Here is a 72089-nt window from a genome sequence, read left to right as displayed (position 1 = left end):
TTAAATGTCCAGATTTCAACAGAAAAATTACAAGATGTATAAAGAAACAGAAAAGTCTGGCCATAACACAGGGGAAAAAGTAGTCAATAGAAACTCCCTGAGGAATCCCAGACACTGGACTTACTAGACAAAGACATAAATAAAGAATTACACATATGTTCAAAGAGCTAACAGAAACCATGCCTAAAGAATTAAATTACGTGAAGATCTCATTGTACAGAGAATATCAATAGATAAAATTTATACTAAAAACCAACTAGAAATTCTAGAGATACAAATATAATAACTGAAATGAAAAATTCAGTAAGAGGTTTCTCTGTAGATATGAACTTGTTGAAGAAAAAGTCAGTTAACTTAAAACTACTGAGATTATCCAGTCTGTGGAACAGAAAGAAAAAGGAATGAAAAAAAAAATGAACACTGTGTCAGAGATAGGTGGGACACCATCAACAATACCAATACACACATAATGGGAGCGCCAGAAGGAAGGAGACAAAAAAAAAAAAGGGGTAGAAAGAATATATAAAGAAATAATGGCTGAAAACTTCCAAAATTTGATGAAAACATTAATTTGTACATCCCAGCAGCTCAACAAACTACACATGGTATAAACGTAGAGACATCTAAAATAGGCACATCAGACTCAGTGTGTCAAAAGACAAGAACAAAGAATTTTGACAGCAGAAGGAGAAAAGTGGCTCAACATATACAAAAGCTCCTCAGTAAGACAGTTGATTTCTCATCAAAAACCATGGAGACCAGAAGGCAGTGGGATGGTATCGTCAAAGTGATAAAAGGAAAAGACTGTCACCAAGTATTTTATAGCCAGCAAAATGATTCTTCAAAAAAATTAAAGGAGAAATTAAGACACAACTACAAAAACAAAATCTGAAAGAATCCATTGCTAGCAGGCCTGCCCTACAAGAAATATTAAGGATAGTCCAGCAGGTGTAAATGAAAGGACACTCACCTGAAAAATAAAGAACACTATTAGAGGTAACTACATGAGTAAAAAAGTAGTATAAATAGAGTATTACATGTAAGTGCTTTCTTCTATTTGATGTAAAAGACAACTGCATAAAACAATACTTATGAAACTGTGTAGATGCGCTTATAAATGCATAAAGGTGTAATTTGTATGACAGTGACAGCATGAGGAGGGGGAGGGAAAAGATTGATACCAAGGCAAAGTTTTTGTGTACTATTGAAATTAATTTGGCATTCATGTGAACTAGATTGCTTTAAAACAAGATGTTAATTATAATCTCCAGGGCAATGGAGGAGAAGCAGGAGGAGGAAGAGGAGGAGGAGGAGGAGAAGAAAAAGATAAAATAAACAACAAATTAAAATGGCATACTTGAAAATGCCTACTTTGTACAAAAAAGTGTAGTAATAGACGAATGGGGAAAAAAAAAGACATATAGAAATCAGATAGCAGATGTAACTTCAACCTGATAAGAAATTACATTAATGTAAATGAATTAAACATTGTAATCAAAATACTAAAGGCAGAAATAAATGGAATAGACAATAGATGAACAACAGAGAATAATCAACAAAAAGAAAAGTTGGTTCTTTGAAAAGATCAACAAAATTGACAAAGTTTTAGCTAGTACTGAAGAAAAAAAGAGAGAAGATTCAAATTACTAAAATGAGAAATGAAAGGAAGGATGTCACTACTGCCCTTACAAAAATAACAAGGAATATAAGGGAATACCATGAATAATTATATAGCTAATAAATGAGATAATGTAGATGAAATGGATAAATTTCTAGAAGGACATAAATGACTGAAGCTAATTCAAGGAGAAATAGAAAACTCAAATAATCCTACAGTAAGTAGTGACTGAAATAGTAATCCAAAACATTCCCACAAGGAAATGCTAGGCCCGTATGGCTTTGCTGGTGAATTCCATCAACTACTTAAAGAGGAAACAAAAACAAAAACAAACAAACAAAAAAACAATGCTTCACAAACTCATCTAAAAATAAAAATGTGGGCACACTTCCCAATTCATTCAATGAGACTAGTATCACTCTGATACCAAAACCAGACAAAGGCATCAGAAGAAAACTAAACACTAACTCTTATGAATATAAATGCAAAAGTCCCCAACAGAATACAACAAATCCAATCCAGTAACATATAAAATAGACCACAATTAAGTGGGATGTATCCAGGTATGCAAAGGCAGTTCAACATACAAAAGTCAATTCATGTAATACACCATATTAATAGAATAATGGATTAAAAACTAGGAATAGAAGAGAACTTCCTCAACTTGACAGACAACATCTATGAAAAACCTGGAGCAAAGATCATACAGAATGGTGAAAGACTGAATGATTTCCTCCCAAAATCAACGTTGTACTAGAGGTTCTAGTCAAAGCAACCAGACAAAGAAAATAAAGCCTCTAGATTAGAAAGAAAGAAATAAAACTATTTCGATTCCAGATGACATGATATTATATATTGAAATAACAAGGAATCCACAAAGAAAAAAAAAAGAGAGAGAAAAGAAAAAAAACTTATTAGAATTAATAACCAAGTCTGACCAAAGTTGTAAGACACAAATCAATATATAAAAAAGTAATTATATTTCTATACAACAGCAGTGATTAATCTAAAAATAAAATGAAGGAAACATTTTCATTTACAATAACATCAAAAAGAATAAAATACTTAGGAATATTAAGAAAAATATGTGGAATACTGAGAAAAATGTCTGAAACTTGTATATTGAAAAATGAAAAGCTACTGATAGAAGTTAAAAATGACCTAAAATAAATGGAAAGCTCTTCTGTGTTCATGGATCAGAAGCCTTATTATTGTTAGGATGGTAATTGTCCTCAAAATGACCTACAGATTCAATGCAACTCTGGCTTTTTGGCAGAAATGAACAAGCTGATCCTAAAACTAATATGGAAATGCAAGATACCCAGAATAGTCAAAACAATCTTGAAAAAGAACAAAGTTTTGAAGTTTCCAAATTCAAAACTCACTAACAAAACTGTAATCCATGCAGTGTGGTACTTGCATAAAGGACAGACAAATAGATTGAAAGAAAAGAACTGAGAGTCCATTAACAAACTCTTACACGTAGCCAGTTAATTTTTGACAAAGGTTCCATAACAATCCAATGGGGAAAAAATAATCTTTACCAAAATGATGCTGGGACACCTGAACATACACCTGGAAAGAAAGAAAACTGAATTTTTATCTTAACACCATTTATGAAAATTAACTCAAAATAATTCACAGACCTGAAACTATAAAACTTTTAGAAAATGAACAATGAGAACATCTTCAGGACTTTGGATTACAAATACTTCTAAGATATGACACCAAAAGTACAAACAACAAAAGAAAAAAAATGAAGTAAACTGGACTTCAGTAAAATTAAACACTTCTGTGCTTCAAAGGACTTCATCAAGAAAGTAAGAAGACAATCCACAGGATGGGTGAAAATATTTCCAATATTTTCCCTGATAAGGGACTTTTATCGAGAATAGACAAAAAAAGACTTAAAACGTGACAATACAAAGACAAATACAATTAAAATGGACAAAGAATTTGAATAGATGTTTCTCCAAAGAAGACATATGAATGGGAAATAAGCACATAAAAAGATGTTCAACATCAGTAGGCATTAGGGAAACAGAAATCAAAAGCACAATGACATGCCACTTCATACCAACTGGGATGACAAATATATATGATATAAGATATATAAATATGTATCTATAAACCCAGTAATAAAAAGTGTTGATGAGGATGTGGAGAAACTGGACTCCTCATACATTACTACTGGAAATATAAAATGGTGCAGTCACTTTAAAAGGTACTTTAGCAATTCCTGAAAGTATTAAAAGTAGAATACATCCCAGCAATTCCATTTTTTGATATATCCTCAAAAGAACTGAAAATATGTGTTCGCACAAAAACTTGTCCATGAGCATTTACAGCAGAATTATTCATCATCAAATGATAAGCAATGTGGAATATTTATAACAATGGCATATTATTTGAACACAAAAAGGAATTTGGGTACTGATATATGCTACACCATGGATGAGCCTTGACAACGCTGCACTAAATGAAAGATGACAATCAAAAAAGGCAGAATACTGTATGGTTCTACTTATATGATATGCCCAGAACAGGCAAATCCGAGGAGGCAGAAAGTAGAGTGGTGATTGCTGGGGGCTAAGGGAAAGGAAGGTTAGGGAGTGACTTACTAAAGGGTACTGGTTCCTTTTGGAAGTGATGGCTACAGAACCCTGAAATGTACTTAAAACCCTAATGCACACTTTCAAAGTCTGCATTTTTATGGTATGTGAATTATATCTCCACAAAGATGTTATTCTTGAAGCTGAGCCCACCTATGGAGCAACTGGCACAGCACTGACTGCGGCATCCAGAGGGGGAGTGACCCACCCACCCACTGTGAAGGAGAGCAGCACCTGACCCAGTGTTGGAGGGGCGCGATCTTCTTGCCGACGGACACTGTGAGCAGCACAGACGAGGGGGCCAACAGAGCAAGCTGAGTCCGTGAAACAGGGCAAAGACACAAAGACCTCTCAGTAAAACCATTAAGAGCGCACAGTCTCTAGGAGAACACATCTCTTTTTTTTAATCTTTTTATATCTGTTTTGTTTTCTATTACATTTTATATCTTTACTTTTTAAACAGTTCTATACGTTTACAGTTCTCATTTCATTTTTAATTCTCTTGGTTTTGATCTGTTATTGATTATTCACAGGTTTCAAATATTGTGTTTTGATTTTTTTCTTCTTTTTATTAAGGTTTTTAAAAGACATCTCAGCTCGATTCCTAATCTGCTTCAACTTGCTCTTCTATTATAGATTATACACTGTTTTCAAACCTTCTTTTCCTCCATTCTTTTAAAATTCTTTCTCTCTCTCTTGTTTTTAAACTTTATTCCCACATAGGCTTTAGATAGATAAATAAATAAACTCCTTTAAGGACCACAATAGATAACTGATACTCCTTAAGCCACAGTGCCAGAGAGATATGAGCAGTATGAAGAAGCAGAGGAAGTACTCCCAATTAAAAGAGCAAGAGAAATCCCCTGAAAGAATGACCAATGAAATAGACATTGATGGCCTACTAGATCAAGATTTCAAAAAAGAAGTGATCAAATTACTGAAGGAACTAAAAGAGATAGTGTTTAGAGACATAAAATATGTCAAAAACAAAATAGAAGCTATAAAGAAGAGCCAAGTAGAATTGGTAAATTCATTGGCTGAATTGAGATCTGACCTAAAGGCTGTACAAAGCAGGCTAGATAATGCAGAGGAACGAATAAGTGACCTAGAAGGCAGGACAACAGAAAGCACCCAATCAGAACAGCTGAGAAAAACAAATAAAAAAACAATGAAAACAATATAAGGAACCTATGGGATAATATAAACATGCCAATCAATGCATAATAGGGGTTCCAGAAGGAGAAGAAAGAACAAAGGGGATTAAAAAGGTATTTAAAGAAATCATGACTGAAAACGTCCCAAACCTAAAGAAGGAATCAGACACCCAAGTACAGGAGGCTCAGAGGTTCCCAAACAGGAAGAGCCCAAAGAGACCCACACCAATACATATCATAATCAAGATGGCCAGACTGAAGGATAAAGAAATGATCCTAAAGGCAGCAAGAGAAAAACAAAGAGTGAGTTACAAGAGAAGGCTCTCAGCTGATTTCTCTACAGAAACACTACAGGCCAGAAGGGAGTGGCAAGATATATTCAAAGTCCTCAATGGAAAAAAAGATGCAGCCTAGGATACTTTCTGCAGCAAGGCTATCCTTTAGGATAGAAGGAGAGATAAAAAATTTCACAGAGAAGCAAAATCTAAAAGACTTTAGCAACATTAAACCCATCTTAAAAGAAATATTGAAAGGTCAACTGTAAATAGAAAAGAAGCAGGTTGCTAGAGAAATGAGAACTCATAACTGGAAAGGTGATAACTACCATGAATTACAAATAGAATAAACATGAAATTGTAAAAGAAGACATCTAAATCATTGAGTGGGAGAGGGAAGCAAGAAAATATAGAGTATTTTTTTCTTTCTTCTTCTTTTTTTTAAATGTTTTGTTCTCAGTAGGATGGGTTTAAGATTACATTACTATCTGTTTAGTACACACAGTTACAGTAATTGGTTAACAGACTTACAAAAAAGTGTAACCACAAGTCAAAAACTTACAAGTGAGTCACAAACACTAAATACAATCCAAGATAATATGAAGGAAAATTACCATAACACAAAAGGAAGAAGAAAGGAACAAAGAAGAAATACCAAATCAACTGCAAAAATAAGTTCAAAATAGCAATAAACACTCATCTATCATTAATTACTGTAAATGTTAATGGACTACATGCTCCAGTCAAAAGACAGAGTGGCAGACTGGATAACAAAGCAAGAACCTTCAATACACTGCATACAAAAGACACACTTTAGGGAGAAGGACACATATAGATTGAGAGTGAATGGACGGAAAAGGATATTCCATGCAAATGGAAACACCAAAAAAGCAGGTGTAGCAGTACTGATTTCAGACAAAATAAACTTTAAAACAAGGGCCATAAAGAAAGATAAATAAAGACATTTTATAATGATTAAAGGAGCAATACAAGATGTGGATATTACAATCATTAATATATATGCACCCAACATGAGCACCTAAGTACATAAAACTACTACTAACAGAGATAAAGGAGGAAATTGATGGGAATACAATCATTGTCAGAAATTTTAACACCACATTAACATCACTAGACAGATCTTCCACACAGAAGATAAATAAGGCAACAGAGAAATTAAATGATATAATAGAAAAATTAGATTTAGTGGATATTTTCAGAGCATTACAACCCCCCAAAATAGGATATACATTCTTTTCAAGTGCACATGGAACATTTTCTAGGATTGATCATGTACTTGGTCACAAAAGAAGCCTCAACAATTTTAAGAGGATAGAAATTATCTCAAGCATCTTTACTGACCACAATGCCATTGAAACTAGAAATCAACTACAGAGAAACAAAGGAGAAAAAAAAAGGAAAGCATAGAGATTAAACAACAAGCTATTAAAAAACCAATGGGTCAATGATGAAGTCAAAGTTGAAATTAAAGTATACTTTGAGACAAATGAAAATGAAAACACAACCACACAAAACTTATGGAACGCAGCAAAAGCAGTGCTAAGAGGAAAGTTTAGGGTGATACAGGCCTTCCTCAAAAAAGAAGAAAAATATCAAATAAACAATCTAACCCACCAGCTAAAAGAACTAAAAACAGAAGAGCAAAAATACCCAAAAGTCAGCAGAAAGAAGGAAATAATAAAGATCAGGGAGGAAATAAATAAAATAGAGATTAAAAAAATAAGGAAAATAATCAATGAAACCAAAAGCTAGATTTTTGAAAGACTAAATAAAATCGACAAACCTCTGGCAAAACTCACAAAGAAGAAAAAGAGAGAGCACAAATAAGCAAAATAAGAAAGGAAAATGGAGAAATTACAACAAATAACATAGAAATACAGAATATCATATGAGAATATCATGAAAAACTACATGGAAAAAAATGGATAACCTAGAGGAGATGGACAAGTTTCTGGAAACATACAGTCCACCAAGACCGAATCAAGAAGACACTGACCACTTGAACAAACAGATCACTAGGAATGAAATAGAATTAACAATAAAAAAAAAAAACCTCCCTACAGATAAAAGTCCAGGACCGGACAGCTTCACCAGGGAATTCTACCTCACATAGAAAGAAGAACTCATACCAGTCCTTCTCAAATTCTTCAAGAAGGTTGAAAAGGAGGAATATTCCCAAACTCATTCTATGAAGCCACCATCAACCTGATACCCAAACCAGGCAAAGACACCACCAGAAAAGAGAATTATAGACCAATATCACTGATGAACACAGATGGAAAAAGTCCTTACCAAAATACTAGCAAATAGAATCGTACAGCACATAAAAAAGATTATACATCATGCTCAAATGGGGTTCATCTCAGGGACACAAGGGTGGTTCAACATACGCAAATCAATCAATGTCATACTTCACATCAACAAGAGAAAGGGCAAAAACCACATGATCATCTCAATAGATGCAGAAAAGCTTTTGATAAAATTCAACAACCATTTATGATAAAAATTCTCACCCAAGTGGGTATTGAGGGAACATATCTCAGCATCATAAAAGCTATATATGACAAACCTACAGCCAGCATAGCACTCAACAGTGAAAAACTCAAAAGCTTCCCACTAAAATCTGGGACAAGACAAGGATGCCCACTATCACCACTCCTATTCAACAAAGTCTTGGAAGTCCTGGCCACAGCAATCAGGCAAGTAAGAGAAGTAAAAGGGGTCTAAATTGGAAAAGAAGAGGTAAAAGTGTCACTATATGCAGATGACACGATATTATATATAGAAAACCCTAAAAGGTCCACACAAAAACTACTAAAGCTGATTGAAGAATTTAGCAAGGTAGCAGGTTACAAGATTAATGTTCAAAAATCAGTTGCATTTCTTTACACTAATGATGAATCAACAGAAAAAGAAAGTAAAGAAACAATCCCCTTTAAAATAGCACCCAAATTAATAAAATATCTAGGGATAAATCTAACCACAGAGGTGAGAGAATTATACACAGAAAACTATAAGCCATTGGTGAAGGAAATTAAACAAGAATGTAAAAAATGGAAAGGTATCCCATGCTCTTGGATTGCAAGAATCAATATTGTTAAAATGGTCACACTGCCCAAGGCCATCTACAGATTTAATGCAATCCCTATCAAATTACCCAGGACATATTTCACAGAACTAGAACAAATCACAATAAAATTTATATGGAACCATCAAAGACATAGAATTTCCAGGGCATTACTGAAGAAAAAAAGAAAGAGGCTGGAGGAATAACTCTCCCAGACTTGAGACAATACTATAGACTTACAGTCATCAAGACAGCATGGTATTTGTACAAAAACAGACATATAGACCAATGGAACAGAGTAGAGAGCCCAGAAATGAACCCACAAACTTTTGGTCAACTAATCTTCGACAAAGGAGACAAGAATATACAATGGAATAAAGACAGTCTCTTCAGCAAGATAAACATAAGGCAAGATACAATAAATCTCCTAGAAGAAAATACTGGCAAAATATCTGACATATATCTCAGAACTGTTCCCCTAGGGCAGTCTACACAAGCAATAGAAATAAAAGCAAGAATAAACAAATGGGACCTAATGAAACTTACAAGCTTCTGCACAGCAAAGGACACCATAAGTAAAACAAAAAGACAACCTACAGAATGGGAGAACATTTTTGCAAATGAAACTGACAAAGGCTTGATCTGCAGAATATATAAGCAGCTCATATGACTTAATAAGAAACAACCAAATAACCCAATCCAAAAATGGGCAGAAGACTTAAACAAGCAATTCTCCAAGGAAGACATACAAATGATCAATGGGCACATGAAAAAATGCTCAATATCACTAATTGTCAGAGAAATGCAAATCAAAACTACAATGAGGTATCACCTCAAACCAGTCAGAATGGCCATCATTCAAAAATCCACAAATGACAAATGCTAGATAGGCTGTGGAGAAAGGGGCATCTCCTACACTTCTGGTGGGAATGCAGTTTGGTGCAGCCACTGTGGAAAACAGTATTGAGTTTCCCCAAAAGACTAGGAATAGAATTGCCATATGACCCAGGAATCCCGCTCCTGGGCATATATCCTGAAGGAACCCTACTTCAGGATGACACCTGCACCCCAATGTTCATAGCAGCACTATTTACAATAGCCAAGACATGGAGACAGCCTAAATGTCCATCAACGGATCACTAGTTAAAGAAGTGGTATATTTATACAATGGAAAACTACTCAGCCATAAATACTGACAATATAGGGCCATTTGCAGCAACATGGATGCTCCTGGAGAATGTCATTCTAAGTTAAGTAAGCACGGTAACAAGGAATAAAGAGAAGTTACCTCCAGGTACAGTTATTTTGATTAAAATATCCATACAGAAAGCAAGTCACCCCCACGACTGCTGCCAGGAGGAGCATCTGATTGTAATAGCCCAGCCAAGGAAAGTAGATTCCGACTTTCTCTCCGTAGAATTTCCTGCAGAAAGACAGAAGGTAGTTTCAGAAGACAAACATAATCAATCTGTAGCTTCATCCTCATGTTAATTTCTTTTTTCTTTGTTTTTTTGGGGGGCATAATAAGGTTTATTTATTTGTTTTTTAAATGGAGGCATTGGGGATTGAACCCAGGACTTCATGCATGCTAGGCATGCACTCTACCACTGAGCCATACCCTCTTTCCATCATATTAATTTCTGATTCTAAATCAAGGGGGCTTTAAGTTTAAACCTCTGACTCAATTCACACCTAAAACATATGCGTTTTCATAGCAGCCCCCAAATTCTACCGTGAAATAAGAAGTATTTTATGTATCATAGAAGTACAGATCACTGGTTCACCTGCTGAAGAGAGATAAATGAGAACAGAGCAAAGGAGGGGACGAGGCCGACTCCGGAGCAGATGCAGGGGATCATCACCACTCACTGGACAGTCTGGCACATTCAGCAAATCCCCCCAAAGATCATTTTTAACAGGCTTGACACAAGTGGACACCAACAACTGGCTCAGTCATCTTCTCCTGCCTTATCTCGGGAACGTCCCTGGAGCAAATGCATCGTAAACCACAGATAATAAGGAAATGGCTGATAATGATAACAACTGGGAGTGCAATGTCTCTCTGACAAAGTATTTATAAAACTCATTGTGGGAATGGGAGAGGGCAGGAGGGATGTGACTGAGGAAGGTACTGCCCTGTATTCTTTCTATCTAGCACGTCTCTTGTTCTTAGGTTTTAAAAACTCTTCAATGTTTCTCAGTTAACCTGGAGTAGATGGAACAGGCCAGGGAGGCAAGATGAGAAGAAAGGAGGCAGGGCATGAAGCGGTGCCAGGCTGGTCCTGAAAGGGAGACAGACACAGACAGGCAGACGCAGAGGGCTTAGGGATGAGGCGGAACAATGAGACGGCGGCTCAGGTGTGTTTGCTGTCGCTGATACTTCCCTCAGCTGGCTCACTGCTGACTCGGCAGTGCTGGGTAAAACCTGTGGATTTCCTCAGCTCTGAGTTCTCTCTGAGGCTTCTGGCTCAGTCTGGAGCTGGGCTGAGCTCTGTGGGCTTAGCCTAGAGGGGACTCAGCTCTGAGAACAGCCTGGAGTCCTGGGAAACTTCACGCAGGAACCCCCTTGGGCTGGACCAGCGCTCACAGGGCTGCTGTGAGACCAGCTCCATCGTCAGAGACCTGGGCGTGGGCCATTCCATGGGGAAAAGGGCTGAGCCCGATGCCAAATCAGATAGGAGGGGCAAAGTGTGTTCATTCTCATGTGACTGGGCTTTGCGGCCTGGCTCACGGATGGCAGGCTCAGGATGGTGTCTGGCAGAGAAAACCCTGGCAATGGGTTTGAGATGTCTTGGACTCTTTCTTGTTAAGTTTTTTGTAATATATTCTAATCAACTATCCGTCCTGAAAATGCCACATTCAAAACTGAAAGAATGTTAGAAGTTGCCTGCTTCAACTGCCCAATGGTAAACACACCCTGCTACAGTTAGAGAGCTGGTCAGGCAGCCTCTGCCTGGATATTTACAGTGACGGGGAGTTCATTACTTCCAAAGGTTACATGTCGGCAAGAAGGTCAGAAAGAATTTTTGAACCTTAAACAGATGTCTACCCCCTAGTCCTTGCTGAAATGCTAGGAATAATGAGGATCCCTTCAAATGTAGTTTTGTCTGATTGTTATCTCTCTCTGTGAAAAACACCCCAATTCTTAACATCAATTTTTTCAAAATTCAGCTTTGATTTCTTTTTATCAAAGTTATACCATACATTCATTAAAGAGTCAAACAGTTCTCGAACACCGATTGTAAAAAGAAGCAGTTTCCAACAACAGCCCCATTTCCTGGCCAGAAGCAACCACGTTCAGCTCCTACTTCTGACTCTTGGAATAATTACTCCCTTTCTCTGACTAATGTCCTTGTAACACAGCCTACTGACTTTTTCAGCTTTATGTATCACCTATTTAACCTTCTATTTTGGAAAATGAGGATTAAGCTCTCTTTCAAACCCCATCTCATCTACACACGCAAACCTTCATTCTTCCAAGCTTTTGATACAATTACATTATAATTTTGATCAGCTCAGTATCCTTGCTTTACATTATTATGACTCTGTACAGACTGTTCACAGCTGTAGCAAGTTGTCTGCTAGGCTTACTTTTTTCTTCCCTACTTTGTTTTTCCTAGAGTTAATAATTGTCTTGGTGGCTCATAGCTTAGATTTCTGTGCACTTAGCAATTCAACCCCAGAACTTCTCCTAATGAATAAATTTCTCAATACTTTCCAATACATTGTCTACAAATTTCATCTCCTTGAATAAATCTCTTCAGATCTCCTTCAACCTGGATTAACGACATGCTAGTCTTGTCACAGAGCTCAAGGGGCCACTAGTGGGAAGCAACAAAGGGAACACATGGACCAGGAGCAGGGAGCAGATCAACATATTTTCCTTAGCAAAACATACTTAAAATAATGGGAAAATTGTTTTCTTTAGAAACACAAACACACACACAAACCCCAAAACCCATAAAGAATGATTAAAGAGCCTTCAAACCCATAGCCCTGCCATCAAATACTGTATAATATAAAATAAAAATAACAAAAGGAAAATATCATATAAATATGAATCTCAAGGGTGATGGGGTACACTCAGTGGCACAGTGTGTGCTCAGCATGCATAAGGACCTAGATTCAATCTTCAGTACCCTCATTAGAAAAAAAATTAAAAAGAAAAGAAAAATGTATCAACTTTAAATATTTACATATATACAAACATCCTCTTTTAAAACTGTGTTCTACAGGATAACCCAGGTTAATGAGAAAGTGCCTCTTCATGACTGTGATCCTGCTGATAATTGAGGGAGAAAATTAGAGTATGACCACATCAAATAAAATCCCTTATGAAATAATGATCCCGGGTGACAATCATTATTGGCTGCTGTCGTCACAAAAAAGAGAGTCAACTGGACAAAATGTACCTTGTGACAGGAGTACAAAACTTCACCTAACAAGTATTCTTGCACAGAGTTGAACCTCAGTCAGATCAAGCTTTTAGGGGAGGATCAAATCACTTAGCTAAAGCCAATACATAGGATGGAGAAACAAGCCTAACACCACAGGGGAGAATGAAATCAGCCACACAGTAAATAGAGAAACCCCTCAGCAATTTCAAGGAAAATGAGAAACAGGAAAATTATAGATTAGAACCCACTTGAGAGATATGCTAGCTGCAATGTCTGAACCTAGTCTGGATCCTGATTTCAACCCCAAAACTACTTAAAAGTGTATTTTTGTGACAATCAGGAAATTATTTTGTAACCCTAAAAAAAAGAAAAGAAATATTCCAATTGTATTTGAAAGAGACCTTGTCATTTCACTATTGAAAGGTTAAGCTATGTAGGATTGCCTTCAAAATGATCCCGTAGTGGGGGAGGGGAGGAGGTGGCGATGAAAGATGCAACAACAGTGACTCTGAGTTGATAATTCTGGAGCTGGGTGACTGATACAGACAGGCTGGCTGTGCTGTTCTCTCTACTTCTGTACATGTTGAATCTTTCCATAAAATATGAAACAAACAAAAAGACTTCAGTGTTTTAAAACCCTCACTTTCAAGGTTAAGAGGTTTGCCCAAGTAGGTGTGCACCTGCATGGGGCACTGAGATTAGAAGCAACAGGCACCTGGCTCCAGGCCGACCTGGGGCTACCTTGACACTCCTCTTCTCCTCACCATCCACAGCCAGCCCATAACTGCATCCTGTCAGCCCCACTCCCCAAATGCATTCCTCCCTGGCTCCCACCATCTCTTATCTGGCCCAGTCCAAGGGCCTCGGACCCGGCCTCCCTGCTTCCTGGGTCCCTGCAATTCATTCTCCACAGTATCTTTGCAAAATGTGAGTGAGAGAAAATTACTTTAGTGCTTAAACTATCATGACAGCTTCTCACTGCACTTAGAGTCTACAATCCTTTCCGTGCTCCTGACGCCCTTCTAAACCTCGCGTCTCGTCACTCTCACCAGCGCTGGCTCCAGTATCTCCTCAAACCTGCTGAGCACATTTGTGCCTCGGGGCCAATGGACAAGATGCCTCTATTCCTGGGGTGACTTATCCCAGATCCTCAAAGTCCAGCCTCCTTATCGCCATCTCAGCTCACATGTAACCTACTCAAAGATAGCTTTCTTGACTCATTTCCCCCCAAGTCTCCCATCTCAAAACTGTGTTATTTCCTTTATTTCAATCTGACATTGTTTCCTTATTCACCGATTATTTTTATTTGCTCGGTTGTCCTTGGCCTCCCTCCCACCAGCAGCCTTGCCCAAACACCATAAGCTCCCGGGAAGCAGCCGGCACTGGTGCTCTCAGAAGACACATGCTGAGCGCGACATTACACTCACCTGGTGTAGTGAAACGGTGTCAAACAGCAGATACAGCAAAGCAGTGAGAATTTCTCTCTTATTTTATTTATTTACTTATTTTTTAGTTGTACAGCATCAAAGTTTTCTTTTTTTTAACATTTTTAATGATTTATAATCATTTTACAATGTTGTGTCAAATTCCAGTGTTCAGCACAATTTTTCAGTCATTCATGGACATATACACACTCATTGTCACATTTTTTTCCTCTGTGACTTATCATAACATTTTGTGTATATTTCCCTGTGCTATACAGTGTAATCTTGTTTATCTATTCTACAATTTTGAAATCCCAGTCTATCCCTTCCCACTCTCCACCCCCCTGGTAACCACAAGTCTGTATTCTCTGTCTGTGAGTCTATTTCTGTCCTGTATTTATGCTTTGTTTTTGTTTGCTTCTTTTTGTTTTTGTTTTTTAGACTCCACATATGAACAATATCATATGGTACTTTTCTTTCTCTTTCTGGCTTACTTCACTTAGAATGACATTCTCCAGGAGCATCCATGTTGCTGCAAAAGGCATTATGTTGTTGGTTTTTATGACTGAGTAGTACTCCATTGTATAAGTATACCACATCTTCTTTATCCAGTCACCTGTTGATGGACATTTAGGCTGTTTCCATGTCTGGCTATTGTAAATAGTGCTGCTATGAACATTGGGGTGCAGGTGTCATCCTGAAATAGATTTCCTTCTGGATACAAGCCCAGGAGTGGGATTCCTGGGTCATATGGTAAGTCTATTCCTAGTCTTTTGAGGAATCTCCACACTGTTTTCCATAGTGGCTGCACCAAACTGCATTCCCACCAGCAGGGTAGGAGGGTTCTCCTTTCCCCACAGCCTCTCCAGCATTTGTCACTTCTGGATTTTTGAATGACGGCCATTCTGACTAGTGTGAGGTGATACCTCATTGTAGTTTTGATTTGCATTTCTCTGATAATTAGTGATATTGAGCATTTTTTCATGTGCCTTTTGATCATTTGGATGTCTTCCTTGCAGAATTGCTTGTTTAGGTCTTCTGCCCATTTTTGGATTGGGTTGTTTGTTTTTTTCTTATTGAGTCGTATGAGCTGCTTATATATTCTGGAAATCAAGCCTTTGTCGGTTTCACTTGCAAAAATTTTCTCCCATTCCGTTTTACTTCTGGTTTCCTTTGCTGTGCAGAAGCTTTTAAGTTTCATTAGGTCCCATTTGTTTATTCTTGCTTTTATTTCTTCTAGGAGAAAATTTTTGAAATGTATGTCAGATAATGTTTTGCCTATGTTTTCCTCTAGGAGGTTTATTGTATCTTGTCTTATGTTTAAGTCTTTAATCCATTTTGAGTTGATTTTTGTATATGGTGTAAGGGAGTGTTCTAGCTTCATTGTTTTACATGCTGCTGTCCAGTTTTCCCAACACCATTTGCTGAAGAGACTGTCTTTATTCCATTGTATATTCTTGCCTCCTTTGTCGAAGATGAGTTGACCAAAAATTTGTGGGTTCATTTCTGGGCTCTCTATTCTGTTCCATTGGTCTATAGTCTGTTTTCGTACCAATACCATGCTGTCTTGATGACTGTAGCTCTTTAGTATTGTCTGAAGTCTGGGAGAGATATTCCTCCAGCCTCTTTCTTTCTCTTCAGTAAAGTTTTGGCAATTCTAGGTCTTTGATGGTTCCATATAAATTTTATTATGATTTGTTCTAGTTCTGTGAAATATGTCCTGTGTAATTGGATAGGGATTGCATTAAATCTGTAGATGGCCTTGGGCAGTGTGACCATTATAACAATATTGATTCTTCCAATCCAAGAGCATGGAATATCTTTCCATGTTTTAAAGTCTTTTTTAATTTCCTTCATCAGTGGTTTATAGTTTTCTGTGTATAATCCTTTCACCTCCTTGGTTAGATTTATTCCCAGATATTTTATTACCTTGGGTGCTATTTTAAAGGGGATTGTTTCTTTACTTTCTTTTTCTGTTGATTTATCATTAGTGTAAAGAAATGCAACTGATTTTTGAACGTTAATTTTGTAACCTACTACCTTGCTGAATTCTTCAATCAGCTCTAGTAGCTTTTGTGTGGACCTTTTAGGGTTTTCTATATATAGAAACATGTCATCAGCATATAATGATACTTTAACCTCTTCTTTTCCAATTTGGATCCCTTTTATTTCTTTCTCTTGCCTGACTGCTGTGGCTAGGACTTCCAGGACTATGTTGAATAGGAGTGGTGATAGTGGGCATCCTTGTCTTGTCCCAGATTTTAGTGGGAAGCTTTTGAGTTTTTCACCATTGAGTACTATGCTGGCTGTAGGTTTGTCGTATATAGCTTTTATGATGCTGAGATATGTTCCCTCTATACCCACTTTGGTGAGAGTTTTTATCATAAATGGGTGTTGAATTTTATCAAATGCTTTTTCTGCATCGATTGAGATCATGTGGTTTTTGTCCTTTCTCTTGTTGATGTGATGTATTAAATTGATTGATTTGTATATGTTTAACCAGCCTTGTGTCCCTGGGATGAACCCCACTTGGTCATGATGTATAATCTTTTTTATGTGTTGTTGGATTCTATTTGCTAAAATTTTGGTGAGGATTTTGGCATCTATGTTCATCAGTGATATTGGCCTATAATTCTCTTTTTTTGTAGTGTCTTTGCCTGGTTTTGGTATCAGGGTGATGGTGGCTTCATAGAATGAATTTTGGAGTATTCCCTCCTTTTCAATCGTCTGGAAGAGTTTGAGAAGGACTGGTATGAGTTCTTTGTATGTTTGGTAGAATTCCCCGGTGAAGCCGTCCGGTCCTGGACTTTTATTTGTAGGGAAGTTTTAAATTGCTATTTCTATTTCTTTTCTAGTGATCGGATTGTTCAAGTGTTCAGTTTCTTCTTGATTCAGTTTTGGTGGACAGTATGTTTCCAGAAACTTGTCCATCTCCTCTAGGTTATCCAGTTTGGTTCCAAATAGTTTTTCATAATAATCTCGTATGATATTCTGCATTTCTATTTTGTTTGTTGTAATTTCTCCATTTTCCTTTCTTATTTTGCTAATTTGTGCTCTCTCTTTTTTCTTCTTTGTGAGTTTGGCCAGAGGTTTGTCGATTTTATTTATTTTTTCAGAAAACCAGCTTTTGGTTTGGTTGATTTTTTCTATGGTCTTGTTAATCTCTATTGTATTTAATTCCTCTCTGATCTTTATCATTTCCTTCCTTCTGCTGCTTTTTGGGGATTTTTATTCTTCTTTTTCTAATTCATTCAGGTGGTGGGTTAACTTGTTTATTTGAGATTGTTCTTCTTTTTTGAGGAAGGCCTGTATCACTATAAACTTCCCTCTTAGCACTGCCTTTGCTGTGTCCCATAGGTTTTGAGTGGTTGTTCTTTCATTACCATTTGTCTCTAGGTATTTTTTAATTACAGCTTTGATTTCCTCATTGATCCATTGTTTTTTTAATAACATATTGTTTAATCTCCATGTTTTCCTTTTTTTCTCCTTTGTTTCTCTGTTGTTGATTTCCAGTTTCATGGCATTGTGGTCAGTAAAGGTGCTTGAAATAATTTGTATCTTCTTAAAATTGTTGAGGTTTCTTTTGTGCCCAAGTACATGATGAATCCTGGAAAATGTTCCATGTGCACTTGAAAAGAATGTATATCCTATTTTTGGGGGGTGTAATGCTCTGAAAATATCCACCAAATCTAGTTTTTCTATTGTAGTATTTAATTTCTCTATTGCCTTGTTTATTTTCTGTCTGGAAGATCTGTCTAGTGATGTTAATGCAGTGTTAAAATCTCCAACTATGATTGTATTCTCATCATTAGCCCCCTTTATCTCTGTTAGTAATTCTTGTATGTACTTAGGTGCTCCTATATTGGGTGCATATACATTAACAAGTGTAATATCCTCATCTTGTATCATTCCTTTAATCGTTATAAAATGTCCTTTTTTATCTTTCTTTATGGCCTTTGTTTTAAAGTCTATTTTGTCTGAAATCAGTACTGCAACACCTGCTTTTTTTGGCTTTTCCATTTGCATGGAATAACTTTTCCATCCTTTCACTCTCAATCTATATGTGTCCTTCTCCCTAAAGTGGGTCTCTTGTATGCAGCATATTGAAGGTTCTTGCTTTATTATCCAGTCTGCCACTCTATGTCTTTTGACTGGAACATTTAGTCCATTAACATTTACAGTAATTAATGATAGATGTGTGTTTATTGCCATTTTGAACTTATCTTTGCAGTTGAATTGGTATATCCTCTTTGTTCCTTTCTTCTTCCTTTTGTGGTTTGGTAATTTTCCTTTGTATTATCATGGATTTTATTTAATTTTTGTGACTCCCTTGTAAATTTTTGGCTTGTGGTTACCCTTTTTTGTAAATCTATTAACGCATTACTATAACTGTTTTTATTAAACTGATAGTAACATGATCTCAAAACCATCCTACTGTTAAAAATTTTTTTAAAAGAAAGAAAAAAATATTCTATATTTCCCTGCCTCCCTCTCCCACTCTCAGTGATTTGTATGTCTTCTTTTATAATTTCGTGTTTACTTTATTTGTAATTCATGAGTTATCACCTTTCTAGTTGTGAGTTTCTCATTTCTGTAGCATCCTGATGCTTTTCTATTTAGAAAAGCCCTTTCAATACTTCTTTTAGCATGGGTTTAGTGTTGCTAAATTCCTGCAGCTTTTTTTTTTGTCTGTGAAACTATTTCTCCTTCTATCCTCAAGGATAGCCTTGCTGGATAAAGGATCCTAGGCTGCATCTTTTTTTCATTCAGGGCTTTGAATATATCTTGCCACTCCCTTCTGGCCTGTAGTGTTTGTGTAGAGAAATCAGCTGAGAGCCTTATGGGGGTTCCCTTGTAAATTACTCTTTGCTTTTCTGTTGCTGCTTTTAGAATCATTTCTTTATCCTTGACTCTGGCCATATTGATTATGATATGTCTTGATGTGGGTCTATTTGGGTTCCTCCTGTTTGGGACCCTCTGAGCTACCTGTACTTGGATATCTGATTCCTTCTTTAAGTTTGGGAAGTTTTCAGTCATGATTTCTTCAAAAACCTTTTCAATCCCCTTTGATCTTTCTTCCCCTTCTGGGACCCCTATTATGCGAAGATTGGGATGCTTTATATTATCCCATAGGTCCCTTATGCTATTTTCATTATTTTTTATTTGCTTATCTTGTAGTTTTTCTGAATGGGTGCTTTCTATTACCCTGTCTTCTAGATCACTAATTCGTTCCTCTGCGTTATCTAGTCGGCTTTGCACAGCTATTAGATCATTCCTCATCTCTGTCAATGAGTTTACCCATTCTACTTGGCTCTTCTTTATAGCTTCAATTTCATTTTTGACATATTTTATATCTCTAAACACGATCTCTTTTAATTCTTTCAGCAATTTGATCACTCCTTTTTTGAAATCTTGATCTAGTAGGCTATCGATATCTATTTCATTGATCTTTCTTTCAGGGGATTTCTCTTGTTCTTTTAATTGGGAAAGGTTTCTCTGCTTCTTCATCTTTCTCATACCTCTCTGGCACTGTGGTTATGGAGTATCAGTTGTCTATTTTGGTCCTTAAGGATTTTATCTATCTAATGCCTACTTAGGAATAGAACTTAGGAAAAAGAGAAAAAAATAAGAGAGAGAGAAAGAATTTTAAAAGAAGGGAGAAAGAGGGTTTGAAAACAGTGTATAATGAATAATAGAAGAGCGATTTGAAGCAGAGTATTAATCGGGTTGAGACGTCCTTTTAAAACCCTTAAAAAAAGGGGGGGGAGATGAATAGATGTATTTGAAACCTGTGTCTAATCAATAACAGGATATCAAAACCCAAGAGAAATAGAAATGAATTAAGAAGTAAAAATTAAGAGAGTAATAGAAAATAGAACAGGTAAAAACAGATTTAAAAAAAAAGGGGGGGGCTGTCGGTGTTCTCCTGGAGTCTGTGTGCTTTTAATGTGAAGTCTTTTTGTCTTCGTCCTGTTTTGGAAGCTCAGCTTGCTGTTTTCAGAGGCCCTCCGTTGGCGCCCTCTTCTGTACTGCTCCCAGCACCTGTCGGCAAGCAGATCGCGCCTCCTCCTAACACTGGGTCAGGTGCAACTCTCTGCTGTGGGCAGGCGGGTCGCTGCCCCTCCGGATGCCGCAGTCAGATGTTGCAGACTGGCCGGGTAGGAGGGCGGGTCGTGCCCCCTCTCCCAGCACCTCGGTCAGGGGCTGTGTTCCTGCCCGAAAGGCGGGAGGGACACTCTCCCTCTACCTGCACCGCCGCCGGTAGCTCCGCTGCTCTGTGCGGCTGCGCGCTCCGCCCTGGTCGGCGCTCCGCCCTGGTCGGCGCTCCGCCCTGGTCGGCGCTCCGCAGGTGGGCTCGGGGAAGACTGAGGGACAGCCTTGTCCCTGCTCTGAGCCAAAACCCAGCTCCTTGTTTGTCTTTGCGGAGCAAGTTCTCTGAGGGACCAGGATGGAAGGATCCTATCTGCCCCGGGCTGCAGGCCAGTCTCAGTCTGGCCTTTGAGGCTGCTAAGCCCTTCCGTGCGGATGCAGGCTTCGCCCCTGCCCCCGCCTGGGTGCTCAGCACGGAGGATATAGCGATATGGCAGCTGTGCCTGAGCCCCTCCTCTCTTCCCCCGAAAACTTTCCGCGGGTTTTCAGAGATGGGAGTGTGCACCCTTCCCCCGAGAGCACATCAACCTTTCTGTTTTATGGCGGGCCCAGGTTGTTCTGCCCTGTGCACCCACAGCCACAGCGCGCAGCCCCTTGTAGTCCCCCAGGGCTGCCTCCGTGCAGCCGCCCCCGTCCTCCGCCCGGCTTGGGCAGCCTGGCCCTGCCCGCCGCTGCCGGCCCGCGTCTCAGGCTGGGTGTCGGGGGGACGCTCTGTGCCCGTTTAACATAGTTCTGTCAGACAAGGGCTGCTCTGTACAGATCCGAGCCTCGGAGGCTCCCCCTCCGTCCCGCTGGCCTCTCAGTTGGAGAGGGGAGACCCAGCGAGCGAGCGCCAGTCCTCCTTTGCCGCTCCCTCCCCGCGGGACCCGTCCCACGCTGCTTTGCCTTTTGTTCTTTTTTTTCCTTTTCTCCTAACAGATTTTTGGCGTCTTTATCTTTTGAAGAGGGCGATGTTCTGTTGGAGTTCCGCAGGTGCTCTGGTTGGCTGAGTGGGTCTGTAGATGTGGGTCTTGGTGTATTTGTGGGAGAGGGTGAGCTACAAGCGTCCTTCTACTCCGCCATCTTCTCCGTCGGGAGCATCTTTTCATGTGCAGTTTAAAAAATAGTGACAATAACAAATACTGGTGATGTAATAGAAAAGAACAAATCTGACTCCACATTAGATCTTTTCCTTTTCCTTTAACCCTGTGCCCTGTTCTCTAGGCTTAGTCTTGCCGGCTCTGCACCTTTTGGGAAACAATGTTGCCTGTAGCCTGAAATAGACAGGAGAGCCTGTTCTCGGGGCTCTGACCTTTAAGGCTGTCAGCACTTCTGCACTCCTATAACAACAAGCTACAGACTAGAAAGTAACATTTGTTTTGTTGGAGGTTTTGGAGGAGCACCATGACCTGGCGCACGTGGACACCTGCGGGAACAAATAATTCCTACAGCGAGAAGTTTACAACAACTAACATGCACCCCACCTTTTTTTTTTTTTTTTTTTATAAAATGGGCCTGTATTCTGACTGGGGGATGATGGTTCTCCAAGTCATTAATCTGCCATCCTCTCAGTTGGCTGGCTTTCCTAATAAAGTTGCCATTCTTTGCCCCAACACCTCATCTTTTGATTTATTGGCCTGTCCTGCAGTGAGCAGAGTTTGGACTTGGTAACAGTTTCACACATACAGCAAAGTGATTCAGTTATACATATAAATATGTATATATTTCTTCTCTTCAGGTTTTTCTCCATTATATGTCATTATAAGAAATTGAATATCATTCTTTGTGCTCTACAGTAGGACCTTATTGTTTATATATTTTATATAAAGTCATGTGTGTCTGTTAATCCCAAACTCCTAATTTACCCCTCCCCCACCCTGTGCCTTTGGTAACCATGTTTTGTTTTCTGTGTGCAGGAAGCATTTTTAGAAGCAGATTTCAGTGAGTTATAGGTGATATACATTTAAAATTCTGGTAGATATTGCCAAATGGCTCTTCAGAAAAGACCATACAACTTTATACACCCACTAACAGCATTTGGTGAGAGTGCCTTGACAACACTGTACATTATCAACCAATTTTCATTTTTGACAATCTGAGAGGTCAGATTCTCACTGTTGCTTTAATTTGCCTTCCTTTTGTTAGGATTGAGGCTAGGTATCTCTCTGCCTCCCCCTCCCAGAACACATACACATCCTTGTTCACTGGAAAATACACATACAGAAAAAACAAATTTCTACTGTAGAGCACAGGGAACTATATTCAATATCTGGTAGTAACTTATAATGAAAAAATATGAAAAGGAATATACGTATGTACATGTATGACTGAAACATTAGGCTGTGCACCAGAAATTGACACATTATAACTGATTATACTTCAATTAAAATTTTTTTAATTAAAAAAACAAAATACGCATACAGAAATGTGCACAAAGCTTTATTTTACGTGTGTGTATGTGCGTGCATACACACACATTAATGAATAGATACCAAGAAAACACTTGTGCAACCATCACTCAGGTCAAGAAACAGAACACGGAATGTGACCAGCTCCCCAAATCACACCCTGCCACCAAGCTCCTCTCTGATCATAAGCCCCTCCCTCTCACAGAGGTAACCACTATCTTGTGGTCACACCCAAATAATACAGTCTATTTTGGCCTATATTTGAATTCTCTATGGATGGAATCATATTACACACGTCCTTTTGCCCCATGTTGTGTTTGTGAGATTCATGCCCTGTTGCATGGTGATAGGGTGTCATTTCACACGATTAAAAATCATTTCAAATTCTCTCTGTACTGGGGGCTGGGGATCTTCTCTCTCCCTTCAGTGTCTCATTGGTGTTGTAAAATCTCCCCACATTTCTAGGGAGAAAGATTAAGAAGGTGGGAAGTGGGCTGGGAATTGGGAAGAAGCTGAGGCTCAGAGAAGCCACACAGACAGCAGGTGCCAGCCCAGATTCACATCCACGACTGTCTGACACCGGAGTCCAGGCTCACTGCCCCATCCCAAGGAGATGAAGCAGCTTCACACAGACCAAGGGCGTCCAGGGTGATCCGGGCTCCATACAGGGCACACCCCAGACAGTGAGGACTGTAGGGATGCAGAAGAGAGTGAGTTCAGGGAAGACTTCCTGGAGGGGGCAGCAGTTGACCTTTGCTCTGACCCTTCTTCCTCCCCAAGGCCCCTGTGCCCCTAGCCCAGTATGGGGGGGGCTCCAGATGCTCTCACCTCTGGGCAGTGTCTTCTTGGAAATGACTTGTCTGGCCACAGATGGGTCCTGAGACAGGTTAGTAGGTGGAGGCCATGGGCCTGTGCTAGGCTTCTGGGAACCCTGTGGTGACTTACCCTCTGCCCTTCCCTTGCAGACACAGCCCTGGACTGCGACCTGAGCTGTGAAGTCAGGCAGGATAGGGGATTTGTGGACAAGGTAGGGGGTTTTCTGGCTGGGCCCAGAATGGGGGATGGAGTTTGGAGCTGCTCTAGGCTGGGTTAAGAGGGATGAGGCCCCTCTGGTGTCCCCCTGCCTCCCGGCTGATGCCAAGGTCGGGGGGGCCAAAGAGGAACCAGGCATGGCTGGGGGCCATTCACTGGGAGAAAAATCATCACCAAGAATTTTCAGGCACACAGGTGCCCAAACCTTCCTTTGAAGGGAAAACTCCTTCTGGATTTTCAGTCTAGACAGGGTCAGCAAACATTTTCTGCAAGAACAAGCTAGTAAATATTTGAGGCTTTGAGAGCCATGGTGACTCTGCTGAATTACTTGGTTCTGCCACTGTGGGATGACAGAGCCGCAGGCAACACGGAAACAAAGGGATGTGACAGTGTTCCAATAAAACTCCACTTAGAAAAAGAGGCAGTGGCTGAGCCAAATGTGGCCCTTGGGCAGTAGTATGTCAAGCCCCTGATGTAGGTGAAAAGGGAAACTTACCAAGGATGAAACTACGAGCTTTGGGCTGGACTGTGCTGGCACTTAATGCCCTGGGAGCTCAGAGAAGGTTCAGGATGGGTTTTGTGAGCAAGGACTCACTTGAAGTCCACTTAAGCTGGGCTCCAGAGCGATGACAGAAGGACGACATTCCAGGTGCGGGGACAGCAAGGAACAAGACCTGGACGGAGGAATGGATCTTACAGTCAGGAAGTTGCCTAGGGAAAGAGGATGTTGGCTGGAGACGTAACACGGACATCCATGAAAGACAGCTGTGTAGTTAGACTTGACTGTGTGGGCACTAGGGAGCCATTTCCATTTCTTGAGCAGGAGTGGACCTATCCTCAGAGGGTGGGGTGAAGATGAACAGATGGGGTTCAGAGGCTGGCCAGGGGGACACTGAGGAGGGGTGCTGGTTGGTCTGGGACCTCACCACCAGCTCTGCTCTGCCGTTGGCAGCAGAAGTGGGTCTGGGGGCTTGGTGGGTTTGGAGCCATCCTGCTGATGATCTGTGACAGGGACAATCTGCACTGTGATGACCAGGATAACTGAGAAGCACGTGCACTGCCTGCAAGGAGAGGGGGCAAAGGGGAAGCTTGTGGTCCTGGACTTTCAGCATCACTGCTCAGCTACACTGCAGGGATTCTGACCCACATGAGTGGCTCTGAAGGCAGAGCTCAGGGCCAGAGTTTCAGCTCCTGATACACTGTGATGTTCCTTCAAACCTACCTCAGACTGGCAGCTGGTCCTCCCCAACATCCCCAGTGCCACCGGGCACACACACCAGGGCAGAGCTCTGGACATGAGCTGACTCCCCTTCCTCCCCCTCTAGGGGAGTGGAGAATGCTGACATGACTTAAGTGCCTACTGTGAGCTGGGCCCTTTCCCAGAACTCTCTGACTATTCAAGCCGGAGGGCAGCATCTCCTCACTTCAGAGGTGAGGCTGCTGAGGCCACTGGAGGCACTCCGCCAGTCTGCAGCAGATCCAAGCTTTCCTATTCCAGCACCAAATCCGGCCTCCACCCCGAGTGCTCTAAGTTCCTTGGCCCTAAGGATCTCAGGGGCTGAGGAGGGTGGTCCGGGGGGGTCCTCAGTTCCTCTCCCCCACTTTTGGCCAAGATCCAAGCAATTGCCTGCGGCGAACATCAGTGCTGGGGCTTGGCACATGGGGTCTAATAACCACAGGATTTAGGGGCTCCCAGGACTGAGGGGGGTGTGGCCCCTACAAGCTCCTGAACCTTCTGGCTGAGATGAGCACATCAGAGCCAGAGAGCTGAGGGACCCACAGCAGGAGGGAATGTCCGTGTGGAGAGCTGGGGGACACAGGGGCTTTGCTGTCTCTGCCCGGAATTTCTTTCTCATCACCCGCATCTTCAGCCTCACCTCTGGCAGGTACTGGGTGCCTGCTGTGGGCCAGGCACCATGACAGGCATGTCACGTGGTCCTTTCATCCTCATAGCCTGAAATTAACCCTTTGGAAACGTTATCATCCCCACTCTATAGCTAAGGAAACTGAGGCCCGGTGAGAACAGCAACTGAATTCCAGGGATGTCCTCGCCTGGTGGGTTCTGAATCCCAGCGCAGGCTGACTCCTGAGCTCTGCACTGACTCCCTCTACTAACAGGAACTGGGAGTCCTTGGGCAGCTCCTGTGGGATCAGTCTTCTATGTGGATTGTTTCAGAGTTGCACACCCATCCTCTGAGGTAGGGACCTGTGTGATCCCCATTTTGCAGGTGAGGAAACTGAGGCAGCTCAGAAAGTTGAAGGGCCTTGGCCAAGGTCACAGAATCCACATTTCCTGGGCTCAAGTTGAGACTTATCTGAATCCCAGCTCGAAGAGAGAATCCCTAAAGCCTGCCCCATCCAAACCCCTCATCTTATGGCTGGTGAAATGGAGACCCAAAGGGGAGCGGAGGCTCACCCAGACCCCACAGTGGTCGTCGGCAGCAACAGGACGCAGGTCTCCATGGAGTCCCTCACATATAGTTTCCATTTTACAGATGGGGCAATTGAGGCGTGGAAAAATAAATGGCACAGAGAAGGCTAAAGGAAGTCAGGGTGGTAAACCCAACTTTAGCGCAATGAGATTCCTGAGGTCTCTTCCCCTACCTGCCAGATCCCCCAAGACCTGTTCGGGGGCAGGGCTCCTGGCTTCAGCCAGCTTGACGCTGGGCCCGCCTCTACAAGTTCAGATTTTCTGCCACTCCAGCCCTGAGCCCCTGCCCCTGGCCTGTGCGGTGCTCTGCCTCACCTGTGCTGGTAAGCTGGGGGTCTCGGCCAAGGGCGGTGTGAATTTGGTGCTGTATGCTTTAAACTTATAATACAGTGCTGCAGGTCAATTAACTCTCAATAAAACTGGAAGAAATAAATTGCGACTTGGGAGACACAGATTTGGGTAAAACTGAGTGTTTCAAGGACAGGAGTCAGGGGCTTATAAAGACAAAAAGCCAAGAGGCTGTCAAAAGTCGCCTGATGAGGATTGCGACTGACACTGACATGAGCCAGTCAGGAGACACGTGTCCTTAAGGAATCACAGGTTATTTCAGGATAGTGGCTCAGTAAGTAGCTGAAGTTTCTGGCAGGTGTTCCTGATGACTTCATTAGGGCAATGAATGCTCACAGGGCCGGATTCTCTGTGGGCTGAGATGTGCATAAGTCACACCTCCTTAGTGAGCCCTCTCGAGCAATGCAGACTCCATTTTTATTTTTCTTTCACAAAGGCAGTCTTCTGCTGCCAGGAGCAGTGACCCCAGCTCAGCCTGGAGGACATTCAGGTGAGCTTCAGCTCACTGGCTAGTGCTGTAGGAATAGCGGAGTTTGCCTTCGATCTCTTCCCTGCAGGCGCGGCAGCGCCCATGCCAGCTGTGAATGAGCACAGCTACCTGTGCTCAGGCTTGTGCTGGGGTGGGGGCGGGGAGCGTCCCTCCACCCTTCTAGGCTCACCTGGCTGGTCTAAGAATTAACCTGGCATGAGGCAGACTAACAGGAGAAAAATAAAAATTGAATAACACGTATACTTCCTGTGTATACCCATGGGAGACAGCCAGGGTAAATGGAGTGAACTCACCAAGAAGGCTGCAGCCCTCACCTTCAACATCATCTTCAGCTAAAGACTAAAGAGGAAGCTGTAGGCAGCGGTCAGTTAAAGGTCAGTTACATGGAATGCCCGGAGGAATGAGAAGCTCAGTTAGACAAGGGCTGGAAAGGTGTCACGTTGATTTAGACGTGGGAGTCATCAGTGACTCGCTGCGTGGGAATGGAGGAAGGGAAGACACACCAGAGTGGGTGGGGACGGACTGCTGGTGGGGAAGCAGGCAGATCTCTCAGGAAGTTTGTCGTAAGTAAGACTGGTTCACGTGAGAGGCAAGAAACGGAGGTGTTTACAGAGAGGGGAATTTAAAATCATCACTGAGGAGGAAGAAGGTGCAAATTAACTAAATAAAAGTAGCAGGATCACTGGGCAGTTCGTGACTTTCTTCAGCAGCACTTAGATGCCTGGGGGGATGTAAGGGGGAAGAATGAGAATCAGTCTGTTGTGTAGTTGGGAGTTTTGCCAAGTAAGCACACTGAAAAGACAGAAAAGGGAATAAAGGATCTAAGTAGGAGTTATTAAAAATTTAGCTCCTGGAAATTGTTGAGGAGAGTATTTCAAGAGTATTTCCTTTACTGTCTTACATTCAGTGATTGGGAACCTGCAAATTAAATTGACTAAAGCAGATTACTGTGAGAAAAAAATTATGTATGAATACATGCAAGAGTTCACAAAGCAATGGGATTTGAAGGGGTGGCTAAAAGTGGGGGCTTATATACAATTTAGTAAGTGACAGGAAAAGGAGAAAGGCATTTTCTGAAAAACAAATGACTTCTTGGTGAGAGGGGAGAGAAAGGGCACTAATGGTAGAACAAGTGACATTTAGGAAAGATAGATAATGCCTTAGGAGAATGTATGGGAGAGATGGCAGGTTTGTGACAATGTCCATTTGAGTCTGGTGCTCGGAACTTGTTTCTAATTTTAAGACTGTCTCCAAAAAGTAAGTAAATAAATAGAGAAAATGAAAAGCCTGAGGCAGATTTCGTTTCTCCATGAGAAAACATCTGTGAATCAGTGTTTAAGGTAAAATATAGAAAGCTTGATGGCACTGTAACGATTGTTGTGATCCATCAGAACACTGAAACAGCCACAGCAGATCCAAACGCTGTCAGTCTAAATCTTTAGGCCTATAAACAGTGATTAACGCTGGAAAATTCAAAAAAAGCTATCAATCAACACGGCTCAATATCAACAAGTTTGGTGGGTGGTTGGGTGCTGCTTAAACAGCTGGCATCCGGGCTCAGTTTGAGTATATAATACTCCAAAGTGCTGGGTTTTAGTCCCAAATCTGCTTAAAAGTCAATGAGATGCAGAGAAACATGGTGTAAAATACTACATCAATTTTAATCACGCATATATAATACAAGAATATTTCCTTTTAACAAACGTTGTCAGTATCTTATTTAGTGGGAAATAACTAAAATGTGAGGCAAACAGCCCAGCAGGTAAATGTTTACTATTTATCTTGCAGATCATATAGTTTTTCTTCAAAATCTTCACAAATTCTTCACGTGCTTTCAAAACCAAATCTGGACTTAGACTTGACTCGTCCATCGAGCCTACAAGAGAGTCTGTAGGACTTAGATTCAAGTTCAGTAATAGCTGGAAAGAAAATGAAAGAATTAGATTCTTTACTTAAAATACTTCATAGGTAACTAAATGTCAGTTTATTTTTTAAGAAAAGCTGAGACTCTTCTAAGTTTTAAGAAGAATGAAAAATACCTACATACGATTACAACACAAAACACAAGATTACTACTCTAGACTTTGCCCAGGGCTGCACACTGAATTAACTGCTCTTGTGGCTAACGATCAGAGCACCTGGTTTTCTCACTCTTCATTCATTTACTCAGCAACCATGTGCTAAGGCACTGTGACAAGCACTGGAACCACAAGATGAAGATGACAGAGTCCACCCTGAAAGATCTTGTACTGTAAACTGGAGAAACAGATGTACAGGCAGTTTCGGTACAGAGACATAAATGCCATGACAGGTATAAAAGAGGGCACAGTTGGAACACTCAGAAGGGACGTCCAGCTTTGTGTCAATTCTGTCCTCTCTTTGGTGGCCGTGATGTGTAAGTAGATACCCGAAGGAGGAGGAGAAAGTGTGGGAGGGAGAGGCAAGAAGCAAGCACAAAGAGCGGAGGCAGGGAGGGCGCCCGTGGAGCTGGACGCAGTCTGCCCAGCTGCTGGAGCACAGGGGCAGGGCAGGGGAGTAAAGAGATACGGCTGAAGACTTTGGCAAGAGCCAGATCGATGTGGGTGTTTTTCTTCCAAGCTAAGGAATTTGGGATTTTTCCTGAGGGCAAAAGGTTAACCAGTGACAAAGTGAATGACAGGAAATTAATTGTCATCCACCAGGGGACAGGTACATGAACTGTGATTGCTTGAGTCTGGGTTTTTGGCCTCAGTCACTACCAAACTCGAGAAGCTGATGACCTCCATGCTTTCTGACAACAGGTCCGTGTGCAGGTGACAGGCCCACGGGGACAGAAGAGGAAGGGCACAGCCAGAAATAGAGAACACAGACTTCTTGAGATTTTTTTTAAAGCTATGGATCATGATGAATAAATGAGGAATAAGTACACTTATCATTATGAATGAAATTATGCTTTCACATTTTTCATTAGACATGTGTAAGAAAAACATTTAACATAGTATCTGTTACTCAAACAATAGAAAGAGGTTCCATTTACTGTTCACAGTGTATTTCGGAAATCAATGTCTAAATTTAATTCAGAAATGTTGGCAACATACCTTCTTTTAATTCTCTATCTATATTATTCTCCAACTTCTTCCGCATCTGAAATAAGTCAAATATTATTTTTAATGTTTAAGTTAAACAAAAAACACTATCATAGGAATGACAGCTAGCTTATGAAATGTGGCCTTTAAATAATACTTTTAGAGACTTGACCTAACTTGGGGATTGCTTACATAGAAAAAATAATCACAGGAATAAAATAAATTCCTACTTACTTTGATTTTAGATAATACAGAACATACATATGTAAGGCTATTTAGATTCCCCTGATGGAAAGCACAGTAAACACTGCCCTGTCAGATACACATAATCTCAGAGGGCAATGCCTGATCTTATTAGCACAGAGTTTAAACAATTGTCATGTTCTACACTGAATGCATTACTTTGCCATTCTCAGAAAAACTGCCCTTTATAAAACTTTATTTTTTAACGTTAATGGATTTTTCCTTAAAATGAGCTTTCAATTCCTGCACTTTTAGAAAACTAAAATTTTAAGGTCTGTTCTTGCTAATGTTTTTAGCACAGAATCGTAGATGCATAAAATGAAGAAAAGTGTTCTGTTATAATGTCAAGTGAAAGTTCTACTGGCAAACAAGTTAAGCAAATGTATTTTGCTCTCTGTATATGACAAATATTTACATCAGAAAATCTGCTTGAAGAAAAAAAAAGGAGAGGCTAGCACCTGTTTCAAAAGTTGGTTTCTGATTCACAACTTCCTTGAGTTAGAAATAAGGAAAACAATATGTAATTCTTTAACTGTAACTTTGTTTCCGTTCTAGAAATTAGGGCCAACTTTTTGAAACTTGACTTAATTAGTTACGTATTTAGTTATGAAATGTGTGGGGACATTTCAAACTACAAGTGTTCCCACCTAGAGTGTTCTTTTAAAAATCTTTCTTATAAAAGCCACCCGCTCACTAAACAGGGTCTAAACTAGTACACCAGACATAATAAACACTGTGGTGACAACAGTGACACGAGAGCTGAGGCCTTTGTAAACGTTAGGTGCAAAGACAAAATTTGGGGCTACCATTTGCCAGTATTTTCAGAGACTGTTTTCCATAACACTGTCTGACAAGAGCATTCTAGAGAGGCCTTCTGCCATCAACAACGTGACAACAGTGCCAGGTGGGTCCTGTGAAGTGAAAAACGCCTAACAGATGAAGGGAGAAGACTTAACTGAAATAAATTCATATAACCGTTAATAAACACTATGCAAAATGTACATCACACTTTTACATGAGTTGAATGTAAGATTACTATCTTTTCCTCTGCAAAGCTATTTTCCTAAATAGGTACTTCTGAGACCCTTATGTTTATTTCTAGGTGAGGACCCCCATGTCCAGATGGTGGAAGTGGTCTGAAGTCCAACATTAATAAGAAGTTGCCTGCAGTTTTACTTAAACTTTTCCATTTAACAAAAACACAGAAAGGTGAGAAAGTTATACACCTGAAGACAAAGATGAGAAAATTATACACCAGAAGACAATGTATCAGCAAGTTTTAATTCTGATAATTTTTAATTAGGAGGATTCTCTCATAACTGGCAGTTTGCAGACTATGTCCCATAGAAATGGAAGGGGACACTGCAGGATTGAGGTCAAAACTGAGGTCACAGGCTGGAAGATAATGCTGGCCTCTCTTTCCGAGATCAATTTGATAACGCACTTGCCACACACATACACACACACATTCATTTCCAAAGTGAATATGTTTTCAGATTATTGATACTTTTCACTTAAAATTTGGTACCATTCTTATTTTAAATGTTATAAAAATAAATACAATTCCAGGATTGTAATAGAATCAAGTCATTTAACCACTTTGATTCATTATCCTGTTGTAAACAGGTTAATGTATGAAGGAAATGACACTTGTCAGTTTGTAACTATTAAATACATGTGTTTTGCTGCAGACAAAAGAAATGAGAAAGAATTCGTTGATCAAGGAGCTAAAAAATTAAGTACAGAGAAAAAAGTGAATGAAAGAAAAAGAACTGGAAGAAGTTGAGTGATTGTCTTTCAAAAGATAACACACTTCCTCACTTGTCCATTCAGACAAAATGAAATGAGGGCAGGAGGGAGTCCACAGGGCAGAGAGCTGATACCAGAAACAAGGTTACTGAACTCTGCCTCTGCCTTATGAGAAGTGAGCTTAACTACTGCGATAGTTTGATTAGAATTAAAATTCAGAGTGGATGTGACCTGCCTTGGAAGGCTACTTTTTAAAAGAAACATGAGCAGATTCTGCTGAGATGCAGTACTGTGTCATGTAAAAAGTTAAATTCTTAGAATGTTAATCATTTTAGCTCTGGTGCACTGGTATATTCCCATTTAGAAAAAGGGCTGCTAAACTGAATGGACATTTGAGAAATTTAATAAATCATTAGAAAATGTTTGAAAGTGTCATTAATACACCAGAAGTCCAAAATCAGTGAGTGTAAAATTTAGTCTTCCTATTTAAAATAGATTTGAAGGACATTTATTAACTATTGTGGCCATGCTTCATGTTAGGCACACCAATACTTAAAAACTCTTGAACATAAAAAAACTCTAAAACAGAGAAATTTTGTCTGTTATAATATTGTCTGGAATCCATTTTTAAGTTTTCAGTTCTCAGAAAAAAATTCTATGTGCAAGAAAATCTAACAGTGATGTATCTGCTCAGGCTAATTTTAACTTTTTTGTATTTTATAGTAATATAATTAAATTACACAATTGAGTAAAACTGTAAAATTGCTTCTGACATGTAGGACAAAAATCCCAGAAATAAACTAGAATGTGAAATCTGAGGGTAAAAAGTAGCAAAACAGATACGGGGTCCATCTGTTACCACTACAACGATGTCACATGACAAGTATACTTCATGCAGCAGTAAGAGAGGCAATAAAGCCAAATGTTATGAACTGGAAAAAACTTGCTTCGACTACCAGCACAACTGAAATCACAGACTTAGAGCAATACTTCTGTCAAGTTAGAAAAAACTGCGGAGTAAGCTGGAACTTCACAGTAAGAACAGTCCAAAATGTTAAAACCTTGACATAAAGGAGAATGTTAAATTCAATCCCAATGCCATTTTTAACATTTTGCTTTCTAGAGCCATAGCTGAAAAGCTGTGGAAGTCTGTTGTTTTAAGCCCCATGCAAAAAACCATCCCTTCCTGTCATTTTAAACAGTATGTTCACACCTCTCATGGCATTACTTTATGTTTTCCCAGCAGAAATAATTACATCCCTAGTAATTCCACAAGGCATCTTCTTTCTCTAAGTCTAAGAAATCTGTAAGCAGTAACTGTACAGTAACTCCTGTGAGGCGCTTGGCAGTGCTGAGGGAGATGTGTCTCTGCACCCGGACAGAGCGGGGCTTGTTAACCTCCCTGCTAAACCTCCCTGCTAAACCTAGTATGATTCGGCCCCACGTAGTTCTTCTGTGGAAGAACTACGTGTACCTTGGAATTACAACACTGAGTTTAAAATAAATCACTTTCCAGTGTATCTAGAAATACTAAAAAATAGACACCTCTTTCCCCCAAAAATATTAAAGGAAAAAACTGTCCTCAGGAGCTTCTCTTGCATTGCTTTTGCACTCACACTCTTCCACCATCATCCTGCAAAGTGACACACTGTCGATTTTTTGGTGACAACTAATGAAAATATTTCGAGTTTGCATCATGCTTAGCCACTGACAGAAGTGTTAGCCATGCATTTTTTTTTAACACCACACAGTCCGGTTTCATGACTCTGAAGCACTTAGACTCAATTCACCCACAACACTGTCTACGAAACCTGAGATTTTTTCTTCTCTGATTTATTACGACATGAAGCCAAGTGAGAAGAAACAGGTTGAGACCTCACTTAACAAGGGCCTGTGCTACCCTTCTCTGCATCAAGAAGATCATGAAAACACCATCAAACCATAAACCAACGCGCACTGCTTTAAATGGCTATTTTAACAACTATACACAATGAAAACTGGTTGTAATTTAAAGACTCCCTATCACTGCCACCTCGGTATTCCTAGTGAGGGCAAGACAGAGACATAAGTGAAATTCATTTTAAAAATTTAAGTATTTGCTTTACTTGACTACATACTTAGAAATGTTCTACAATTGCTCAGTAAGACATTTTATAACAATTAAAATAATGCTGTAAGTAAAATAGTAATTAAGGATGTACTCTTACAGAAGAAAATGATAAAAATTTTAAACTTAAAAACAGAACTTAATGTTTTTAGTGTTACAAGTTTATTGAATTCATAAAAAGAATATATCTTGGATTCCTTTAAATAAAAAACATCTGCATGTGGTTAAGTAGCTCAATGCCAATCATTTACTTATGCTTAGGGGTAGAAAAACTGGGGTGCAGCAAAACTTGAAAATGACTATGAACCAATGCCAAACCGAAATCAATCAGAAGCTAAGCCAAACATTGGAAAGTGGATCTCTAGTTATTTGGTAATAATACTTAGTTTCTAAACTAGAATTTAAAATGGAGCTTTTTAAGAAATTTAAAATTTGTCAGTTTAGTTGCATTTATTGAATAAAGTTAATAACAGGTATCTCTTAAAAATTACAAGTCCAGGAACTTTAAAAAATTATAAAATTTCTGTCTCCTTTATTAGCACAATTAATTATGGCTTTTACTTAGTGTGTGTAAGTCAAATAAACAACTCAGAATTTCATCAAATTAAAAACAAGAATTGTATCAGAAACCTGAAACCCAAGGGAAAAAAGATAATATAACTAACGCTGAACAGATCGCTTATGCTAGTTGAAGGGTCTGAAAAAATCCTGAAGTTCCTTCTTCGAGTAAGACTCCTTTCGGTCTCTACGCTAGTACTAGAACTTACATCAGAAGGCGGTCCATCAACAGGCCATGCGGGAACAGAGCCGAGGAGAGAACTCTTGTGCTGCTTCTCCAGCTGAAGTTCAGTGCTCACTGCTGCCAGCCTCTCATTAGTCCTGCGAGGATCGCAAAGCAGATTTCATTCCTTTCATTTTCTTCCTAAGTGATGTGTATTTTTAATGTGTATTTTTAAAGTTGCTATAATAGTAAACAGATTGTCCCATTAAACTGTATTTTGACACCAAAAAATACGTCAGCGCAGACCTACTGTAAACAATTACAGTTTAAAACTGTCCTAAAGAAGGAAGTATATGCCTGGGGGGCCCTTAACTAACAAGTACTTCAAAGTGGGGAGAGTCAGAGTTGGAGACGCCCCCCACAGAGGATCCCCGCTGCCTTCTGCACTGGCTGCATCTAGACATACTCACCCTCAGGAAACCAGTTTAGAAATAAAAACTAAACCATCCCTCAAAGCCATTTTCAAGCATTTGCTTTCACCCCTCTTATATACATATTTCACGCATTACCTGGGAGACATTAAGCATTCGACACTGAGGAACAGTTTAGAGCCACCACCTCTGGGGGGCACCAGGCGGCAGAGTCGATGGTGGGAAAGTACTACGACAGCGCCAGGGGCAATTTCAAGTGTCCCCCAGTGTCCCAAAGCTCACTTTGTTACTTTGCTTTTACCAGAGTCCTACATCAGCACGTTTTCCATAACCAAAAAAAACCTCAAGCGGATTTTCACTTTTATAAAAAGCAAAGCAAAAAGCCAGAATAGCACTGGGTGCTTGTTTTAGCCCGAGCCATCAGAGGGGCAATGAGCACCCCGAGCAGCGAGAGGGGCCCCACCGAGCTCCTTCCCCAGAACCACACTCAGTATCCCGGCATCACGCCGCCACGGCTTTGGACTGTGTCTGTGAGCGCCTGTGCTTTATGCATATTTATTTTATGCACCCACCAGCAAGACGTGTCCTAAGGTAACTGCCTCTTTGCTTTACACCAACTTTCATAGGAACGCTCTACTTTTGGATAGCGGGGACACCTGTAGCTTGTAACACTGTTAGGCACCGGAGGTGGGACCTGCCTTTTCTGTCTTCCACACACCCCCTCGGGCAGGCCACCGTCTTCTTTTTAGCCACTTTGTGAACCACTATACTGCCCTTCACCCCTATGTGAATTTCCCCCTATTCCCCAAGCATGCCTTTACGTAGCGGAGACAAACTTAGAAGGATACAGCACTTCATCTCGGTGCCCATGAGCAGTGACACCAAATATCACAATCAAGAAAGTAAATTCACCAAACACCAGAATGGGGCCCCTTGGGTTTAAGTTGTACTCTTCCAAAACACAGTTAATTTTAAACTCATTAACATTTCTATTTATGGGAATTCCAGCTAGAAATTTTGTGATAATACGGCTGTCTAAATTACAAAGTTTGCAAAACCCCTAGCTTAAAGACTAGATCAGGTTAAATATATGCAAATATAAAAAATAAAGTCATGTAAAAGCAACAAAAGGCAGCAAGATGCAAACTGTCCTGGACTGACATTTTAAAGGGGAGTTCATTTACTAACACCATTTCCCAAAATTACACTATCTAGTTAGCTCTCACTTGCTACTCACCTCAGAAACCTGGCTCAATAAGAATTATGCCTTAGAGGCAAATTAGTGACCTAAATTATTTTCTATAATTCTATGTTTTGACTTATGAGTTTAGTTGATTCGCCAATGACACTCTATTTTTTAGCTCTTCCAGGTACAGCTGCCTGTATTTTTCCAATTCTTTTTCGTTAGAATCAAACTGAAAAGTTTTATTTTTCAGTTCAGTTTCCAGATCTTTAACTCTGTGTTCCATTTGACTTACTGAAGCACGTTTATACTCTCTTAACAATTCTTCTTGAGATGCTGCTTGTGCCTACAGGAAATTAAAAGAATATAATTTTAAAAATACTTATAACCTGAGTAATTACAGTATATTTGTTCCCTTTAGTTTTGAGTCAGTGATTCAGAGAGCAATTTTAAGTATGAAAAAAAAGCTGAACTTTAAAATACTTATCATCAATATCAAGTGAATTAAATCTGAATTACAAAATTAAAGTTGAATCATTCTTAGTACTCAGGTAATGTGATAGTTCAAAGAATAATAGGATCAATTTAAAATTTTAACAATTGAACAATACAACCTAACAGTAATCCCAAGAGTGTGGTACAATATTTAAATCACAATATATTCTTTTCCTCCTAGTGGTCTTGATTTACACCAATTGGTCTTAAAAATGATTCTCTAATGAGAATTGTTCTGAAAGATCAATTTAGTGATAGTAATGATGAAAACTGAATTATTTAAAGGGAGTAATAAATGCAGCCTTCCTTCCAGAAATCTACAAAACAAACTGCTACATGGGAAGTAGAGAAAACACATAAAATGTACACATCCGAACTGTAATTCTTAGCGAAGTGAGAGCACGTTACAGATCAATGCTTCACCTGTAAAAACTGGCTGATTTCTTTCAACTTTTCTGCTATATCTTGTCTTGCTCGATCTTCAGTCTCCCGTTTGTACTGCTCTACTGGACTGTGTTCCACTGTATTCATTTCTAGGTGACGTCTGAGGTTTACTACTTCTTCCAACTTCTTTTTCTCCTCCTCCAGTGTGTCAGATTTCTTTTGCAATTCTTTCATAGATAATAACTCCTTTAGAAAAAGTTGAGTTTCTGCACTCAGATGGAGAAGTACTGAAGATGTAGATTCCACTTTTGCTGGAAGATCAGCATTCTGCATGAAGAAGATAAAATTGTTTGGTAATGAGGTTAGCAGACTGAGAACAGCCTAACCCAGCATCAAAGGTTGAAATAAATTCAGTCACAATAAAATGGTATCTGCCTTGTGGAATGGAGAAACTCAAATTACTCAGGAAATCAAGAAAAAATCTCAAACCACCAAGGGTCACAAAAATAGACTGTTTACTGTCATCATCTTTGTTACACATTTGTACTTGATTTTACACTCTTATTTTTCTGTAATTGTTTCATGTCTTTCCTACATAAAATGACTATAAAGCACCTCTTAGTAGAAAGTCTCTTACCCCTTCCTCCCCTAAGTCTTAACTCTCCATGATTTTTAAAGTTTTAGGGAGATCATATTGAGTTACTTAGGGCTGGATTAATAAATGCCTCCCAAAACAAGACTTTGAAAAAAAGACTGCAATTAATACATCTTACAAATATGGGTTCTAATGCCATAAGCCTTTCTCTGAACTACAAATATTTTATGCTAGTTTGAATTGCATTCCAAGGAACAATGAATGATTCACAGAGTTAAGGAGAAATCCATCTCCTAGTGTAGTGGTTTAGTAAGGTGATCGATACATTTTTCTAAACAAACAAAAAAACCTTAATTCTTGTAATCCTTTGTGGCTCTCCACAAAACAAGAGAACATACTCAACAAAAACAAACAAAAAAACTTGCTGGAATTTCAGTGACACTGACTTGGGAAGAACTACTTTCCTTCAGATAGAAGGGTTATTTGGTAAGACAAGGCAGGCAGAGGTGGTGGTTGTAAAACATCTCTACAAGTTCTCTGACTCTCCACCTGTGAAATTCCCTCCCCTGAAGTATGTACTGGCCTCAGCCAACTGGTTTCTAGTGGACAGAATGTGGGGACACTGCTGTGTGATTTCTAAGGCTAAATGGCTTCTGACTTTCACTCCATAGGGATGCTCACCCTTAGAACCCAGCCACCACGTTGTGAAGCCCAGGCCACCTACTGAGTCTTTGTATACGCAGCTGTCCCAGCTGATGACCCCAGGGAATGTCCTTAACCAAAGCCAGCTCCAACTTCCAGATACGTGCATGAACAAGCCTTTAGATTATTCTACTGCCCGCTTGATGCCAAGTGGAGAAGAAATGAGCTGGCTCCACTGAGCCTTGTCTAAACACAGATTTGTGAACCCAGCAGATGCTGTTTTGAGTCACCAGGTTTTGAGGCAGCTTATTATATAAATTATTAGCAATAAACAGATATTGATATTAAAAATGGGGCACAGCCATTAAAAAAGAACCCAAAATGTGGGGATGCCTTTGAACCTGGAGTTAGGTGAAACCTGAACAGATGTAGAGAAGAGTAAGAGTGAAAACCCAAAGTGTCCACGAGACTGTGAGTGGAAGCCTGAGGGCCCTTGAAGGGCTGAGAGTGAAGGCTTCTAGGCCAGGGAAGAAAATGACACTGAAACCAGAGGAAATGGGACTCTTGCTACCAAACAGCTGAAAGTAAAGTTGATGAGAAAGATAAGCTAAAACAAACAAAAAGATTATTAAATATAAAGGAACCAGGACTCACTGGGTTCAAATATCTGTATCCCATTTAAAGCATCCCCACATGCCCAATTATCACATAATGGGTAAGTACAGAAATGGCTTCCGGGCTAAGATCAAATCTAGGGTGCTGCCAGGAAATCAGTCTAAAGATGAATCCAAGACTTTGTTAAGACCTTGGAAAGATTTAAGGTGCTGCCTCAAATTCCTTTAAAGACCTTAAAAGCATAAGAATTTTAAAGGCGTGGTCCCACAACAGCTTCACAGGAAGCCCAAAGTGAAGAGTTTATTTCAAAAAGACGTGAGAGTAGCTTTTCCAATGGCATGAACCCAATAAAATACACAGGAAACTCAAAGTTTTAAAGAGAACTGTGGTAGCAAAAACACTGCTTGCTAGCTTGGACTGAAAGAGACAAAGTGCAAAACAGGAAGAGGCCTTTGGGTTTTTCTTAGAAGGTCTACGAGGAGGAAGCTGGCTTGAGAGAACTACCCAGCTGCAAACACAGGTCACTGCTCATGAAAGGGACAGAACCAAGAGCTCAGAGAGGGCAGTGAAGGAGAATCCCCCCCAGGGTTAGGACTAAGTCCTAATCAAAGAGCCAGCATCATCAGTCTGCATTTCAGAACTGCTACGGGCCAGTGTGCCTCCCATCTTCCATCTGTGAGTGAGGGAGTCCTTAGCAGTTCAGCAGAATGTTGGGTGTGTGGCGGCAAATAACCCGTGTCTCCTTATCCTCAAGCCTCAGCACTGAGAGGAGTGTACCCAAGGGGCTGTACTCCAGAAACCATGCCCAGGAACTTCAGCCCCACCTGGACCTGGTGAAGATGGGAAAGTAAGGCCCTGGACTGGAGCCTGAGCCTAACACCACAGCGACCAAGACCTGCTTGGGGACTGAGTGGGGATAAGTGGATTTCTCGTATGGAAGCAGTAACAAAACATTGTGGCTAGTGAGCAGATTATGCTGGTTTTTGAGTGTCTCCATAAATTTTCAAAATTAATTCCATAAAAAAGGTAGAATATGGGCCAACCTTAAGTGCCCTGCTCCTAAAGAACAGAAAACAGTGAAAGGGGCACCGAGTGAACTGCAGGGCTAGGTTTGAAAAGACAGTTCAGCTTCTGCCTCGCTCTTAACCCTGGAACCCAGGCTCATGAGGGCAAGCTCAGGCCACAGAGACAGCTTAGGTGTTCCAGGGGAGGTGGTCCACCTGCCCGCCCCACCAAAGCCACAGCCCACCGCCAACATCAACCATCAGACATCAATGGATGAACCTTCAAGTGATTCCAGACCCCCGCCTTCGAGCTGCCCCACCTGAAGCTGAGAGGAATAGAGGCCAGCTGTCTTCGCCACACTTTTCCTAAGTGTAGGTTGTGAACAAAATAAATGCTTATTTAAGCCACTGAACTTTGGGGAGTTTGTTAGGCAAAAACAGATAAACAGAAAAGTGGATGAAAAAAGATAGTAACAAATGTAACTTGAATATAGTAGAAATTGGTCTCCTATAAAGTGGAATGTAACAAACGTTGAGATTCACTTATTAATGACAAAGTGCTGATGAGAAGCAGATAGCTGAAAGACCTCAACTAGTGAGAAGGAAGGTACTTCAGAGTTCCCTCCAATCACAGCTTCTTACACATAGGCATGTATTTCACAATTTCCCCTCAGCTTTGAGGGTAAGGAAGACTGGTAAGCAAGGAGACATAGGATTTGAAGTCTAATAATTGAAAAACAACTAGAAATAGTCAGTTTACCAAAATCAGCCTTTTTACCTCATTTCAACTAACATCTTCTAAGAGACAGGCAGCTTTGAGAATTTATTAATCTAGCACTCACTCTTCATTTTCCTTTCCTCAGAGAGAAAATAAAATATTATGAAACCATAAATGCAGTGTCCTTTGGCAATATTTAAATTAAATACAATTTTTCCTTTACCTTACTTAAAAGCTGGTTGGTAAGGGAAGGTAAGACTGTCTCAGCTTTATGTTGTAGCACAATGCTTCTCCATATCACACAGATTGGCTTTGAACTTTTGAGATTCAAATTACTAATCTGTTATCTGTTTCTGATAAGCTGATTAAATATTATCTAATTTTTAACAGCTGTACTCTTGAAAAATTTTCCTTGGATGGGATGAAATATTTATTTCATTAATTATGCATTAAGCTATAGGATACAGCTAGGCATCTCTCTTTTTAAGTAAAAGGAAGCAGACACAGGGAGCTGAGAATGCAGGATCTACACCAAGAACAAGATCAGCAGCAGTGTTACACACAAGAACCAAGCCAAAAGAGGACTTCATTGTGAACCGCAAGATGATGGATTAGAGAGGCTTCCAAAGAGGAAGGTTGAATTAATCTTTTCCAGGCTTAATCTTTTGCCTCTAGATAGTGAAATCTATGGATGAGTCTATGAATATAATGAGCACAACATAATGAAGTATATTGCAGACTGAGTCAGCAGATCCCGTGACCATGATTTGATGGAAACTGGAGTGAAGTGGGAGGCACTGGGTGAGAAACTAAAGGTCTGAATGGGGGGGGGAAGGAATGGACTATATCTTTGCAAGCCTACTTTCTGTCATGTCACAGTCAGCAAGGCATAAGCTGGCCACAGGCCCCTTCAGGAAGCAGCAGGTCTCCACAGAAGTGGAGTTACAGACATTCCACAACACTGACTTTTTATTACTATGTAAAACAACTGGTAATATGCAAGATGACTCAGAAAGCGTTCTCATAACATCTGACTTGGTACTGGCATAGGACAGACATAGATCAATGCATCACCACTGAGAATATAAAAGAAACCCTCACATTTACGGTCAGTTGATTTTCAATAAGAGTGTCAAATAACTGAATGGAACAATAATAGTCTTTTTAACAAATGGTACTGGGACAACTGGATATCCACAGGCAAAAGAACAAAATTCGACTCTACCTCATACAATACATATAAAACTAACTCAAAATGAAAGAGCTGAAACTACAAAATTCTCAGAAGAAAACACAGGCGTGTGTGTCTTCATGACTGGATCTGGCACTTGTTTCTTAGGTAGGACAGTAAAAGACAGAAATAGATTAACTGAACTTCATCAATGTTAAAAACTTCTGCTCTTCAAAAGACACCATCAAGAAGGTAAGAAGGCAAGCTTCTGAACAGGAGGAAATACTTGAAAATCCTATATCTGATCAAAGACTTACACCCAGGATACAAGAAGAACTCTTACAATTCAATCATACAAAGACAATCCAATTTTAAAATGGGCAAAAACCTGAACAGACAGGTCTTCAAAGAAGATACACAAATGGATAAGCACATGAAAAGATCCCCAACATTCTCAGTCATCAGAAAAATACAAATCAAAACCACAATGAGATGCCAGTTCACACCCACCAGGAGAGCTAATGACCAGTGTTGACAGGGATGCATAGAAATTGGGAGAATTACACACTTTGGATAAAAATGTTAAATGGTGCAGCCACTCTGGAAAACAGTATGGCAGTTCCTCAAAAGGTTACACAGTTACCATACGACCCACATGACAGCATTTCCACCCTTAAGTCTATTCCCCAAAGAAATGAAACATGTTTACACCAAAACTTGGACGGAAATGTTCCCAGCAGCATTATTAACAAGAGCCAAAAAGCAGAGGCAACCCAAAGGTCCATCAACTGATGGATGGATAAACAGTTTAGCCCCACAACCGAGTAATGTTCGACAATAAACAGAAATGGAAATACTGACAAGCACTATAACATGGATGAACCTTGAAGATGTTTTGTCAAATGAAAAAAGTTAATCATGAAGGACCACATAGCATGTGATTCCACTCATGTGAAACACCCAGAACAGGCACATCTGTAGAGACAGAAATCAGACTGTGGTTTCCAGGGGCTGAGGGTGATGGCCAAGGGATGCAGGCTTTCTTTTCAGGGTGATGGTAATGTTCTAAAATTGACTGTGGTGACAGCTGCACATCTCTGAATACACTAGGAGATACTAACTATGCATCCTAAATGGGTGACTTATATATGTGAATTTTTTTTTTTTTTTTTTTTGGTGGAGGGAAGTAATTAGGTTTTACTTATTTATTTTTAGAGATACAGGGGATTGAACCCAGGACCTTGTGTACGCTAAGCATGCACTCTACCACTTGAGTTATGCAATCCCCCCTATAATATGTGAATTATATCTCAACAAAGTTAAAAAAAAAAATCCAAAGGCAGGATCTAGACAATCTTCTTAATTCTCTATTTTGGGTGTGCAGACATGGTCTGAACTTCTCCATGCTTTGACAACATACGTAAAATGAAGAGAAAATGAAGGCAATGCCTAACTTCAACTGGTTTTTATAATGACCTTTCTGCACAAGTTACTCTGAAATCCATGAAATAAATACACAGATTCTATACCCATTCACAAAAGTGAAGAAGAGACATGATAATTTTCTGGACCATGCCATGAAACATTATCCTCTGATTTTATCTAGCTTGCCTCACTGTGGTGAGAGATCACTAAAAAATACTGTTTAATAGGAAAAAAAGTTAACTTCTGTGGTGAAAGATGTGTAATTTTCAACTTCTCTAAGAGTAAATATTATAAGAAAAAAATATATAAAGAAATGGCAGGATGAAAGTCAAAGTTTAAGAAACAAGTGCATTATAAAGATAATAAAAGTGTAATTATAATGAAGATACAAAAGGAAGCTGTCCCTGAAAAGCTAGTGTCCTGCAACACTCTGCGCTGCACAGTCACAGCTGACGTGCTAAATGTCATACATACTGGATTCGCAGTTTGATGTGATTTCCTCTCTGAATCCTTTGTCTCAGTTTCTACATTAGACTGATGATGTGCTGTCACCTCCAGGGAAGCTTCCAACATGGACACTTTCGGGTGTCAGCTCTTGCTGAAGCTGTCTCATACAGGCCTAAAAAGATAACTCTGTTACTGATTTTTAAATCACCTTATCATAAAATTACATTAATAATATATAACTCCAACATATGGACTTTGAGAACTATCCCCACAGACATCAATTCACCTTCTTTTCCTCACAGGCACACATTCCTGTTTACTGAATTTCATTAAAGACACAGAAGGCGTGACCCTCCTGCCTTACCGACAGTAAGTTAACTTAGACAATGGATGCAGCCCCACCAGCCATTCCCTGCCCCTCCCAGGAAATGGCCAAGCTTTACCCCCACTGAAGTCTCAAACAGAAACGAGTGTGTGGGTGGGATGAGTGGTGGTAAGTTCCACACTGTGGAACATTCTCCCTCTTTCTCATTAGAGGCTTAAGTTCAGAGTTCTTCACATATTCAATCTGGTGTTTAAATCCTTCCAATAGACTCCTATCTCACAATAAAAACAAGGTTATTCCAATGGCCTTTGGGGACCTGAGACAACCTGGCCTCCCCTGTCTCCTGGACTGCAGCTCCTACAGCTCCCCCAACCCCTCCCACTCACTCCCTTCCTGACACTCAGGACTCTGGCTGCTCCTCCTCAGTCTGAAAATGGGACCCCAATACCAAACTCATACATCACAGAGTGCTCCAGTTCCTCTGTACTGGACAAACTTAGATCCAAATGACAGTAACTGAGCCTTGAAATGAGAATTGTGAGCAAATTATTTGAAAAAATATTCAAAGTAAATTATAAATAGAACAGGGGAGACTAAGTCAAACACAGTTTTGCTAAAATTTACATTTGTCCCAAATTATGACTGAATGAAAAGCAGATGTCTTTAAGGAGTGGAGAGGTCATAACAATACATGATTTGAGATGGAAATATTTCTAAATTTAATTCCAATTGACATGAATAAAAATAAAATTGAATCAATTAAAAATATATGAAAAGCTACTGAATGAAAAGTACTGCAAGATACAGCATTTACACATCAGTTCATCTGGGAAATCTGGATTTGACTGTCAAGGTAATCCACACAATTGAATCTTTTCTTTTTTTTTTTTTTTTTACTTTCTTTGTTCACACAACTGAATCTTAATTTCAAAATACTCATTTTAGGTCTGAGCATTTCACTTATCTGCTTCATCATGATACTAAAATGTGGTGACAGAAAGATTAAAATCATTTGGGCACTATTTAGAGTAAATTACTAAGACCTGCCTGTATCTGTCAACAACTTACAGCTTAATCTCTTAAAATTTCAGGTGACACAGCATCTTTACTCAAAGTAAAGCACTTCTCAGGTCTAATTTTTGTTTGCTGGATACAAGATATGCTTTTAGGCTGCTTTACAGTGTATATATTTATAACCCACATATTTTTTTATATTCAGCTAGTTTCAACATTTAGCTTTCATCAGATACTACTTTGAATTTTCTTTGAGGAAGTCTGAAAATTGGTTCCCTTTCTGGGTACTTACTTCCATTTCTGCTCTGTCAGTTTCATACTGATACAGTCTTTTAAACATCTGCATTCATTGATTAATTCCTTGTTTCCTCCCTCCAGCATCAGAACTCGTCTGCTCATGGCTTCAAGTTTTCCCATGTGATCCAGAAACAGCTCTGGGATATTAAGTATTGTCTTTTCACTTCTGGCTTCATTTTGAGCAACTTCCAGTTGCTGTCGGAGCAACATGTTTTCACTTCGTAGTTCACATACTCTCTCCTCCAAGAATGCATGCTTTTCAATGTATTTGTTGACTTTCCCTTGTTTGCTTTGAGACAAGGGTTCAGTTTCCTTGTTTGAACACTGGGCTAGGTCTCTATGCACACATTCTAATACCAATGTCATTGGTCTAAGAGCATCTCTCCTGGGATGGAGCTCAATTTCTTGGCCACAGAATTGACTTTCAGCTTCAGGAAGTTGCTGAGGAAGCACCTCGCTGTTATCTTTTGGGTCAGACAGCTCAAAATCCATTGTGTCCTGTAAGTGAAACCCCTCATCTCTTACTCTTTGAACTGTACTCAATAAACTGATATATCATAATTTCCTTTGAAGTGAAAGACTAGTCTCTAAGTTTATACAACAAAAAGTTTGCAATAACTGGGTATCCAACTGGAAAAACTTAAGGTGGATACAAATCTCAAACTTTAAACAAGCAGAAATCTCAAAAATTTAATTAAAGACAGTGAATCCATGAAAGTAAAAAAGAAACCACAAAAGGATGTTTAAGAAGCTCAGAACTGGGAAGGCCTTTCTTTCTCTGAAATACAACAAGTCCAAAAGGCTTAAAATAAAAAATGAATAAATCTGACTACACTTAAAAATTATATCTGACATCTAACCTTTTCAGCTACCCCCAAAGTAAGAGCCTTAGCTCTGTATATATTGGGACAGGTTAATTCCTAAAAATTTTTTTCCTGAGAATATTCCATAAATATTCTCCCTTTCTAACATTTTTAGAGCGAGTTATAAGAATTACATCTACGGATAAGTGATAAATCTAAGCACTGTACTAAGCACATCTACAAACATCAGCTAACTCAGTTAGCTGTGACAATTATGGAATAAAGGGTTAAAAACACAAGCAAGCTGAAGGGTTTTCCCCAGGGCTTCTGAGTCTATGACTCTTAAACCAAACCAAAGCTAATTCTCTAGGATAAATAAACACAACAGAAGCCTTCTACTTCCCTGATGGTGAATACACTAAAGGTAAAGAAGGTCAAATTTACAGAGCTCTTCTTAGAAAATCAGGAGACTATTTGCTTCTGCAATAATTTTTATTTCTTCTTCATGGTGCCTATAACAGTAATGGATGTGAAATACCAGGGAAATACAGTGAACTGTTTTATTAAAAATAAAATACTGATCAACAAATTATCACTAAGTATAGATTATGGCACATCTATCACTATATTCAAAAGCTCCTTGTACTGAAATTGGATAACACATGGAGCAGAGCGTTACTTATCACACCTAGAATGACACCCAAACTACGGTTTCTAAACTGGCTATACTTTTTCCTCCTTACCACCATTAGTGGAAATGATAAGGTAACCTCTCCATTCGTCTATCAAGGAGTGAGATCACTGCCAGAAACTAGAATGCCTGCCGTTAGTAGCAGTTTTGAGATAATGGAAAGTTCATCAATTACTATGGAAAATATGAACAGCCTCTCCTTGGATGAGGCCACTGTGAATGTCACTATGTCACTGTTGCCGGCAAATGGATTTGAATTCAAAACATTGCTTTATCCAATGGACCAGAAATGAAACCCCCAGAAAATATATTTACATATATAGGCTTTTAAAACCCTCTATACTTTCTGTACCTATAGTATTGGTTTTTACACTATGTAAGTATACGAATTCATACACACACGTTTGAAAATGACTAAAGAAAATACCTCAGCATTCATGTTCTCATTAGCCTTTTCTGCCTCCTTTTGTTGGGAAAGATGATGGGCCAGGATTTCATTTTGTATTACTCTGGCATTCTGCTCTCGAGAAAGTTGTCTCTGAGCGTCATTTCGCTTTTTTAAAACCTGGAGACATATTTCATTATGTTTTGGGTTTTATACCATGAAAAAAGGTCAAAAAAAGCTTAGGAGGGGAATCTTTAAAAAAAAAAAATTTAAAAACTGTTAAAAAGAAGTAGCCTTTTTAAGCACAGGTATCTTTAATGCACATAAATAACTCAAATTTGAATATATATGACAGCTAAATTTATCACAGAGCAAATGTAGTTTCATGAAAGAAAATGTTTTTTAACACTATATAAATTGAGTTATAGTCATTTTACAATGCTGTGTCAAATTCCAGTGTAGGACACAATTTTTCAGTTGTACATGAACATATATATATTCATTGTGAATTTTTGTTGTTGTGAGCTACCACAAGATCTTGCAAATATTTCCCTGTGCTATACAGTATAGTCTTGTTTACCTATTCTGCATATGCCTGTCAATATCTACAAATTTTGAAATCCCAGTGAAAGAAAATTTCTTTATAAGGCATTTAACCAGTTCCATCACAGTCTCAAGGCATTTAGCCGGGACTTTAACTTCAAAAAGCCACAATTAACACATGGATTTGAATTAAGACTTGTTACTTTGTTGAATGGGCCAAAACTGTCAATCCTTATGTTAATGATTAAGCTCAACTTAACTTCCATTCCTTCATTCAGAAAAGACACAGCATCTATTAGATGCCAAAAACACCAAGAAATTAGTAAGTTAAGCTCTAAATGTCATAGTTCATATTTAGGATGAGATAACTTTTACTTGTTTTAAATGAAAATATAGATTAATTCAAAAAAGTATTAAAAATAATATTGATGAAACAGTGTTACAGATATGAAATTTTCACCTAAGACTTACTTACCTGATTTGGTTTATTCCTTATGCTCTTCAGTTTGCATTCTAGTGCTCGGGCAGTGCTTTCAATTTGTTGGTTCAGGTAAACTTGCTCATTGTATTCTTTCTCTTTTCTTTTTAAATCATCCTTAGTTTTTTCATATAATATATAAGCATTTTTCTTCTCCTTTGTTTCTTGTTTTAATTTGAATCTGCAGTGAAATATGCTTACCTTAAAATTTATTTTGTTAGAAAATGAAGTTCATTTTATGATCTGGTTCTTCACATGCTGATTTATTACCCTAATGGAATTTTTATGTTCTCAATTCTTTTTTCATTTCTAAGTCTCACATTTTAAATTCCTCACTTCAATCTCTTCATAAAGATAGATCTACATACATATATACATAATATATATATATGTATACATATATATATATATTCGAAAATTAGCAATGAAAAGACATAATGCTACTGAGTTTCAGTCAAGAGTAACTGGTGAACAGTGTAGGAAAGAAATTTTGCAATTATTCAGTAAGGTTTGAATTGAAAATTACCCTTTTTTCCCCACATAGTCATAAATTACTCCTTCATTAGGACAGAGAATTTAGTTACTAGTTAAAAGAGAAGTTTCTATTTAGAAACAAGTTTATAAGTTCATGAGAGATAAAATTTCAACTTCATGAGATATTACAGGGACTCCTAAGTGATCTCCAGTAGAAGGTAACATCTGTAGACATCTTTTCCAGAACACAGATCCGCTAATTAGCATAATCCAAGGCGAGGCTGGGGAGTCTACTAGCTGATGCCCTACACTTTATGTTTCTTCTTTTGCAACACTTTGAACTTACCTTGTTGAATATTACTTATTTAGTAAATCATTTTTAAGTCCCTTTTGGTACAAGGCAGGATCCATATTAACTAATTAAGAAATAAAGAGTAATCCTTGCTTTCAGCATAGACCTTTGAACTAATCTTATCTCTGCATGAGAGAGATGCTGAATAAACTAACCAGTAATCACTTTCCACTTATTTTTTAGTCCATCCATTCATATGTTAAGAATCAAACTGCATAAATTTTTTTTAAAGTTTCTGCCTTGAGAAAAATGCTCATTTCATAATTCTGCAAGTGGGAATGTAAAGTAATATAAACTTTCTGGAGGACAATTGAGAGATAAGGATCAAGGATTTTTTTTTAAAGAAATATAGAATGAGGAGATATATATATATATCGCTATGTTATTTCCAAGAGTCTCATATTCCACAATATTAATGAAATTTTCTCCCCTGTAAAATCCCAAAAAGTAAGTTAGCAATTGTAAGACTTCTCCTATATACCTACAGTATTAAAGTAAATATAAGGAGTTCAGATATTTCTTTTAAACCAAGAAATTCAGTACCTCATGCTGCAGAGCTTTCATTCCCATTCCACATTTTGAAGTTTTAACTGTGATTTTGTTTCTCTTGTTTTCAACAGCTCTGTTTGTAGCCAGTTCACCTTATTTTCCATTTTTTTAATTTTTCCTCTAAGTTCACCATCAGATTCTTTAAGTTCTATTGATCTGAGTGAATGAACTGGATCCTGAATTTTCAATAACCTATCACAATCTGCATTAGGAAGAAAACAAAAAAAGAAACAAAATATATGAATAACTTTTGTGTATAAAGGACTGTGCATTTTCACATGCATTCATTCATAGATTGAACAAATGGATATTGAGCATCTATAACGTGGAAGACATTTTTCTAAGCTCTGCAGATATTAAAAGACTGACAAAGTAGTATTATGAACATTATGCAAATAAATTTGACAATTCAGATGAAGTGGGTAAAATTCCTTGAAAGAGAGAAATTACAAAAGCTCAATTAGGAAAGAACAAATAAGCTAAAAAGCCCTGTATCTTAAAAACCAAAACAAAAGTCCTATTTAAAGACCTTACTACAAAGAAAATTCCAGTCCCAATGGTTACACTGGTGAATTGTACCAATTTTAGGAAAATTTAATACCAATTCTACACAAATTCTCCTCAAAAAATGAAGAGGAAGAAATATGTCCTCATTCTATAAAACTAACATTACCCTGAATCCAAAACCAGACAAATATATTACAAGAAAGAAAACTAATGTCATGAAGATGGAGGTAAAAATTCTAAACAAAACATTAGCAAATTAAATCCAACAATAAAGGATAATTCATCATGGCCAAGTGGGGTGTATCCGAAGAATGCAGGGCTGTTTTAACACGTAAAAATCAATGTTATTCATCATATTAACAAACTAAAAAAGAAACCATATGATCATGTCAGTGGATAATAAGAGGCACTTGCCAAACCTCAACATCTATTCCTGATAAAAACTTCCAGCAAACTAGGAACCAAGAGAACGTCTTCACTATGACAAAGATCCGTGCTAACCCTACAGCTGACACAATACACAGTGGTGAAAAATGGAATGCTTTTCCCAGAAGGTGAGGAGCCGAACAGGAATGGCTTCTCTTACTCCTATTCAGCACTGTACTGGAGCCAGTGCAATCAGGCAAAATAAAGAACCAAAAGGCATCTGGATGGGAAATGAAGAGGTAAAAGTGTCTGCTAACCAGCGGGGAATATGATTACATGGTGCGAGTCAGCTAACTCCAACCTGTGGGCTGGGTTGCTTGCTTTGGTAAATAAAGTTTTACTGAAATACAGCCATGTCCATTAACTTGTGTATTATCTATGCTTACTCTTGTTGCAACAGTGACAGAGCTGATTAGCTGTGACAGGGAATGTATTTATTGGCTGCAAGTCTTAAATGTGAACTATCTTTAGTAAGATAGTAGTTTAAAGAAGAAAAAGCTTGACCACCTTTGGTTACGTAGAAAATCTGAGAGAATCCATAAGAACGCTACTTGAACTAATAAATGAGTTCAGTCAGGTTGGAGGGCACAGAGTCAGCATACAGAAATCAGCTGTATTTCTATCATCAGAAACTAAAATTTAAAATACATTATTTTAAAACAAACAAATAAATAAAAATACACTACTTAACAACCACACTGAAAAATGAGAAATACAGGTAAACATAAAAGATGGAAAGACCCAGACACTAAAAACTCTTAAAATATTACTGGGAAAATCAAGGAAAACATATAAATGGAGAAATAAACTTTGTTCGGGGTTAAAAATTCCATATTGTTAAGAAGTCAATTCTCCCCAAGTTAATCTACAGATTCAACATAATCTACATCTAATTTCCAGGACACTAGCTGACTTTTTTTCTTTTACATTGACAAGATGATTTTAAAATTCATGTGGAAAGAAGGGTAATAAAAGGAAACAAGATGAAGCCAGAGGACTGTGGCCTTTAACCATGGAGCTACGAGAAGCAGGAGCTGGATTCTATTAGGCAAGGAGGTAACAAAGACCTGAATTTTAAAAACTATCTAGTAACCACGGTTGCGGCGTAGACCAAGGTTCCAGGAGGCGGACAGCATAGAAGAAAGTCCTGAGGTGATTTCAGTGTTCTAGGAGGGAAGTAGTGATAACCTGACCTTGGGTGAAGGCGTAGGAGCAGCAGAGTCAACAGAAAGCACAGGGAGAGGGAACGGTCACAGCCCCTGGCTGGCAGTGCACAACACATCTGATTCTGCTTAACACAAAGCAGGTTTCTGAGACGCAGCGGACTGTAATGTATCCGTGCTCCCTGGGGCAGTACTAGGTGTGCACAGGTTACCACGAGATACTTAAAAAGGCTTTGTAGTCATACGGGGGTCCTACCTTTACTCTCCGGGCCAAGTCGTTCAATTAGCCTCAGGGTGTTCTTACAGTTAGGGTAAAGCGAATCGCAATCCTCTGAAGCGTTTCTGGTGCCAGAGTTAAGTCATCGAGGCCATCCACAGAATTCATCTGCTCTTTGACCTACAAATAAATAATGCTATTTCACAGTGTCTCCAACATAGTTATAAAATATGCTCAGTGTACATAGGTGATAAACATCCATCATTTTATGAGAGCAAAAACAGACACTTCTCGAAAGAACTGATTTTTGTCAAAAGGCTAACTTTATGAATAGTGTTTCTAAATTATTTTTAAGTAAATGTCTCTACAACAAAGGAGGATTTTCTGTTTTTCCACTCTATTTTTTATAAATTTTTTTTACTACAGGAAAATATTTTTATAATTAATATTTTACTATACCTTATTCTTTTTAGTAGACATTTTCTTTGAAGACCTGAAAAGAGAAAAAAAGCAATTCATTTAAGCCAAATACTAAATATTGAAAATACAAGAAATAACTAAATCTATTATTTTTTATATAAAATCTTTGCATTGATAATTAATTTTCAATAAAAGGGATTAAACAAAAAATGGAAACAGTAACATTAAAGGACAAAGAAAGCATATCAATTATATTATTAACAAAATATTAAATTTAAATCAAGCAGACAAGCAAAGGAAAAGGAAAAACAACATTACTTGTATTATTTGATAGGAAAAAGTATACCAGGATTTTCTTGTTGTCTTTTTTCAATAAAAACTGGCTTTTATGGAAATAAAACCTATTTGGAAAGTATTACTTAAGTCCTTATATGAAAGAAACCCTTTTCTAATAACCATGATATTAGCTTTTTTGAGGACTTAGTATGCAACCGCTATGCATTATTATCAGCACTTTACATGTCTTAAAGACATTTTAATCCTCACAACAATCCTGGGAGGTAGGTAATACATTAGGTACTTTACCCAGGAGGAAAATGAGGCACAGAAAGGCTAAGTCATTTGTCGAAGCCCCTTTGTCTACCCAGAATTCCAACCCAGGCAATCTGGCTTCAATACTTGCATTTCACAATATGCTAAGAAAGTAATATTTATTTTTAAGTATTTTTAACTAATGTAGTAAGTGAATCTCTATTGTTATTCTATGTCTAGGTATAATTATAAATAATAATTTCTGGGGCATATGTCCAGAAGGAACCCTACTTCAAAATGACACCTGCACCCCAATGTTCATAGCAGCACTATTTACAATAGCCAAGACATGGAAACAGCCTAAATGCCCATCAACAGATGACTGGATAAAGAAGAGGTGGTATATTTATACAATGGAATACTATTCAGCCATAAAAATGACAACATGACACCATTTGCAGCAACATGGATGCTCCTGGAGAATGTCATTCTAAGTGAAGTAAGCCAGAAAGAGAAAGAAAAAGACCATATGAGATCACTCATATGTGGAATCTAAAAACAAAAACAAAACATAAATACAAAACAGAAACAGACTTATAGACATAGAATACAAACTTGTGGTTGCCAAGGGGGTGGAGGGTGGGAAGGGACAGACTGGGATTTCAAAATGTGGAATAGATAAACAAGATTATACTGTATAGCACAGGGAAATACATATAAGATCTTATGGTAGCTCACAGCAAAAAAAATGTGACAATGAATGTATGTATGTTCATGTATAACTGAAAAATTGTGCTCTACACGGGAATTTGACACAACATTGCAAAACGACTATGACTCAATAAAGAAATGTTAATAATAATAATTTCTGAATCTTGACACCAATTTTTTAAAAATAAAAAGACTTTAGACCTAGGCAATACTGGAAATCTACTTTTAATAAAGATTTGCTTTTGCTAAAGACATTAATCAGCAGGCATTCATTATCCATTCAGCTGTTTGTTCATGCATTTGACAGGTCCTTATGGAGCATGATGGCTTTTTTAATTTAGAACTTAGTAATCCAAGAGTAATCATCTGTGATAGATTATTAATAGTTTATTATTATATTATATATAAACAAAATCTTACCCTTCTTCCTAGAATCTAAACAAATATTAAGTTAATATAATCTGATATTTTACAATAGCATACAAAACCATAGCCACTCATGATGATTCTGTCAAGGACACTATAGAATCTAGAATCATCAAGGAATGATTAAGCCCTATTCAGTATGGCCTAAGTGTTTGTATAGTTTTTATGAATATACAATTTTTAAAAATCTATGGACAATTTTGTAACTTTGAAGTCATTATCTGCATATTCAATTGTGTAAGAATATTACGCTTCAGAACTAATGAAAAAGCCCTTACAACAAAACCATACACGAATAGAAGTTTACTACAATATTTTAAAGATAACACAGTATAATCAATACACTTTCTAATATCAGAAATGCAAACAAGATTAAATTGAAAAACATGTCTTCTATGCAATCACATCCAACAGCATACAGACATGCTCTACAAATTACCATCTCATCACTAAAAAAAGAAAGGGAACCCCCATGAGCTCCACGTTCCCCTTCAGTTATCACCCAGTCCTCTCCTGCCTTCCCAGGGAAATGTCCTCTAAGGGGCTGTTCACACTGACTCACTACAGCCCGGCTTCCATGGGGACGTATTACTGAAACTACTTCCAGTCAAAGGCACTTGTCCTCATCTTAGCCTTTCGGCAGTGTTCCTCCGACACAGTTGAGAATTCTCTTGCCTTGGCCTTTGCACCATATGCTGCTGTTCTATTTCCAGAGAAGGTAATCACTGCTAATACATCTTCACCTAGAAATAAAGAATTTGTAGATTTTACCTGCCACCACCTTGATCTCCTTCACTTAAAATGCTGTTCTCATTCATGTGTAGGAGACCACCAGCCAGTGAGGCAGTCTTTGCAAATACATGTGAACTCACAGATGCTTTTAATGTCCGTTTTCCACTTTCATTCTTCTTTACTTCTGTAATATACGAGCCAGGACAGCTACTGTAAAACAATCCATAAAAAAGCCAATTTTTAAAAAATAATTCTACTGATATATTAAAAAAAATTTTTTTTTTAAAACTCCAACTCTTACCCATCTTCAATCATTTATTAATTCACAAAATGGTTATTAAGTGCCAACCATATGCAAGGAAACACAAATTCTTGCTTCAAAGACAGATATACAATTATGATACAATGTGATACGCAAGAGCTGACATGTGGAAAGTAAAGTGAGCATGAGGAAGGCTTTACAGAAGAGGGGAAATGAACAGGAGGTCATGAGCAAAAGAGACAGGAGGAAATTATTCTACTTAAGAGATTAGAATGTAAGCACAAAGATTAGGCATATGGCATTTAGGTGTGTCCTAGGAACCTGGAAGGAAGAGTACAAAATATATGGAAGCAAGTAGAGAGATGAGCCTGGGAAGAAATTCTGAACAATATCTAGGAAAATAATAACCTACTGCTGAATACTGATCTAGGCTTACCTATCAGAATCTCCTTTTTGCAGAGCAGGAAACTGCTGGTCATCAGTTTTTCCCCTCTTCCTCTGCTGAGTTAATCCTTTATGATAACTGCCATCATGCATGGTTTCTGATCCTTTCAGTTCACCACTTTTGTTCCTGTTCTCTTCTTCAACCTTTAGTGAAAGTTTGATACAAAGGGTAATTATTACTTTATTCATTATAAACACTTTGTTTTCATTCATTTTATCATTTGACTCAGAATTTGCCCTGATTTCAATTGATTAAAGTATTTTTGTGCTTATTTTAATTTTTATCATTTCAAGTCATTGAAATTTTTGTAAATTCTGCTTCTTTCTGTTTGAGGAAAAGAAACAGAATTTCCAAAATTTCAAAAAGGACTTTCTGAATGTTGTGCTCTTACATCCACTCTTCCCCATGTGAATGTCAGAGACAGAGAAATAGAAAGACAAAGGCATAAAATTTGTCCTCTTCTGTCTTTACCACCTAGATTTTGTATTAAACAACCAGATTTAGAAGATGTCACACCTTGGTGCTTCAGTAAAAGAAAGGAAACATTCTTTTTTCTGTGCTAAAGCTATCCTTTCCCCACTACTTTTTATAATTCTTGTTTCATTTGGATCCTGGTGTATCAAAAAAGTGGTGTTTAATAAAATATATAAAAGGAGCAGAGTGAAACTGATGAGTTGCCAGTAAGTGTGGAATTCTGCAAAAGGAATAATGCTCCCCAATTTCACATTCAATAACCATGACCATTTTATAGCTAGACGGCATAGGAGTAATGAGTGATCTACTTTAGCCCCACTGTTTACTGATAATGGGAACACAACCAAGAAAGGTTAAGTGATTTGTCCAAATTCCCTAAAGCAGTATTCCCCAGCATTTTATGGTGTCAAAAGAGATGATACAGTTCTGTAACACTGAATCTAATAAGCTACCAAATAAATTCATCAAATTGATCAGGTAAGTTAAAAGTGTGACTTTGGCAAAGTTGGGGGCAGGGCTCATCTCCTTTTTCTATTAAAGGAGAACACCTTCAGATTTCTATCTTTAACACTCTTTGCACCTCACACAAAAGAACACACACATTTTAAAAATCTATTACTAGAACTAAAAAGTATCATTCAGTGCATCTCAAAACTCAAGTTTTCTCCTTTGGAGATAAATACTAAATTTCTTTTGCTGAGAGTTCATACTACCTATATGATACAATCATACATGTCAAAACTTACTACATTTTATTAAATAATATAATGTAGGTGTCTGACTCAACAGAAACACCGAAAGTGGTGATTCAAGAATATGTGGGAGCACATGTATTTGTTCTTAAGAATATCTCAAAGTGGCCATGATGGAATTCTAAGTGTTCAATGATCAGTAAAACAGGTAAGTCCGCACTCACTAAAGCACAATACACGGATCAGTTTAGTGAGAGTGTGTGCTTATATCCCTTCTCTCAGTCACTGCTTCCTTCCCATTCTATGGAAGTGCAACTTACATTTAAGCCAATAGATTAAAACAAAAACAAAAAAACAAAAAAAACCCTTGAGCTTATTATATTTCCTAAGCCGTTTCACTTGCGTTTATTCTGGCTCAGAAGGTCACGTGGCACACAGCTGAATTACTTTCCCACTTCATAGGAAAGACTGACACAGAGACTTAGGTTGATTAAGGAACAAAACCCAGGAAAGTACTTCCCTGAGTTCCTGTTATTTAGATGGCAGAAATAGTCTGTTTCTACACGATTACATATTTAGATGACCCCGTTTTATACATAGGCTATTTTCATAAGTGGAAAATCAGATCAAATATGGATCAGAATGGAAGAGATTATTGATAAAGAGAAAAAAAAAAACAGAGTAGCAGCAAAGGAACCTCTACCTCTTTTTGAAGCTGAATTTTCTTTTTCCAAAGCCAGGAATTCTACTTGTAACATGCCTACCTCATTAAACCTTTGCAGATCTTGGTGTAACTCTTTCAGATATACTTTGGATGTTCTGTTACCATTTGATGGAGAAGAACTCACATTTCCTAATTCAGGGTCCATGATTTTACAGTTACTAACACTGCAGTTATCTGCAAGCAATGGCTTCTGGAGCTGGTCTTGCATTGGTTTGGTTTTCTTGTAAGTATTTGAAACAGCAGATATATCGTGACTTTTTATTTGAATCATGTGTTTCATCTCACTGGAGCGGACAAGCCACAAACCAAAAGGCTTTTTGGATCACTTACCTGAGGTGCATGTCCAATGTCTGATTTCCAGTATTTTGGTTCCTTTTTTGTATTCTTTTTGTATCAAATTCTTGGTCTTCACTCACTGTAAATGGAACTTGGTTCCTTACTTCATTTTCTCTATTATAAAAACTCTCCTCATTTTTGTTAAAAACGTGTTCAGTGTCTGGTTTATCACTTTCATCTAACTTATTTTCATCTAAATAAAGTTTTGAACCATACTCTGTTGACTTAGACTTGGAATAAGATGGAAAAACATTTTCAAGACTGGGCTCTTTGTGTTCAGAGAATGCCTGGGATCCTACAGAGACAGAGGCTCCAGGTGCATCTTTTTCCTCACAATCAAATATATTATCTGTCACATTGGAAGGTAGTTCCTTTAAGTCACCATGTAGTTCCGAGTTGTCATGTAGTGACTCCACCTTACGATGAAAAGTAATTTTGCATTTTTCATGGATTTTACTTATTTTCTGATATGACTTCTTTGTGATAAATTTGAAATTATTTTTCCAGTCTAATTTGCCTTGTTTGACCCACATGTCCTCATGCTTCTCCAGACAAGAATGTTTTGAAGATACAGGTACATCCTTTCTGTCATGTTCCTTATTCACTTCTGGTTCTCTAGGCGTTTTTTGCAGATGCACAAGTGAAAGATTAATCTGCTTGATTTGATCTTCAGATTTCTTTTCTTTCACAGTACATGCTTGTAAAACACATTTATCCTTAAGTAAAGTATGGATAAAGAAAAATTAGAAAATAATTAAAATTTAACAAACTTCTTAATCTATGTTTGGCTACTCACAAACTAAGAAGTGAAACATAACTTGCCTTAGCCTTGAAATAGAAAAACAGGAACTCAGAAAACTAACTTTGTCACTGTTTGAACTAAACAATTCATACATGTCAAATCTACCAAGAATTAGAGGAGATTAGATTTTTAACATTACAAAGATTTCCTCACTAAAAAGTATTTCACCTCACATACCTTAAATAGTGAGCCCCTCCAGTGCATGTAAAGATTTTTTTTAAAGGACTAATAACTGGAGAATAAGCAAACTAAATTATTAGGAGCCAAAATCAATTAACATCAATCAGAAAGAGGAACAAATTCCTGAAATTTAATGCAAACGATATACTATGATAGTGATCTATCTCAGTATGTATTCTCTGCATCCAAGTTATACTATACTCTAACATTCACTAGTGAGATTGAATAAAAGAATTTTTAATAATACTTACTGATTTCCTACCCTGAAATGAAATAAGTTAGAAAGTTTTTGTTTGTTCCCTAACAGCAAAGGTCCAATCCTGGAAGGTTTGATTCTCTTACTAGGCAGTTGGGTTGACTCTATGACCCCTATTCTCTCCCTGATTGTAGATTCTGAAATCGATTACATAGAGATCACAAGACAGAAGAAATCTTTCATCTTGGCATTAATGACTTGCAATTTGAAACTGCAAATTTTGGACCACTGGGAATGACTGTTCCTTACATGAAACTAACTCGGTGGCCATCACTGCTATATTATTTACAATTTCAACTGCTTAATCACATGATTTAATATTTGATATCACCTTCTTTATCATGTGAGGAAGCTATAAAAATGGAAGAAGTAAACAATATTCAGGAAGGTTTTTTGCCTTAATCCCAAGGATAAAGTTTAACTATAAATTATTATAGATCCTAACAATACTTTAAGTTTTGTAACTAGGTAAAATGCCATTAAAAACTAAATATTAAATAATTATTTATTGACTCTAAAAGTCTAGTTTGAAAGGCAATTTATTTTGAACTGTTTTATTAAAGCACAGAAAAAAACATTAAACCAGAAATTTAAATTTACATTTTTACATACCTGTGAGTGGTTATTTTCACTTCCATCAAGTCTTTCTTGCTCTTCCTCAGATGTCCTTTCTAAGTCTAGGTCTGCTGAAAAATGAATATGCTTAGTTAAAATTCACTACTTAGAACAGCTAGATAAAAGGCATCATCTTTATAAAAACATAAAACACATTTCATCAATTGACAGTTTAAATTAAGCTTAATCTTTAGCTGGATATTTACTTCTTTAAGAAATACTTCTAATTATCTAAAACTTCAACAAACTATTTGGGAAATACTAGATGTTACCAGATTAAAGGCATACAAACATCTCAAAGTTTCATTCACAAATTGATTCACCAGACATGAACAAAACAGAGAAATAAAACAAAATTTAAAAATACAGTAGAAATATACAAAGTCACAATAGACTCTATTCTCTACCTCCTAACAGTACCTTTTTAACAACATACCAAGCTTCAAGAGCAATATTATTCATGGTTTCCAAAACTACTGTTATTTTTTATGCTTTTATATTTCCTTAATCTGAAATGTTTCCCTCTATTGTTCTGACAAATTGCTTTTCATCTTTGAAGACTCAGCTGCTCTGTGAAGTCCTCCTTGATTGCAGCTGTCTTTCCATGGAGACACAGGGATCTCTTTCCTTGGAGCTACCTTGGTACTTCACAGATTTTTCTAGTGTATCTTCATCAGCTGAACAGTAAACTATTTCTTTACATGTCTATCCTCTTTGCTCCTCTGCTGTAGAGAACAAACTCTTAAAAGTATCTTTGTATAAACTATTTATTAGAAAAACTGAGTTTAGAGCTTGTAGTCACTACTATATATAGGAGATAACTTAGAATCTTTTGTAAATATGACATTAATTCTACAGGTAAGGAAAGAAAAGATAAAACTATAGGAGCAGAAAAAATATTGTATGACTTATTACTACAACTCTGATTATATCACTGATTAAGGCACTAAATTAATTGGTATATAAAGTAGAACACATATTAGATGTGGTTAATCAACAGACTGGGTATCCTTGAAGAATTAGAATTGATATTCCATATATTATTTTTAAGTGATAAAGCACTCCTTAAAAACCAATATCCTTTTCAACCTATCAATCCATTAAAAATAATAAGACAAGCTGATATACTATGTGGACACAGTTAAGAAGGAGGTCCTGTGTAGCAAATTCCCAATGACTGCCACTACCGCTGGGAAAGGCAGTTCTAAAATACAGAAAGGCAGAGAATATATTAGAAATAATTTGATATTTAGTTGCAGAGATGCTTTTTCAGTTACACTGAATATAGCTGTAACAAATATTTATAAATTCAGAGCTAGATAAAAATAAAGCTAAGAAACCATATTTTCAGAACGGAATCTTTGGATGTCCACCTAGGTTTCCCAACTAGAAATCACTCTCCTACCCACTCTCAGGAGTGTGCTAAATACTAGTCTGAACGAACTTACTTTCTCCTAATTCTCTTTGCTATTTAATATGCTGCTTTGGTCAGAGGATGAATGTAAATGTCATGCTAAAAGGTCTTGTCTGGTTGCAGGTTGCATAAAAGGAGTAAACACAAAGGAGATCATGCCACAAAATGATTTCTGCAAAGTCAGAGTATGGTGAAGCCACACACAGGTAGGGACTATGGCTAGTTCTCTATGCTGTTTTATTACCTTCTTTGCTGCTTCTGTTCTCTGGCAGCTGTGATTCACACAGGTCATGGAGCGCTGCATTTTCTGACAGAAACACGGCTCCAATATTCATCTGGTCTTTATCTACTGGGGCCGTCTGCCTCAGTTCTGTGGGTGCTGACTGGTTTGTGGTCACTGATTGCGATACCAACGGACATTTATCAACTTTCAAATGCTCGGCTCTTCGACCAGCCTCATTATTGAGGCTCAAACTAGTAGAATCCCAGTCTGAAGAATATGAAAACAAAGTTTCCACTTATTAGAATGTGAATAACAACACAAACTTGACTAACTTGTATGAATTCTCTTTCCAGAGCAGCAGCCCCATGTCCGCAGTCCCACATCCTCCTCTCCCCCAAAACACACTGCTCCTTCCCAGCTGGTTGTACTTTACATGTCATTGCTGTTCACACAGGAAACCACTGCCTCTCTTTTTTCTACTTTTAATTTTCTAGTATTACTTATTTGGATTCACTCATCACTCTCTATAAAAGTCAATATTCCATAAGAGCTTTATGAATAATTGTATTTCTTCAACATACGAATTTTTTCATTAACAAAATGTATGTCTAACCAGCCATTTACTGGACATTTAAATATGCATGACAGTATTGTGTCCTAGAGACATGGGTTTTAAGAAAACTTTTACTGAATGGTACTACTTAAATTACAATGAGACAGTCTTTTCCTCAATGTACCAATATCTTCAGAATTCTTACCTTAAGCCTTGGATAAACATTGTAAATTTATATAAGAAAGGATAGCCTTGAGTGACTAATTTTTTCCATATAAAAATAGGGTAAATCTAGGTACAAACTAGACCCAAAGAGTACAGTGCCACAAGACAGGAAACATATAACAAAAATGTTATCATTTTTTTTAAAAGAATTGTCAGATTCAAAATTTTAAGACAAGTTAAAGAAAAAAAGGCAAGAAATGTATAAGTGAACTTTAAAGCCCACTTCATCACAAGGGCCCCTTTATTATTTCACATCCATGAATCCTGTTTAAAACAGCAGTTCTCAAGTGTCATCTGAGAAGCCCTGAAGCCCCAAGTTCCCTCCATCTAGGGAGCCCAGGAGGTCAAAACTATTTTCACAATAATACTGAATGCTATTTTCATTCTCATTCTCCGTTAAGTGTGCAGTGGAGGTTTCCAGATACACGACATGTGATAACATCATAGCTCTAATGGCTAATGGAATGTTTGTGTGTGCTTGTTTTTTAAATCTTTCAGTTTTATTTTCTAATATACTAAACACCAGTAGATACAACCCACTTAAAAGTTCTTCTGAATTCTCAATAATTTTTAATAGTATAAAAAATATCCTAAACCCAAAAACTTTTAGGATTATTGTTTTAAAAGATTGTGTCTACCAAATATTAAGGTAGGACTAATTACTTCCATCATTTTTAGTAATCAAAGACACCACACTCACACACACACAGCTAATCAAAACATCCAGTTGGCATAAGACCTTTGGGCTAGGGAAATAGCTCAATGGTAAAGCACATGCTTAGCATGCACAAGGTTCTGGGTTCAATCCCTGGGACCTCCATTAATAAATAAATACAGAAACCAATAAATATCATCAATGTGATAGCACTAGATGAAATAATTAAAGTGAAATGTGACTGACATGTTAGCAAGTGAAGCTTTACCCTACATAAAGGTCAGAATTCAATTAAGCATTTTAAAACTCTCAAAAAATCTTAGAACTTAATAATCTCTCAGGATCCCTGAGAAGTACAGGGACTCCAGGCTGAGCACTTTAGTGTCACCCAACATCAATAGAAACATCCGAGTCAAAGCTGACATTTTAAAGATATATTTCTTATGCTTATATATATTTTTCAAACATGGATACCAATAATAACATCTGCTTTATTTATGTCATCTTTCAATTAAATTTGAAGAAATAAAAGGAATTACGAATAAGACTGTACTTCTTTTCAGAGTTAAATTTGTATTCCAAAATTTACCTGATTTGAATATTTGTAAATTCTTCATTTCTCCTGTTTTATTAGGAACAGAATCTTTCACTCCAACTGCAGGCTGAATGGTTTTTGAAACAAACCGATTAATAATGTACATTTGATACAATCTGTAGTAATAATTCAAGGGGGGAGGGTCTAGCTCAGTGGCAGAGTGCCTGCTTAGCAGTGCATGAGGTCCTAGGCTAAATTCCCAGCACCCTCATTAAAAAAAAAAATTCAAGATAAAAGTATAAAAGTTTTTACCTTCAAGTGAGGATATTTTTCAGTGGAATCTAAAAGCCAAAAGGGACACATAATCAATTACATGTAAATATGAAAGCCAACTATCCATTCAGAGTTAGTACTGAGCACAATCCTCAGGCTTGCTTTGGAAATGAACACGTTAGGTTTTGGTGTTTTGTTTTTCAGGGGCAGTTAGGACAGAAACAAGACAGAAATATGAGTCCATTATAGATACTGATTAAAGAACAGGAATATAGGTTTAACAAAACATGCAGTTAAGATCTCAAAAGTACGATTATGTTTCAAATGACTTTATAAAATAGAAACGTGCACATGTACCAGTGTGAACATGCTGCCTGAGGAGGAGAAACGCGATCTCCAATCAGAGGAACAAGTCACGGCTCCAAGAAGACAAATGTGAAAGCCGACAGTAAAATGCAGCAGCACATCTTTCACGCGACTGACACCGTTAGACTACAAGTACTTATCATGATCTTCAATTTGTCCTGCAACTTAGGAAGTCCACAGTTGTGATGGCAGTTCACTTGAATGTGCAATTCACTTCTCATCAGAGAAAGTGTTATGAATTGATCAGCTTGGATACACACTTGTAGAATAATAGTTCATAAAAATATTTTTTCCCATACCCACATGGGCTATTGGTATGCCTACATTTCTTGGATCCTCTAGCCATCAAAGTTTCTTGATCCACTCATGCAAGAAAGAATGTATACTGAGTTTTCAATACTGAAATCTGGTGATCAAAAAAAAAATTTAATTGCCACAGAATTAGATATTAAAAGTCTTTTATATTTCAAAACCTGTGCTGTATTCACTGAAAATAACAACTTCAGCATTTATGGAATGAACCGTATTAATTTGTTTCCAAAATTAGTTTGGTTTGGTGAATCAGGCTAATGTTTAAAAGGACTTTTGTGAAACAACTATCTTATAAAAAAATTAGGTATCCTTAAAAAAAAAAAAGCACAGCCAATGCTTCATATTCAAATTAATCCTCACGGCAGGATACCCCCCTCTCCAAGTGCACCCCTACCCGCAGCTGAACCCCCTCACCCCTCACCCCCAGGTGGTGTAGGGAAGTCCGGTCTCCGGTCACTATAGGACTGCCCCTAGAGAGGGATCCAGTACAGCTAGTGTCAGACACTACAGGGCTCCGCTAGCCTGGCTGGAGGCGGTTCCAATTCCGGGAGCCCTGATCCTGGCGCTCTGTGCCCTGTCTAAGCCGGCGGGTCAGGGTGGTCCCTGGTTGCCCATCACTAGCCTGTGGGCCTTGGGTGGTTGATGGCCCAGATGGTGATCGGGACCCCTAGGGTGGAGGCACTGGGTGCACGGACATGCAGCAGCGGCAGGGGGTGGGGGGAGCGACTGAGCCCAGGGGATAGACAGCAGGCTGTGGGCTGTGTGCCTGGCCTGGGCTCAGCCCAGGTGGGTTCAGGGACCGTGTTCATTCACCCTGGGACAGAAGGAAGAGGGACAGGAGATTTAAAAGTGTCCATGTTAGAAGCCCACAGCTTGAGAGCCAAGTAGGCAGCTGTGCTGGCCTGGCCACCTTGGAACCCACCAAGACACTGGTCCCTTGCATCCCGAGAGACTGTTGACTGGCCAATGAGACCTCCCCTGCCCCCCGAATAAAGTTTACAGGCAATTGATGGGACTTTGACAGGTCATTTTAATCACCTATAATTGTTACTTTGTGGGAGAGCAGGTCCGTGGGAGAGCAGGTCCAAGTTACAGTGAACCTGGCAGGGTTCCTGCCCAAACCCCACCCTGGGGCAGAGGAGGACCCACCCAGACACATCCTCTTATCTCTCACCAAAATGCACTGTAGTAGAAAGGAACACACCAGACTCCATATTAGATCTGTTCCTTTTCCTTTAACCCTGTGCCCTGTTTTCCAGGCTCAGTCTTGCCAGCTCTGCACCTTTTGTACAATGTTGCCTTTAGCCTGAAATAGACAGGAGAGCCTATTCTTGGGGCTCTGACCTTTAAGGATGTTAGCACTTCTGCACTCCTATAAACATAACAAGCTGTAGAATAGAAAACAACATTTGTTTTGTTGGGGGTTTTACAGGGGCACCGTGACCTGACCCACGTGGACAGTGGCAAAGGATTCCCAGATAATCTATTCTGAAGTCAGTCAGTGCGTCGTGGTGGGTTCTTGGTTGTTTACTGTTAGGCTGCATGACTCAACGTTATATATGTATCCAATATTACATATAAAGAATGCCACCCAGTTTGGCTGCCACCCCCACACCGCCAGAGACAGGAAAGCAGAAGAGCCCTAAAAGCAACCCAAAGCCCCTCCCCTGCCTAAACTACTTTGCCCTCCCCTCCTTCCTCCCCCCAAGCCCTGAACAGCAGGCCTCGACCCAGCACAAGAGCAGGGGAAGCAGCACCAAGAACTAACCTGGTTAGTCAGAGGTCAGTGGGAGACAGCTCATGACCACCCCCACCTCACTGTGCCAACTTAGAGAGGTCCAGCCTTACCACATGACTCCACCTGGGCCTCAGGTGCCCAGACCAGTGGTGGACACTAGCCCAAGCTGGATCAGATTCTCTCCCCCAGGAGTCAGAATGCTCTGAAGACACATACCTCTGGGAAGCCAGGGTCAGCTCTCTTCTGCCAAGTGCATGGGGATGTGGTAAAAGTGAAAAGAGGGAAAAAATAAAAGAACAGCTGTGCAGAGATGCAGGATGCAAGATTTTGTAAATGTAAAGAGGGAGGGGAGTAGCTGCCTTGGTCGTTTTTAGTTCCTGGTTACGTCCATACCTGAAACTGTAACTGCTCTTCCTGTCCCTGCAACATCATGAGAAACATCCCTGGATCTTAATAACAAACCTCCCAATTTCTTCAGCCTATTTTCTACAAGCCGTGCCTCAAACGCTTTAGCACCCTTCCCCACCTTTCCCTCAAGCTAGCTCCACGTCATTCTCCAGGTCCCAGCTTAAACAGCACTTCCTCCAGGAAACCCTCCTGGACTACTCCGCAAACTTTTGCTCCACTTTTTATGGGTATAAAAGGGAGCACTCTGCACCTCAGCATATTCAGTAAATGTGATCACTTTCCCGTTAGACTGTAAACACCAAAGTGTAAAAACCACTTCAATCCTATTGCTTAGCACATAAGTCAGGTACACACTCAATAATGTTACTAAATGGATGAAAATCAAGAAACTGGTGGAGGACGTAGAACGAGTGAGAATGATGAACACCCTTCTGATAAAAATGAAGCTGCTTTGACCCTACCTCCCTCACCCCTTCCAAGTTTCTGGTTCCCCCTTCTTGAATCTCCACAACAGGCCCAAGCTGGTCATGACAAACATTTTATACTTTGGTGCCAACACATTCAGGAACCCAGGCTGCAGGAAGCACGTTTCCAGGTAACTTGCTGTAGCACAGGAAAGTCTACAGTAGTTCAGGGGGAAAAAATTACACGTCTTGAGGTCTAGACAAATCTCAGTTCTGCTGCACATTTACTGGCTGTGAACCCTAGACAAGTTATCAGAGACCCGGTTTCCTTTTCTGTAAGTAAAAAACTAATACCTCAAAGATGAGGATGAAAATGACTGAAACCACAGCACCTAAGGCAAGCTTGCAACTAACGCTAGTCAGCTGGTCATGGTGAGGTCCACGCAGACCTCACCCCTACACCCCACCCCCAGCTCCCACCAGCCATGGATGGGTTCAGAGCCCAGAGCCTGCCCTAAGACTGCGCACCTGAGAGAGAACTTGGAGAACATCTATCCCGTTGGCTTTCCAATGTATGGGAGCCCTAAGAAGTGAAAGAGAAAAGAGAAGCAAAAAGGAAGAAAGAGCATCTCAGGGTCAGGCGGGTGGGCGAGCGGAGCAGGCTGGACGTGGGGTCGGGTAGCTCGAGACAAGTCCTTTTCCAGGATTGGATTCCACAGCTTAGATTGTCACTTGCACCTATTGTCTTCCTACTAAAACCACACGCACTTGGAAGGGCTCAATTCAAACTCCACTCTTTATATCCTCTACGTAATGATTAGGAAAGGATTTTGCAAAGAAAAGGCGAAATTCCTAATGAACAGATTCAGAAAATGAAAAAAAAATTTCTTCCTCAAAATCTTTAAGTCCTTCTGGAAACATTAAGCTTTAAAAAAATCAGTGATTCAAATATTATTAATATTTCAATCAAGAAATCAAGAAGATAAAATAAAAATAGACAAAAAGCAAATTTCTTCTCTATAACACAGGGAACTATACTCAATATCTTATAGTAACCTTTAATGAAAAAATATGAAACCAAATACATGTGTATGTATATATACGTATGACTGAAACTATGATGTATACCAGAAACTGACACGTTGTAACTGACTACATCTCAATTAGAAAAAATTTAAACAAATAAATAAGTAAATATATCAGTTATTTAAATATCATTAATCTGTCAATCAAAAAATCCTTTAGAAACCCAGCACTGTTAACCAACATTTACTAAATACTAATAAAGCACAATACAGATTAAACTTATATTAAATATCATCAACCTGAAGATTAAAAGCTATCATCTGGACCCAGGATTCCAATTCCATTATTTGTACTTGGATCTTACTTTAAAAAGGGGAAAAAATTACACTAAGAGAACTTGACATTTCATCTAATAAGAGACATAAGTCACGAAAGTCGACAGCTGTGATAGAAAGTTACCAGATCTCAATCACTTTCAGGCTAGGAAAAATTATCAGATTAAAAAAAAAAAAACCAACTTTTCAACTGACGCCTCATGAAACTAAGGACTTTTTTCAGTACACATTTGAGCTTTAATTTCTTCTAAGGGCCCAAGGACGTGATGGGCAATTTAGCACTGGCACCATGGAAGGCGCTGAACCAAAGCCGTCCACGGAAAACGCAGGCGAGGGGGGCAAACAAGACAGTGATTTCGGGGCTGTGCACACACGCCAGTGCGAACCGCTTTCCAGACCACGGCCGGCGCCGCGAGCATCTGAAGGACTTCGCGGCTTCACAGTCGGACGTCAAGGGAGCCTTGTTCCCGTTCTGCGGGGGTCCCTGGGTGCCGGGGTCCCGGCTGCCACCCCACCCCCCGCGCCCCTCCCCCCTCCCCGCGCCCAGGGAGGGCCGCCCGGGAAGCGCCGCGAGCAGCGCCCCAGCCCGAGCGGCCCGGCTCCCCACCACCACCACCACCGAGACCCGCGGCGCGCAGAAGGCGGGGCAGCCCGGCCGGGGTCGGGGCCGGGGTCGGGCCCGCGGTTGGTGTCGCGGGGCCGGGCCCGACGCTGCAGCTGCGTCCGCCGAGGCCGGGCGGGGGCAGACACTCACCTCACCACGCCGTGGGAGCCCTCGCCGAGGTCGCAGGTTGCTGGAACGCGGCCCACGTCGAGCACCTGCACGCGGACCGCCTCGGGGCCCGCGCCCGCCGCCCCCATGCTGGGCACGAAGCTCCGCGGCCGCCGCTCGGCCCACGGCGCGCCTCCCGGAGGGACCGCGCCGCCGCCGCTGCAGCCGCCGCCGCTGGCGGTTGGGAGCAGGGCCGGCGCCCCCAGGAGACCCGCAAAGCCGCCGCCCGCTCGACCAACGGCCGCCTGCCCACCTGACGAACTGACGATTGGATGGGCGGAGGAAGGGGCGCGGCAAAGGAGGGCGCCGGGGCGGGGCCGTGCAGCGCACGCGCGGATTGGCTCTCGTAGCCTGTGGGCGGGGCTGCGCGCTCAAGGCGGGAACACGTGTATAAACTGCTGTCCACTAAGATTTCATTGAGTAATAGTGGGTCTCTATTACAGGTCAGTAACCAAGATCATTCAGACCGTTTTAGTTTCTTCTTAAACTTTTTAAAATAAATTATTTCAGTGAAGTAAAATAGAACTAGAGTAAAAGGAAAAAAAACATACGTATACATCAATAAATTTTGACAAAATGAACATACTTATAGAGTCACCACTCACATCAAGAAATAGACCCAATTTCAACACCTCAAAATTCACTTCATGCCCCTTCTAAGTCACTAATTCCTTTTCCCCAAAGTAATCACTGCCCCGAACGTCTACCAAAATAGATAAGTTTTACCTTAAAAAAAAAAAAAAAAGCTTTATATACATAAAAACCTAGAGCATTATTTTGTGTCTGGCTTTCTTCCCTTCATTATTATGTTTGTATATGTACCCATATCACTGCCTGTAGCAGTCATTGTTTTCATTGCTCTATGGTGCTCCATTGCACGGCTTTTATAAAAGTTGGTTCATTTGACTGTCAGTATTGGATTATTTATAGTATTAGGTTGTCATGCATCTTAATAATCCTCTATTTTTTAATCACTTAGTAGTGTTCCATTGTATGGAGATATCATGATTTGTTTATCCATTTACCGGCTGATGGACTTCTGAGCTGTTTCCAATGTGGGGCTATTACAAATAAAGCTGCTATAAATATTCAAGTACATGTGTTTGTTGGACATGTCTTCACTTCTCTAGGCCAAATTTCTGGGAGTAGAATTGCTGGGACTTATGACAGGTATCTATTGGACTTTTTAAGAACCTTCCAAACTGTTCTCCAGACTGCTTGTACCATTTTAAGTTCCTGCCAGCAGCATATGCGAGTTCTAGTTGCTCTACATCTTCATTTGCACTTGGTGTGGATGGCTTCTGAATGTTAGCCATTCTAGTGGCTGGATGGTGGTATCTTATTATGATTTTAATTTTAATTTCCCTAATGAAGATTTTGAGCATTTTTTTTTCATGTAGCTTCTTTAGTAAGATTCTGTTTTTTACTGGACTGTTTGTCTTATTGAGTTATAAATGTTCCTTATACCGATTAGTTACAAGTCTTTAGTTGGATATGTATGCTCCTGGGTCCCCAGCAGCAGCATGAGCAGCAGCAACTGAGAATGCAGGATCCAGAGAGCGCCAGGGCAGCGGCCTGGCCCTCATCCTAGCTGAGGGGTCCCTTGGGCTGGGCAGGCAGGCGCGGGCCAGGCTTGGACATGCCAGGGTCCGGCAGTGAGTGGGCCTGGCCGGGCTTGGGCCAGGAGGCAGGGGCTCTGAGTAGGGGCAGGAGGAAGAGAGGGCTCCAGGTGACTGAGGGGGCAGTGGTGGCTCCTAATGTCCGAGCTCCTGACCCCAGCCTGGGGCTGCCAGCAGCAGCTGCAAGAGAAAGCAGAAGGGGACTGTGAGCCCCCAGGGAGGCTAGGGCTCGGGCACACTGGGGGCAGTGCCCACCCCGGGCTTGGGGCCCTGGCCCTGCTCTCAGGCACCTGCTCTGTGTACCTGTCTATTTGCCACCTGCCAGTTTGTCCACGTGCAGGGGCAAGGAGCCAGGGGCCCAGGCGTGTGCTCCCCAACCCAGGCCTGGGCAGGAGCAGTGGGCAGCCCTGGAAGGCCACATGCCACAGGGGCCTGGGCTGTGCCCATCTGAAAGGACAGCCTGGCATGGCCCCCCGGGCCCTGGGCCTGCCCACAAGCCCCGTGGTGGCCACGGAAGTCACTGCCCCTCTGGGCCTCTGGCTTCTCTGAACTTATCCCTCCCTCACCCCATCTTTCAGGGAAGGATCTGTAAACCCAGCCAGAGGGGAAGCAGGACAGGGGAGCGCAGGAGAAAGGCCATTCCAGCCATCCGGCAGCCTCCCTGCAGCCCTGCCCTCTGAGCCTCAGCCCTGTGGGGGCAGAGACCCCTCCCACCTCTGGCTCCTCACAGCAAACCTCACAGGTTCTTTGGGGGATGAGGTGGGGGTCAGACCCTGGTCTCTGGCTGTGACTTTGACATCCAACTGCCTCCTCTCTGCCCCCACCCGCCCCGCTGCCTGTCACAGGGCCCCTCAGGGGCCCCCTTCAGCCTCCCACCTGTGCTCCTGCCAGGACGCTCCCCTCCCCCCTGGAGCCACTGGGTCCAGGCTTCAGCCTGGACTGACCCCTGCCTTCGGCCTTGGCCAGGCCAGCAATGTTGCCCCCTCCACTTCATGGTGAG

General features: G+C 39.5%; 1 protein-coding gene and 1 long non-coding RNA gene across 16 annotated transcripts; both read right to left on the bottom strand.

Moving 5' to 3' along the window:
• Nucleotides 1-29048: 29048 nt before the first annotated feature.
• On the bottom strand, nt 29049-50510 carry LOC141574785 (uncharacterized). 5 transcript variants are annotated; one of them, XR_012501931.1, is made up of 10 exons: nt 50307-50510; nt 48935-49118; nt 47959-48096; nt 46033-46535; nt 44429-44573; nt 37824-38111; nt 36960-37251; nt 35338-35449; nt 30484-30529; nt 29049-29325 (listed from the first exon to the last, which is right to left on the bottom strand). It is a non-coding gene; the product is annotated as an uncharacterized LOC141574785 (long non-coding RNA). The 5 variants fall into 5 exon arrangements; XR_012501930.1 differs by having other exon boundaries at nt 37201-37251; XR_012501932.1 differs by having other exon boundaries at nt 35338-37251; nt 47959-48168.
• A 2215-nt stretch (nt 50511-52725) lies between these two features.
• On the bottom strand, nt 52726-69745 carry LOC141574784 (putative coiled-coil domain-containing protein 144B). 11 transcript variants are annotated; one of them, XM_074352062.1, is made up of 9 exons: nt 64149-65156; nt 63891-63963; nt 61890-62135; nt 60229-60302; nt 58373-59094; nt 56144-56295; nt 55586-55655; nt 53085-53118; nt 52726-52805 (listed from the first exon to the last, which is right to left on the bottom strand). In XM_074352062.1, the coding sequence occupies exons 1-6, from the start codon at nt 64197-64199 to the stop codon at nt 56259-56261; spliced, it is 1203 nt and encodes a 400-aa protein (XP_074208163.1). In that variant the 5' UTR covers nt 64200-65156; the 3' UTR covers nt 52726-52805; nt 53085-53118; nt 55586-55655; nt 56144-56258. The 11 variants fall into 11 exon arrangements, with proteins under 11 accessions (XP_074208163.1, XP_074208161.1, XP_074208165.1 ...); XM_074352060.1 differs by lacking the exon at nt 52726-52805 and adding an exon at nt 55276-55456; XM_074352059.1 differs by lacking the exons at nt 52726-52805; nt 53085-53118 and adding exons at nt 53146-55456; nt 69453-69745 and having other exon boundaries at nt 64149-64639.
• Nucleotides 69746-72089: the final 2344 nt, after the last annotated feature.

The sequence above is a fragment of the Camelus bactrianus genome, chromosome 23 (genome assembly GCF_048773025.1).
Source record: "Camelus bactrianus isolate YW-2024 breed Bactrian camel chromosome 23, ASM4877302v1, whole genome shotgun sequence".
NCBI lineage: Eukaryota > Metazoa > Chordata > Mammalia > Artiodactyla > Camelidae > Camelus > Camelus bactrianus.
The sequence above is the reverse complement of the archived record's forward strand: the minus strand, read 5'-3'. Positions and strand labels throughout refer to the sequence as shown.

What these genes read in the sequence shown, in the direction of transcription:
- LOC141574784 (XM_074352059.1), bottom strand. Translation starts at nt 64,199, where the DNA reads ATGTGTCCCTTTTGGCTTTTAGATTCCACTGAAAAATATCCTCACTTG. An exon ending in TTTACAAATATTCAAATCAG is followed by an intron (nt 62,136 to 63,890) that starts GTAAATTTTGGA and finishes CATATTCTTCAG; the next exon opens with ACTGGGATTCTACTAGTTTG. An exon ending in ACATTGGACATGCACCTCAG is followed by an intron (nt 56,296 to 58,372) that starts GTAAGTGATCCA and finishes CTTTCACTAAAG; the next exon opens with GTTGAAGAAGAGAACAGGAA.